Source organism: Pelophylax lessonae (assembly GCF_965119305.1).
Source record: "Pelophylax lessonae genome assembly, chromosome: 2".
NCBI lineage: Eukaryota > Metazoa > Chordata > Amphibia > Anura > Ranidae > Pelophylax > Pelophylax lessonae.
The window spans coordinates 14,586,506-14,658,594 of record NC_138769.1 but is presented as its reverse complement, the minus strand read 5'-3'; the positions used below and the strand labels follow the sequence as shown (position 1 = coordinate 14,658,594).

General features: G+C 46.7%; 1 protein-coding gene across 1 annotated transcript; it reads right to left on the bottom strand.

Annotated features, from left to right (window-relative positions):
- Positions 1-19,838: 19,838 nt before the first annotated feature.
- NR1I2 (nuclear receptor subfamily 1 group I member 2) lies at positions 19,839-57,904 on the bottom strand. The gene is made up of 8 exons (XM_082247648.1): positions 57,642-57,904; positions 38,533-38,663; positions 31,833-32,020; positions 31,201-31,343; positions 30,319-30,464; positions 29,985-30,101; positions 25,493-25,598; positions 19,839-20,391 (listed from the first exon to the last, which is right to left on the bottom strand). The coding sequence occupies exons 1-8, from the start codon at positions 57,821-57,823 to the stop codon at positions 20,244-20,246; spliced, it is 1,161 nt and encodes a 386-aa protein (XP_082103774.1). The 5' UTR covers positions 57,824-57,904; the 3' UTR covers positions 19,839-20,243.
- Between the last annotated feature and the right edge of the window lie 14,185 nt (positions 57,905-72,089).

Below are 72,089 nucleotides of genomic sequence, written 5' to 3'. Positions count from 1 at the left end.
CTGATGTGATGAGGGACCTCTCGTGTGATGGGGGGACCTCTCATGTGAAGGGTGACCTCTGATGTGATGGGGGGACCTCTGATGTGATGGGAGGTCTCTGATGTGGAGAGATTTCTGATGTGATGGGGGACCTCTTATGTGTAGAGAGGTCTCTGATGTGATGGGGGACCTCTCATGTGAATGGCGACCCCTGATGTGATGGGAGATCTCTGATGTGAAAGGGAGGCCTCTGATATGATGGGAGGTCTCTGATGTGAAGAGAGATTTCTGATGTGATGGGAGACCTCTGATGTGAAGGGAGACCTTTCATGTTAAGGGAGGTCTCTGATATGATGGGGGACCTCTAATGTGAAAGGAGATTTCTGGTGTGATTGGGGGGGGGACCTCTGATGTGATGGGAGACCTCTGATGTGATGGGAGACCTCTGATGTGAAGGGAGATTTCTGATGTGATGGGAGACCTCTGATGTGAAGGGAGACCTTTCATGTTAAGGGAGGTCTCTGATATGATGGGGGACCTCTAATGTGAAAGGAGATTTCTGGTGTGATTGGGGGGGGGGACCTCTGATGTGATGGGAGACCTCTGATGTGAAGGGATGTCTGATGTGATGGGGGACCTCTGATGTGAAGGGAGGTCTGATGTGATGGGGGACCTCTAATGTGAAGGGAGGTTTCTGGTGTGATGGGAGACCTCTGATGTGAAGGGAGGTCTGATGTGATGGGGGACCTCTAATGTGAAGGGAGGTTTCTGGTGTGATGGGGGACCTCTGATGTGATGGGGAGACTTCTGATGTGAAGGGAGGTTTCTGGTGTGATGGGGGGACCTCTGATGTGAAGGGAGGTTTCTGGTGTGATGGGGGGGACCTCTGATGTGATGGGAGACCTCTAATGTGAAGGGAGGTTTCTGGTGTGATGGGGGGGGGGACCTCTGATATGGGGGGACCTTTAATGTGAAGGGAGGTTTCTGGTGTGATGGGGGGGGGGCTCTGATGTAATGGGGGACCTCTGATGTGAAGGGAGGTTTCTGGTGTGATGGGGGGGACCTCTGATGTGATGGGGGACCTGTAATGTGAAGGGAGGTTTCTGGTGTGATGGGGGGACCTCTGATGTGATGGGGGACCTCTGATGTGAAGGGAGGTTTCTGGTGTGATGGGGGGGGGGGCTCTGCTGTAATGGGGGAACCTCTGATGTGAAGTTACCTTCATCAAATCGGTTTTGTGCATCATTCAAGGCCCAGGTTCCCCATTGATGAGTAATATTTACATTTTTGTATACTTTAGGGGTGCATTGAGATTTTGCATATTTTTGTAGGAGGCTGCGATTGAACAAAGGTTGAGAAACTGATCTATCCTCTTAGTGTGACATTAGCGGGAGAAGGAGACTTTACAGTTCGCTATGTGTGGCTCCCCCAGTAGAGGCGGACCAGTTCTTCCAGTCCTTCCAGCTTCAGAGCGCCCCGACCAGCTTATTTGGCCTCCCTCCAGGGTTACACATTATACTATTCCTACTAAAAGATTGTCTGAAGACAGCTGAGAAATTCCGGCCCCATGAGTTCCGCCCAACTTCAAATGTGAAAAGCTGAGCCTCAGTCAGGTTTTAATTACTGTCTGTGTCCCCGCCGGGGAGATTTAACCTTGTTTTCTGTCCCACTGACGGATGACATATCTCTCTGTCAGGGACAGAGGAGAAGGGTGGAGGTTGGAGCACCTGTGAGGGTTTAAGTGCTCTGTGTCTTCTGTTGTGATGATAAATGCACCTTCTCCCTTATTATCCTGGGGTCACAGGAACAGGAAGTGAGGTGAAATCTCAAGGACACGGCCAACCATGAAAACTGGGAAGAATTCTTGACTCTGACCCACTCTACCGAACTAAGAACTCCCTAGATATCTCGTATCATCTCCGTGAACCCCCCCCCGGCCACAAAACCTGCCCCCCAAGACAGAAACCTTCCCCCCTGACATCAAATACTATACCAAATATGGTGTTCCAGTGATGATGTCACAGGGGTCCCCACAAGACTCCCTCCCACGAGGTTCCTGCAGACTTCAATCTGCAATCAGATCTCTTTCCTGGAGGGCTGAAGCTGGTCTCTGAGGTCTATTTAGAAAAATGTGACTTTCACCAATCATTCGCCGGGGATAACTCCGTTTTTTTTTTTTTTTGTAATAAAGTTTTATTAACTCCTTCCCGATGGCCCTTTAACTTAGTTTTTATGCCAAGGTTCGGGACAGACTTCCCAAATACTGTGATTGGCTGTCACAGTGGTCACATGATTGGGGAGCCCTTCCCACCAACTCAACCAGAGACCAGGAGATGTCTGTGACAGGTCGGGGCAGCAAGCTGGGAGCGCACAGTGTGCGTGCCCAAGACCGAAACCTTCCACGGACGCATATGAGTGGCGTGTGGGTGTTAACCACTTGCTGGCCATCTAACTGGGGAAACATGTCATTGCTTTGAGGTTAAATACCGGGGTTATGACTGCAGCTAGATGCCTTAACCTGGGTATCATTTTTTTCCCTTAGTGCTCTGAGTGGCAGATTCACCACTGGGTCACTTTTAGAAGCGATGGGAGAAGTGTCCCCCCCAACCCTCCCCCCCTTCCACTTTCTGGGCTTACCTGGTGTGACAAACTCACTCAGGACAGGGGCTTTTGGAGGGGACTTCAGGCTAGCCTCTTGCCTACTGACTAGGGGCCCTGGCTTGTGAGGGAACTCTGCTCTTTGTGGGGTGTTAGCTGGGGGGACCCTTGGAGTAATGTTACTTTGGATTCAAGTCCACATCTCCCCAAGACGCACAGACTCTGGGACTCTAGGCCTAGGATCTATGATTAAACGCCTGGCTGCCTATGGCCAATGGGGGACTGCTCCGCACAGTCAGACTCATAGCAGATGCTAATATCATCCGCTCAACCACCGGTCTTCCACACATTGTTGATTGTGCTGATTAACTCACCTATTGTCTACTGTGTGGATGTGTTTACACTTATATTAACCGCTTCCGGACTGTCCCTCCTGTGCAAACCGGCGTAGGGGTACGTCGGTCGCGCGCCTGCAGCTAGGGGGTGCGCTGATGCATGGGGCACGCGACTCCGATTGCCGCCTGACACCCGCGATCGCTCCCCGCTGAGAGAGAACGGTCGGCTGTTGTAAATACAGCTGACCGTTCTTCTCCCTGGAATAATCACAGAGTGCCTGTGATACTTCTATATAGGATCACAGGTCTCTATGGTCATTCCATAAGCCCCACCCCCATACACTCCCCTAGGCTCACATTTAACCTCTTGATCACCCCCAGTGTTAACCCCTTCCCTGCCAGTGTCATTAGTACAGTGACAGTGCATATTTTTAGCACTGATTACTGTAGTAATGTCACTGGTCCCCCCAAAAGCATCAAAAATGTCAGTTAGGGGTCCGATCTGTCCGCCGCAATGTCGCAGTCCCACTAAAAATCGCAGATCGCCGCCATTACTAGTAATAAATAAATAAATAAAAAAGGACATAAATCTTTCCCCTAGTTTGTAGAAGCGATAACATTTGTGCAAACCAATCAAAATACGCTTGTTGCAATTTTTTTTTTTTACCAAAAATATGTAGCAGAAAACAAATTGGCCTAAAAGGATGAAAATTTTTGATTTTTAATTTTTTTTTTGGGAATGTTATATAGCAAAATGTGAAAAATATTGTTTTTTTTCAGAATTATTGCTCTTTTTTTGTTTATAGTGCAATAAATAAAAATCGCACAGGTGATCAAATACCACCATAAGAAAGCTCTATTTGTGAGAAAGAAAGGACATCAATTTTATTTGGGTACAGCGTAGCACTACCGCGCAATTGTCCATTAAAATAATGCAGTGGCGAATCGCAAAAAAATGGCCTGGTCGTTAAGGGGGCAAATCCTTCCGGTCCAGAAATGGTTAAACAAAAATTTTCAGAAAATGGGAATCCTGATGAGTTGGTAGAAATGGCATACCATACATACCTACATGGCAAAGATCCAACCCCTAACTGACATTTTTGACACTTTTGGGGGTGCCAGCGACATCAGTACAGTAATCAGTGCTAAAAATAGGCACTCTCACTGTATCAATGACACTGGCAGGGAAGGGGTTATCCCAGGGGTGATCAAAGAGTTAAGTGTGAGCCTAGGGGAATGTTTACTAACTGTATGGGGGCATGGCTTGTGAAATGACCATAGAGACCTGTGATCCTATATACAAGGATTACAGGCGCTCTGTGATCATTCCAGAGAGAAGAACCGTCTGCTGTGTTTACAACAGCTGACCGTCGTTCTCTCTTAGCGGGGAGCGATCGCGGGTGCCCCGTGCATCGGTATCCCCACTGCCTAGTGGGGGCGGCGCACGTTTGCCCCCCAGCTCCACGCGCGCGACCAAAATGTAGAGCTACGTCGTTTCACGCAGCTGAGCTAGCCTGCCGCAGTAAAACTGCAGCGGGCAGTCGGCAAGTGGTTAAGAAGGTGACTTTGTGTCACATAATCAGAATCATTGGTGCAATTTTCTTAGCCTCCAGAACTGTCCCTTCGGGATGTTACTAATCCATCTGGGGGGAAGGGGGGGGGGGGGTGGGGGGTCAGCTGGTGTAGTGCAAAAAAGAATAGCCAGCGGTCGGTTTTCGTATAATTTTTAGCCTTAATGGTGGAGCCCATATGGTAAAGTTCTAGGTCTAAAAAGGCTAAAGAATGGTTGTTCTGAACAGACGTAAAGGAAAGGCCTAGGGGGTTGTTGCAGTATCTGACAAAATCCTCCACCTGGGATGAAGTACCATTCCAGATAAGGATGTCATCAATAAAGCTACCATAAAAAACAATATTGGCAGCAAAGGGGTTGTTATGCCAGATGTGTTTTTCCTCTCAAAAGGCCATGGTCAGGTTGGCATAGGAGGGTGCAAAGTTTGCACCCATTGCAGTGCCATGAATCTGCAGGTAGTAATTTTCATCAAAGGTGAAGTAATTGTGTGTCAGACAAAAGGATGGGGGGGTCAGCTGGTGTAGTGCAAAAAAGAATAGCCAGCGGTCGGTTTTCGTATAATTTTTAGCCTTAATGGTGGAGCCCATATGGTAAAGTTCTAGGTCTAAAAAGGCTAAAGAATGGTTGTTCTGAACAGACGTAAAGGAAAGGCCTAGGGGGTTGTTGCAGTATCTGACAAAATCCTCCACCTGGGATGAGGTACCATCCCAGATGATAAGGATGTCATCAATAAAGCGACCATAAAAAACAATATTGGCAGCAAAGGGGTTGTTATGCCAGATGTGTTTTTCCTCTCAAAAGGCCATGGTCAGGTTGGCATAGGATGGCGCAAAGTTTGCACCCATTGCAGTGCCATGAATCTGCAGGTAGTAATCTTCATCAAAGGTGAAGTAATTGTGTGTCAGACAAAAGGATGTGGCTTCCAGGACAAACGTGACCTGTGCTGGATGTAACTGGGGTCTTGTAACAAAAAATGTTGTACGACAGTAAGGCCGACCTGATGGGGGATGGATGTGTATAAGGAATTCACGTCCTAAGAAACACAAAGGTAATGGCTCTCCCAGGAATATGGTCTAAGGAATTCCAGGAGGTGGACCCCATCTCTAAGATATGAGTGTTGTTCTAGTGCTAGCGGTTGAAGAAAAGTATCATTATACTGAGGAAAAACCCCTAGTAATGCTGTCTATGGTGGCAACTATGGGTCTACCCGAAGGGCTGGTTTGATGTTTGTGTACAGATGGTAAAAGTAGGGTGTTTTTGGAAATTCCTTGCGGAGAAAGTAGGCCTCATACTTATCAATCACTCCATCAATCAAAGCTGAGGAGACCAGTTGTTCTGCTTCTGCCTTAAATTTAGGTAATGGAACTTTAGTTAGTTTTAGGTAGGTAGGAGTATCTGATAGTAATCTACGTGCTTCTGTATGGTAATTGGACCTATCCTGAAGCGTCGACGATACCATGCCCCTTATTAGCTGGATTTAGGATGACCTCAGTATTATCCATAAGCGCTTTTAGGGCAAGGGTTTTACTGCGCTTTAAATTGTTGGATATAAGTATCTCACAAAAGTAAGTACACCCCTCACATTTTTGTAAATATTTTATTCTATCCTTTCATGTGACAACACTGAAGAAATGACACTTTGCTACAATGTAAAGTAGTGAGTGTACAGCTTGTATAACAGTGTAAATTTGCTGTCCCCTTAAAATAACTCAACACACAGCCATTAATGTCTAAACTGCTGGCAACAAAAGTGAGTACACCCCTAAGTGACAGTGGAGATATATCAAGGTGTTAGGTCTAGAGAACAGAATCCACGTCAAGTGGTATTTTGTGAACCGAGTAATGTATTAGGGCAAGCCTCCGTGAGCATCCTGGAGTAACCAAGAAAAATAATTACCCAAACAAATGGATACCTATAATCAATGGAGCGGGGGGGGAAGGGGGGGGGGGGTCGAAACTCACCTGTTATACTATATCCTGTATTCAGCCAGTCTTCTCCTGTCTGCAATAATTACAGCACGCTACTGGACTGTCTCCAGAAAAGACTGGAAGGAGGTATTAACCCTTTCAGTGCCTGAGCAGTAACATGCATGGTAGAATGCACATTTTAGGCTTGAAGGTTACCCCTTCCCCCTTATTTTCTGAAAGTAGAGACCCTGAAGAATAAAACGGTGGTAGCGCAATGGTTTATCAAACCCATATTTTCAGTACGAAATACAGTAAAGATAATTTATTGCACATGTGTGATATACTGCTTAACTTTTTGAGATGGGAATGAGGGACACTTATTAGCCCCCCTTAACCACTTCTCCTTAGCTGGATGTCATGGGAACGTCTTGGAGTTTAAGTGGGTAAATCTGAATGATGGGTGCAGCTGCAGGCATCATTCACATATAATTTTTTGCTGCCGGCGAGTCCCTGTCATGTAAAAACCATCATAGCGACTGCTCAGGCGACTGGTTGTTTCTACAGGCGGTGGGGTGTGGACATCCCCCCTCCCCTCCCGCTGCCCTCCGGTGCTTCCAAAGGGTTTCCTGTGCGATCGGCAAGCTGGAGAATGAATCAGACGGCAGCGGCCATTTACCATGGGCCAAATGGTGCCTGACAATCGCTATGACCTATGGGGGCCAGGCGCGACGTTATGATGTCACATCTGGCCGCGGCCGATGTAAACACTGCTGCTATTATTTTTTTTTAACCTTGACAGCCTGAGATCGCTTTTTGTTTTTTATCTCAGACTTTCTAGCCTTATAGACCCCACATCTCTTCAGAAAGAGGACCGGTCATGCACTATTCCTATGTAGCACCCTCCTAGGTAGGTGCTAGTGAGGACATGGCTCAGTTTGGCAGGGGGCGAGTGTAGCATCCTCCTAGGTAGGTGCTAGTGAGGACATGGCTCGGTTTGGCGGGGGGTGAGTGTAGCACCCTCCTAGGTAGGTGCTAGTGAGAGAGTATAGTTTTGAGCTCTGTCTGGCTATCAGAGGAGCAGCAGGTAAATCTATATTGCTCTCTGCCTATCAGAGGGGCTGCAGGTAAATCTACGTTGTTCTCTGCCTACCAGGGAGCAGGATCTGTTAGTGAGGTCTGCTCATTGTGCTCAGTATGGGATTAATTCGGTCTGAAGAGTGTTTCACACTGGTCCAATAGGGAGGCATGTTGGACAGTGGGAGGAAACCTGACCAATGGGTTCATAGGCTTTTGATACAGTCCTGGTGATTGGCAGGGGTAGGTCGCCTTGGTGCATGTGGAGATACTGTATAAAAGCCAGGAGCACATGTGCTGCGAGGTCTTTGGCTGCAGAGCAGAGTCGTGGAGGGAGGGGTGCAGCCTCCTCCTCTGTAGAGGTGTCATGTGATTGCAGGTGGTCATCCTGAGGACCAGAGGTGCAGTTGAGGATCTGAACCCAAGAGGTCCAGGAAAGCTCACTGAGAGGGGAAGACACTGGAGACCCTGGGACTGCAGTATCGTGAGTAAAGGGACTCATGTCAAGGGGCCTGACCTGAGCGGGGCCACCCCTGCTTGTAGGATAATCAGTGGCTGGGTGTCAGCAGAGGAAGAGAAAGAGGATACTGGGGAAAGTGTCCTGAAGATAATGGTTTGTTCACCGAGTCGTCTTAGGAAAAGAGACTCAATCCAAATTCATCCAAGGTGGCAGGGTGAATTAGAAGATAGGAGTCCTCAACATTGACTCTATAGTTAAATCGGAGTATTCCACCATTTCCTTCTCCCGTCCCCATTTTACAATAAACCACAAAACAACCAAATACCCCTAGTCTGATTATTGGAGTGAGCCGAGTGAAGGAATTAAGAACTTGTATCTGTCATGACTGTGTGCTGGTAATTCAGGGGGACCCGTAGAGAGAATAACTGGCAGTCCTTACAGGGGCAGTGATGCACCTATTACAAGGGATCTTTACATTCCTTGTAACAGTAATGAAAGTGATCAAAACATTAAAAAAAAAATTAAAAAAGGAAAGTGTAAAAATAAAAAGTAAACAATATAAAAAAAAGATTTGTCATTTTTATTTATTTTTTACTAGTAATGGCGGCGATCTGCGATTTTTAGCGGGACAGTGACATTGCGACGGACAGATCGGACCCCTAACTGACATCTTTGACACTTTTGGGGGGACCAGTGACATTACTACAGTAATCAGCGCTAAAAATATGCATTGTCACTGTAATAATGACACTGGCAGGGAAGGGGTTAATACTGTGATCAAGGAGTTAAATGTGAGCCTAGGGGAGTGATTCTAACTGTGGGGGGGGGGGGGGGGGCGTGGCTTGTGAAATTACCATAGAGACATGTGTTCCTATAGAGAAGGATCACAGGCACTCTGTGATCATTCCAGAGAGAAGAACGGTCAGCTGTGTTTACAACATCCGACCGTCCTTCTCTCTCAGCGGGGGAGCGATCACGGGTGTCAGACGGCAATCGGAGCCACCTGCCCCGTGCATCGGAGTCCCCGGCGGCGGCGTGCGCTCGCCCCCTAGCTGCAGGAGCACGAGCGACCTAGCCCTACATCGGTTCGTGCAGTATATCTGCGGCGGGCGGTCCGGAAGCGGTTAAAAGGTAACTCCACTTTCATGGGGAAAAAAAAAAAAATCAGCAAGTAAAGAAAAAATATTGTAGCGTATACAATTGCAACACAAATCATATTGTAATTGAATGTTATTAAAAAATACTTTTCCTTTTCAATCTGCAGCTGTTGTAATTTTCTGAAATACAATATGGCCACCTGAAGGTGTTCTGTACACAGAATGTATACTGACCACACCCCCAGAAACATCATTTCCTGCTTGTGTGATTGGCTCACCAATTTTCCCAGAAGTCTGCCTAAGATACAAGTCAGATTTCAGACATCCCCTGCAACAAAAATATAATTTTTCTTGGGGAGATACTCCCAATAGGAACACGTCTAAAGGGATGCAGGGCCAGCAGATTTTCTCATTAGTGCTCTGCAGGTGCACAGCTGATTGATAATTATGAAACCACTCCCATAAGACCCACTCAGCACAGAGGAACAAACAGGAATTTCTTCAGAATAACAAAAAAGATAGGAATCTGCAATCTGGGGCTGTTTTTCTTCAGCTGGAACAGGGGCCTTAGTCAAGGTAGAGGGAATTATGAACAGTTCCAAATACCAGTCAATATCGGCACAAAACCTTCAGGCTTCTGCTAGGAAGCTGAACATGAAGAGGAACTCCATCTTTCAGCAGGACAACGACCCAAAGCATCCATCCAAATTACCAATGGAATGGCCGAGCCAGAAGAAGATTCAAGTTTTGTAATGGCCTAGCCAGAGCCCAGACCTGAATCCCATTGATGGGGTGATGTGAAGAGGGGTGTATAGACTTTTTATTTCCACTGTATAATAAAAGTCAGCAGCTACGGAATTTATAGCTGCTGACTTTATGAGCTGGTGTGCAGCCTGGAGCTGGTGTGGTCTGGGGGGTCGCAGCTAGAGCTACGGTGTTCAGGCTTGAGCTAGTGTGGTCTGGTGTGCAGGCTGGAGCTGGTGTGATTGGTGGGGGGGGGGGGGGGGAATGGGATATGGACTGGAGCTGGTGTGGTCTGGGGGGGGGGGGGGGTCGGGTATGGTGTGCAGGCTGGATTTGGTGTGGTCCGGGGGGGGGGGGGGGGGGGAGTATGGTGTGCAGACTAGAGCTGGTGTGGTCCAAAGGGGGGGGGGGTTGGGTATGGTGTGCTGGGTGGATCTGCTGTGGTCCGGGGGGGTCGGGTATGGTGTGCAGGCTGGAGTTGGTGTGGTCCCCGGGGGGGGATGGTGTGCAGACTAGAGCTGGTGTGGTCTAAAGGGGGGGGGGTTGGGTATGGTGTGCTGGGTGGAGCTGGTGTGGTCCGGGGGGGGGGGGGTATGGTGTGCTGGGTGGAGCTGGTGTGGTCTAAAGGGGGGGTCGGGTATGGTGTGCTGGGTGGAGCTGGTGTGGTCCGAGGGGTCGGGCATGGTGTGCAGGCTGGAGTTGGTGTGGTCCGTGGGGGGTGGGTATGGTGTGCAGACTAGAGCTGGTGTGGTCTAAAGGGGGGGTTGGGTATGGTGTGCTGGCTGGAGCTGGTGTGGTCCGGGGGGGGGGGGTATGGTGTGCAGGCTGGAGCTGGTGTGGTCTGGGGGTCGGGTATGGTGTGCGGGCTGGAGCTGGTGTGGTCTGTCTGCAACGGTGTTCAGGCTTGAGCTGGTGTTGTCTGGGGGGGTATGGTGTGCAGGCTGGAGTTGGTGTGGTCGGGGGGGGGGTATGGTGTGCCGGCTGGTGTGGTCTGGGGGAGGGGTTGGGTATGGTGTGCGGGCTGGAGCTGGTGTGGTCCGTCTACCACCCCCCCCCGGCTCATGGAGAACCAGCCGCCACTGACTACAATGGTTCCAATCCTACTGAATGCAGCAAAGGGAGTAATACTGAAAAAATGGTTGGAAGTAGAGAGTCGGACCCCTAATGAATGGTGCAGAAGAATCGACCATGTTTACAACATAGAGGATATTGGTAGTAGGGAAGAGGAACAACTAAATTGCTCATTAAAAAAAAAATGGGTAGATTTGATAAAATCCAGTAAATCCATTGTAATTTGGACAATGGATCCATTATAGAAATAGGAAGATCGGTCAAACTAGAGGAAAGACAGAGAGGAACATCAAATTGGATATCGATTAATAAAGTTAGAAGGGGGTGGTAGAGAAGGAGGGAGGGGGGGGGGGTTTGGGGATTATTGAAATTACGGATAATGCTTTATGAAATGTCTATCTTTTTCACTTTTATTGTAAACAGCATTAAAAACTAATACAATTTGAAAATAAGTATATATATATATATATATATATATATATATATACACACACACACACACACACACACACACACACATATATATACAGTGCATTGCGAAAGTATTCGGCCCCCTTGAACTTTTTGACCTTTTGCCACATTTCAGGCTTCAAACATAAAGATATAAAACTGTAATGTTTTGTGAAGAATCAACAACAAGTGGGACACAATCATGAAGTGGAACGAAGTGTATTGGATATTTCAAATTTTAACAAATAAAAAACTGAAAAATTGGGCGTGCAAAATTATTCAGCCCCCTTAAGTTAATACTTTGTAGCGCCACCTTTTGCTGCGATTACAGCTGTAAGTCACTTGGGGTATGTCTCTATCAGTTTTGCACATCGAGAGACTGAAATTTTTGCCCATTCCTCCTTGCAAAAACAGCTCGAGCTCAGTAAGGTTGGATGGAGAGCGTTTGTGAACAGCAGTTTTCAGTTCTTTCCACAGATTCTCGATTGGATTCAGGTCTGGACTTTGACTTGGCCATTCTAACACCTGGATATGTTTATTTGTGAACCATTCCATTGTAGATTTTGCTTTATGTTTTGGATCATTGTCTTGTTGGAAGACAAATCTCCGTCCCAATCTCAGGTCTTTTGCAGACTCCCATCAGGTTTTCTTCCAGAATGGTCCTGTATTTGGCTCCATCCATCTTCCCATCAATTTTATCCATCTTCCCTGTCCCTGCTGAAGAAAAGCAGGCCCAAACCATGATGCTGCCACCACCATGTATGACAGTGGGGATGGTGTGTTCAGGGTGATGAGCTGTGTTGCTTTTACTCCAAACATAACGTTTTGCATTGTTGCCAAAAAGTTTGATTTTGGTTTCATCTGACCAGAGCCCCTTCTTCCACATGTTTGGTGTCTCCCAGGTGGCTTGTGGCAAACTTTAAACAACACTTTTTATGGATATCTTTAAGAAATGGCTTTCTTCTTGCCACTCTTCCATAAAGGGCAGATTTGTGCAGTATACGACTGATTGTTGTCCTATGGACAGAGTCTCCCACCTCAGCTGTAGATCTCTGCAGTTCATCCAGAGTGATCATGGGCCTCTTGGCTGCATCTCTGATCAGTCTTCTCCTTGTATGAGCTGAAAGTTTAGAGGGACGGCCAGGTCTTCGTAGATTTGCAGTGGTCTGATACTCCTTCCATTTCAATATTATCGCTTGCACAGTGCTCCTTGGGATGTTTAAAGCTTGGGAAATATTTTTGTATCCAAATCCGGCTTTAAACTTCTCCACAACAGTATCTCGGACCTGCCTGGTGTGTTCCTTGTTCTTCATGATGCTCTCTGTGCTTTAAAAGGGACCTCTGAGACTATCACAGTGCAGGTGCATTTATACGGAGACTTGATTACACACAGGTGGATTCTATTTATCATCATTAGTCATTTAGGTCAACATTGGATCATTCAGAGATCCTCACTGAACTTCTGGAGAGAGTTTGCTGCAATGAAAGTAAAGGGGCTGAATAATTTTGCACGCCCAATTTTTCAGTTTTTTATTTGTTAACAAAGTTTGAAATATCCAATAAATTTCGTTTCACTTCATGATTGTGTCCCACTTGTTGTTGATTCTTCACAAAAAATTACAGTTTTATATCTTTATGTTTGAAGCCTGAAATGTTGCAAAAGGTCACAAAGTTCAAGGAGGCCGAATATTTTCGCAAAGCACTATATATATATATATATATTTTTTTTTTTTTATAATGACCTTATTCTTCATAGATAAATGTGAATAATTGGACATTATAACACCCCCGCCCCCCAGGCATCATTATGTGCCATGTGCCCCCCCCCCCCCCCCCCCCCCATTCCCAGGAAATGCAGAATTAGGAAACCATCACACGGCCACAGCAGGAAACACACGGATAGGTTATATAAAATGTGTAAATCCTGTTTATTCCAGTAAACATACATCACAAATTTCACATTTTTCATAATTAACCCCCTCCCTCCCAGATTCAGTCTCCACTGATCTCGCTGCACCATCTCTTCCAGGAGACCGATCTGCCCCCCCACCCACCCAACCATCGATTGTCACAATAGATCAAGTCACAATAAAAATATTTCCGTCACATTCACTTCACAGAGAGACATGACGGACAACAAAATAAATAAGTAGAAAGGCCACCAGGGGGCGATAATGACACACAGGTATATACATTCATAGTTAGAAAACGTCTTCTACGGATTGGTCCTGCAGTCTGACATAATTCCTGAGATTTGAACCCCCGTGGAATGGGGGAGGGATGTATGAAATGTGACGTTAAACCTGCTGCTATAAAAAGGATGCGACTGACTGCAACTTAAAGTGGACCTCCAGAGAGGGCTATAACCCTTCTGGTAACCGGACCATTCTAGGGTCCTTTTAATGCCTTTTCTGGGATCTCTGCTCCTCCTGGGCGTGAACAGCGCATGCTAATGCAGTGGACTAGCCGGTAGCTTTCCATTTAGTGACACCTGGCTGTGATCAAGGCTCATCGCCGAAACGCGTTAACCACCTTGTCTTTTTACTCACTTAAGCGTGACAAAGAATTGGAAGATTTACAGAGTTGCCGGCTGTCCTTTTGCTTGATATTGTATCCTATGGTGTTTGGAGAGATCACCGCACCCCATGCAGCTGATGGATGTTTCCATTTACCTGATATTTCCACTGTTCTGAGCGATGTGGTTTTTGTTTGAGGTTACACCTGGCATATTATTACAGGTATTTCTATAGTGCTGAAAATTTGCACTGCACTTTACATTCACATCAGTCCCTGCCCTCAAGGAGCTTAAAATCTAACATCCCTTTCTCACATTCATACACACCACGTAATAGCGCCAACTTAGCCAAGGACCCATAAAACGGTCAGCATGTCTTTGGAGTGCGGGAGTACCCAGAGGAAACCCAACCACAAGGAGAACATGCAAATTCCATGCAGACAGTGTCCTGAACCAAGGACCCCAGTGCCGCAAAGCAGATGCATAGATTTTACCCATTATTTCATGGTGTCACCTGAGGCTAAGGAGAATGAGAAGACTCCCGTTGAGGTAAGTTTTTTTTTTTTTTAACCCTAAATTATTCTGTAACTCCTAACCAGAGCTCCACTTCATTTCCAAGGCTGGAGCCGATTCTTGCATGACGTCACTGTATCCTATTTTGGGCCTACACAACAGATTGTGATTCCAAATGCAAAATATATGTATTTGCAAAGAGTGATTTTGTCCTGAACATTGGCATTTTTTTTCCCCTACAGCTATGGCCTAACTGGACACCATGACTGCCTCACGTGCTGAAAAATAAAATGGCACAATAAAGAGGAGTGTACTCTGGGTTTTCCCTGAGGCATCTGGGAGGCACGTTTTAAAAACAGGTCGGGATCTGGACTAGGATGAAAAATTCAGCTATCAGTCTACCAAATGGATTCAACCCTAAAGGGGCAGGTAGAACAAAGATGGTAAACATGGTCTTTAAATTCGTGCTGGCGGTTGTAGAAGCTCTTTTACCCATCATGGACCTGTTCTTGCACCAGAAAAGGGCCCTCATTGGGAAGATGATAAATATTGAGAAACGGGGGTATCCAAACCGTAACATTGACCCCAATCATCTTAATGCTCACGCTGACCATAACCTTTATCCCGACACTGGCCTAAACCTTGATTACGATGCTGACCCCAATGCTATCTCTAACTCCAATGATGCTCCTAACTTTTTTGGTACCATGGTCTTTAAACTGCTCCTGAGGGTTACAGAAGCTCTTGTACCAATCCTGGACCTGTTCTTGCGCCAGAAGAGGGTCCCCAGATGGGAAGTTTATGGATATTGAGAAACAGGGGGATCCAAACCCTAGCTCTGACCCCAACCTCGATTCCGAAGCTGACCCAAACGCTAATCCTAACCTTAATTTAGATGATTCTTCATACTTTTTGGTACCATGGTTTTAAATTATTCCTTTGGATTACAGAAGCTCTTTTACCCATCCTGGACCTGTTCCTGCACCAGAAAAGGGTAGTTGGGAAGATGATGGGTATTGAGAAACAGGGGGGGGGATTAAAAACCTATCACTCATCCTAACCTTAATTCCAATGATGCTCCCAACTTTTTGGTACCATGGTTTTTAAAGGGCTACTGGGGGTTGCAGAAGCTTTGCTGGACCTGTCCCTGCTCCAGAAAAGGGTTCTCATTAGTTGGGAAGATGATGGGTATTGAGAAATGGGTGTATCCAAACCATAACGTTGACCCCAATCATCTTAATGCTCACTCTGACCATAAACTTTATCCCAACACTGACCTTAACCTTGATTACGATGCTGACCCCAACACTATCCCTCCAATGATGCTACTAACTTTTTTGGTACCATGGTCTTTAAATTACTCCTGAGGGTTACAGAAGCTCGATCCTGGACCTGTTCTTGCACCAGAAGAGGGCCCCCAGATGGGAAGTTTATGGATATTGAGAAACAGGGGGATCCAAACCCTAGCTCTGACCCAAACCTCGATTCCGAAGCTGACCCAAACGCTAATCCTAACCTAAATTTCAATGATTCTCCAAACCTTTTGGTACCATGGTTTTTAAATTATTCCTTTGGATTACAGAAGCTCATTTACCCATCCTGGACCTGTTCCTGCACCAGAAAAGGGTTCTCATTAGTTAGGAAGATGATGGGTATTGAGAAACGGGGGGATCCAAAGCCTATCACTCATCCTAACCTTGATTCCGAAGCTGACCCCAACGTTAACCCTATCCTTAATTCCAATGATGCTCCCAACTTTTTGGTACCATGGTTTTTAAAGGGCTACTGGGGGTTGCAGAAGCTTTGCTGGACCTGTCCCTGCTCCAGAAAAGGGTTCTCATTAGTTGGGAAGATGATGGGTATTGAGAAACGGACCAAACCTGACCCTAATAATCTTAAATCGAACGCTGACCATAACATTTATCCCAACACTGACCTTAACTTTGACTCTGAAAGCTGACCCCTACAAAAATCCTAATCTTAATTCCAATGATGATCCTACCCTTTTGGTGCCATGGTCTTTAAATTACTCCTGAGGGTTACAAAAGCTCTTTTACCCATCATTGACCTGTTCTTGAACCAGAAAAGGATCCTCATTAGCTGGGAAGTTGATGGATATTGAGAAACGGGGATATCCAAACCATAGTGTTGACCCCAATCATCTTAATGCTCATGCTGACCATAACCTTTATCCCAACACTGACCTTAACCTTGATTACGATGCTGACTCCAACGCTATCCCTAACTCCAATGATGCTCCTAACTTTTTTTGGTACCATGGTCTTTAAATTACTCCTGAGGGTTACAGAAGCTCTTGTACTGATCCTGGACCTGTTTTTGCACCAGAAGAGGGTCATCATTAGCTGGGAAGTTGATGGATATTGAGAAACAGAGGATCCAAACCTCAACGCTTACCCTAATCCCAAAGCTGACCACAAGCTTAATTCTAACGCAGACCATAACCTTTATCCCAACACTGACTTTAACTTTGATTCTGAAGTTGACCCCAATGCTCACCTCAACATTAATTCCAGTGATGCTTCTAACCTTAAACCCAACGGTGACCTCCAACCTCTATCCTCAAGCTAACTCTATCCATCATCCCAAAGTTGTACTAACTACGATCCTAATGTTGACCTCAACCTTGACTTAATATAACAGACAACATTGGGATCAAGCTTAGAGTTAGCGTTGGGATCAAGGTTTTGGGATAGCTTTAGGATAAAGGTCAGGTTCAGCTTTTTTAAAATCAAAGTTAGGGTCAGATTTGGAATCAAAGTAAGGTTTAGTGTTGGGATCTAAGTTATGGTCAGCAGTTAGAGTCAAGGTCAGCAATGGGATCAATAAATAGAATTAGCTTAAGGATAGAGATTAGGGGTCAGCATTAGGATAAAGGTTAGTATCAGCTTTGGAATTGAGGTTAGGGTCAGCTTTCCACTTTAAACAAGCTGCTAGCAGGCTTTAGCAAATTCTTAAGCTTGTTGAAAATCTACAAACTGGAGCTAAATTGTACTTTAAAAGCTTCAAAGCTTGCTGAAAGCTCTGCAAATGCTTTGTCAAAGGCTGCTGTTGACACTGCTCTTACACAAGCCCCTGTGAAACTGGCCCTCTTGCTGTCCTTAGCCTAGATCCCAACACTAAATCTTACCTTGATCCCAAAACTGACCCTAACTTTGATCCAAAAGCTGATCCTAAAGCCAACCCTAACCTTAATCCCAATGCTGGTCCTAATTTTGAGCCCAAATGCTGACCCTAACCTTCATCCCAGCACTGGTCCCAAGCTTCAACCAAAGGTTGACCCTAAACCTTTGATTATCACAAAGCCATTTGATCTTTAAATCAATGCGGACCTGGTGATCACATTGCTTTGTCAGGAAACATAGCCCCATAAATTGTTCTTTTGCCAAAAAGAGCTCTCCTAAGCGGCCAGGATGGTGAAATTGGAGGTCAATTTTAGCGAACGTTCTGGTCAATTCAAAGGAAATTCAAAAAGTTAGCGCAATCACTCATCCCTACTGTACACATATAGAAAATACATTGATTAAGGCTACAGCAGTGTGGAGTGTTTGAGGTGATGTACGTTGCCAGTTAGCCAAAACGTTAGGCATAAGCCCCAACGTACATGGCCAAGTCCGATAAATAGCTGCTATCGTGTCTGTTATATTGACTGTCTGCTCTGATGAGATTTTCAGGAGGAGGTCAGCGAAGGACATACATTATCCCTATCTGGCACAGGTTTCCACTAATGTGGCCACTTAAAATATTTCTCTTTCATTAAGTGTACAGCCATGTCTAAGAGTAGAATGGAATGGATGGGCTGAAGTGGATATTACATACACTACATCAAAAGTATTGGGACGTCTGCCTTTACATGCACATGAACTTTAATAGCATCCCAGTCTTAGTCCATAGGGTTCAACATTGAGTTGGCCCACCCTTTGCAGCTATGATAGCTTCAACTCTTCTGGGAAAACTGTCCACAAGGTTTAGGAGTGTGTCTATGGGAATGTTTGACCATTCTTCCAGAAGCGCATTTGTGAGGTCAAGTACTGATGTAGATGAGAAGGCCTGGCCTACAGTCTCCAATTCATCCCAAAGGTGTTCTATCGGGTTAAGGTCAGGACCAGTCAATTTCCTCCACCCCAAACTCACTCATCCATGTCTTTATGGACCTTGCTTTGTGGACTGGTCAAAATCATTTGGTGGAGGGGGGATTATGCTGTGGGGTTGTTTTTCAGGGGCTGGATTTGGCGCCTTAGTTCCATTGAAGGGGACTCTTAAGGCTTCAGCATACCAAGACATTTTGGACAATTTCATGCTTCCAACTTTGTGGGAACAGTTTGGAGATGGCCCCATCCTGTTCCAACATGACTGCGCACCAGTGCACAAAGCAAGGTCCATAAAGACATGGATGAGTGAGTCTGGGGTGGAGGAACTTGACTGGCCTGCACAGAGTCCTGACCTCAACCCGATAGAACACCGTTGGGATGAACTAGAGTGGAGACTGCGAGCCAAGTCTTCTCGTCCAACAACAGTGCCTGACCTCACAAATGCGCTTCTGGAAGAATGGTCAACCATTCCCATAGACACACTCCTAAACCTTGTGGACATCCTTCCCAGAAGAGTTGAAGCTATTATAGCTGCAAAGGGTGGGCCAACTCAATATTGAACCCTATGAACTAAGACTGAGATGTCATTAAAGTTCATGTGCGTGTAAAGGCAGGCGTCCCAATACTTTTGGCAATATAGTGCATCTATATGCATCCACCCATTTAACATATGTCCTGCTCTGCTCCTGCATCTGAGAGACCATATAATGAACCCATATGGACAAACATATGGAAGCAGCCACTGTTCCCTGGCTGTCACCTTCATCCTCTGGAAACCTAAGGAACCTTTTGGGGCTGACCTATACCTCTGGAACCATTGACTGTTATGTAGATCCTCTTGCATTAAACACTTTTAATCACTGCTCTAGCACTTTCTTAATCCACATCTTTTTTTCTGACTCAGTGATTCAAATTATTAAACCTGGTGGATCAGCATGGCAGCCAAATTATTAAACCTGGTGGATCAGCATGGCAGCCAAACAGGATTTTCAGAAAGGCGGTCAGCAAAGGCAGCCCCTGGGTTATCTCAGGACAGGTTTCCATTAACTACTAGTTGAAGTGTTAAGCCAACATGCGTACTAGTACTGGGCCTGTGACTAAGAGATATTAGGTAGAGGATGAAGGGGACAGCCTGGAAAACTACGGTTGCAGCACTTTGGTTTTGGGTATGAGGGGCTCACTTTAAATTTTCAGGTTGGTTGAACTCTAACATAAGCAAGTCATGCTGGAGACACAGTGGGTGCACAGGAGACTGGTCCCCAAAAAGTCATAGCAGGTTCTTGTGCCCCAGGGCCACCATTAGAAATCATGGGGTCCCATACAGCCTGACAGGGCCTGCTGCCCACAAGCCTTTCTAATAACCAGATGGGGCCTAGGCGCTACACAGGAGTGCTGCCTGTACCCCCTTATCAGCGGCCCCTGTGGTTCATGTCACATTATGGGCAGGTGGTTGTAGCTTATTATGTTCTGTCTTAGCTAATGTCACAAGAGCAGTGTAGCTTACAGGCCATGAGCTGGCCATAGACTGTTCCCATAGATCCAGCATCTTGTTTGGCACAGTCTGTTTCCCTGATATGTAATTGTCCTGAGGTCAGAGTTGCTGGTCCATGTAGTGTTCACTACAGTAACAAAGGGAAACCATTGGAGCGGGAGGATCTGAATTAACATTCAGAAGAGTTTCCGGTACCCGTTTTGTTTTTGGAAGGGAGTAGCATCAGTCTAGAGGGACATTTAGCGTCTCAGGGAACCAGTAACTTATTTTCATTGGTTCCTAGCGTGTCCTGCCATTTCCTCAAAAATAAGCCATGTGAGGGCGTTAGTCATTCGTCGTTCACTTTGCTGAAGACCTCAAGAAGGAGAGGCGTGTAGCCTGGCTGGATGTCCCAAATGTAGAGGACCTGCTTGCTGTGCTCATCGCTCACCGTGCGCAGTTCCGTTAGGCACTCCATGATCTTCGCAAACAGAAACCTGAAAAATGGCAAAAAATGGGGCTGATTCATTTTATATACAAGCAACAGAAAGTAAATTCTGCCCCTTCTGTTTGTCCTGGAGTCACTTGTGAATTGCTATAAATTTACAATCTGATCATTGGGGGAACTAAAGGAAATGCTTGCTCCTGCCTTCAGCAAACTGATGACGTCATGACAGCTAAGGCATAGTCACTAATTGGAGCTCAAGGACATCTTGATAATGCTAAAAGGTGGAACTTTTCTGTATAGTGATACAGATATTAAGACATATCAGGAATGTATTGAAATGCTTCTAGTCATGGTGTCACGTACCTGATCCGAGGCCAAGGTGCTGAGAGGGCTCCCCTTGCGGCTGAATGCGGTATACCCCTGAAGGTGGTACAGGAGGTGTAGCGCCCAAAGAAGCACAGGTTGCCAACAGGGTCCTGAAGAGCTGGGCCAGTGATCACCTGGTGGATGCTGGCAATGACCGGATACACAGCAAGACATGTCTCTCAGGAACTCAAGACGTACTTGGCAAACTTGTGCACACAGGAACAGTAGTGGAAACCAGGCTGAGGATCAAACATGGGTAATCAGTCCGGGGACAAGGCAGGTAGCAGAAATAGGAATTTGGCCGAGGTCACAACAGGAAAGCAGGCAGGTAATAATAGCAAAGTTCGTAATGTGAGCCGGGGGTCATATACAGGAAGGCAGGAAAGTAATATTGAAGTCTGTAAAGCAAGCCAGGGTCATACACAGGTGACCAAACAGAAGCAAGGCTGGTGGAGCAAACCAGAGGGTCAATGCCAGGAGAAGGAGATCAAACAGGTCTGGAACTAACCAGGTCACAACAGGAATTCCAAAGAAAGTGCACAGAGGTTCAGGAACACAGGAAGGCTGGTAACAATCCAGCAATCCAGTGGAATCAGTAGCAGTCTTATTTAGGCCAGCAAGTGTCCACATCTGTCACGTTATGCACGCGCCACTGCGTACGTACATTCACCGATTCACACCATTGTGTTCGCCGATTCACCTTTTTTTGCGCACGGGATTACGGCAGAAACGCCCATCTCTAGTACTGGCAGCATTGCCAGTTCTTCAACGGCCATTTCCCTGACAGTGCCCCCCCTCCCCCCCAAGGGCAGCCTCTAGATGCCCAAATGGGCCAGTCTTTCTGGGAATCTATTGTGGAACTCCTGCACCAGCCTAAGGGCATGCACGTTGCTCGTGGGCTCCCATATCCTCAAAGGGGTACCCCTTCTAATTTAAGAAGTACTGTATTTGTCTATCTCTCTTCTGGCAATCCATAATGGTCTCCACCTCAAAGTCAGTCTCACCTTATACCGAGACTGAAGGTGGGGGGCAACTCCTCTCTCCCGGGGAAAGGACTTGGTACAGCCGGTTTTAGCAGAGAAACCTGGAACACAGGGTGGATCTTGTATGAGTTGGGTAGTGCCAGTTCAAAGGCTACACAGTGTTGATCACCATCTTGATCTCAAAAGGAACAGATACATTTTGGCCCAAGCTTTCGGGAAGGATATGAAAGCTTAAGTTTCACTGACGAAAGTCATACCTTGTCCCCAATTTTAAAAACAGGATTTCTTGTAATCTTCTTGAGCCTTTTGCATAACCTCCTGGAGCGACTGATAATTGGATTAAAAAAGCTTATGCTATCCTGGACTGCAGGAACTGATGCTTTAGGCACAGTATTCGGTAAAAATGAGGGATGGAACCCATAATTTGCCCAGAACGAGGTCAGATTGGTGGCAGCATGCAAGGAATAATTATAGGCAAATTCTGCACATGGGAGAAGAGACACCCAGTCATCTTGAGCACAGGTACAAAAGCATCGAAGATATTGTTCCAAGGTCTGATTTGTCCTGTTTGATCATTGCTCTGTGGATGGTAAGCAGAGGACAGACACACCTCTATTGACAAGGACTTGCAGAGATCTCTCCAGAATCTGGAAGTGAATTGTACTCCTCTGTCGGATATTATGTTGTCTGGTAAGACGTGTAGTCGGATTATCTCTTTAATGAACACGTTCACTGTATCCAGAGCAGAGGGTGTACCAATCATAGGTAGGAAATGAGCCATTTTGGAATGGTGATCTACTACTACCAAGATGGTGGAAAATCCTTCAGAGGGAGGCAGGTCTACAATAAAGTCCATGGATATCTTTCTCTGGGGCTGCTCAGGCATGGGTAATGGTTTCAGTAGACCCGAGGACATGGCATTGGACCCCTTGTTACGTTGGCAAGTGACACAGGAGTTGACATAATTCTTGCAGTCCAGATTCAGACTGGGCCACTAGAAGGAGCGCAGAATAAGTTCGGAGGTTTTCTGTATCCCGAAATGCCCAGCAAGTTTGTGATCATGAAAAGTCCTTAAGACTATTTTATCTTGAAACCATAGAAACCCCTTTTGACTCCTCAAAGAAGGTACTTCTGGTTCAGTACACTGGGCAGAAGCCTGACTAATTGCTGTCTTTAGGTTGGGCAGGATAAGCAAAAAATTTTGTGCAGAAAGGGCCAAACCTGGTTCTGCTATTTCAGGGGTATCCGGGAACATTCGACAGAGCATCCGCCTTCCCATTCTTGGAGCCTGGCCAGTAAGTAATGTGGAAATTAAACCTGGAGAAGAACAGAGCCCATCGGGCTTGAGGGGGTCTTAACCGTTTAGCTGTTCTGAGGTATTCCAGCTTCTTATGGACGGTGAAGATCAAAATGGAATGAACAGCCCCCTCCAGCAAGTATCTTCACTCCTCCAAGGCGAATTTAATGGCCAACAGCTCCCAGTCACTCACGTCGAAATTTCTCTCTGTTGGAGTTATCTTAGAGAAGAGAAAGCCACAGGATGGAGAAGAGCCTTAGGCCCCTGATGTTGGGACAGGATTGGCCCTGTGGCTCCCTCTGAGAAGATCCAGAGACCTGACAGTTCATAGGGCTTTGTGGGTAAGACTTACTAGGGCTCACGGGTCAGTAACGCAAGAAATGTCTGACCCCTCCGCAGTAGAGGCAGAGATTGGCCTGCTGGCAATGTTGTCTCATCTGGAGTTAAGGAGGAACGGACCAAGCCTACTTGCATAGGTTCCCCTGCAGAAGCTGTAGAGGTAGAGGATGCAGATGGAGGTACTGAAGCAGGTGGAACTTTAGGCAACATCCAGATAGGCCTAAAGGTTTAAGAACGTTCCGACCGCTGCTCCCGCAGACGTTTGTCAAGCTGAATGGCAAGTTGGATAAGATCTTCAAAAGAAGCAGGGGTTTCAACTTGGGCCAGTTCCTCTTTAAGAGTCTTAGACAGCTCTTGGCGGTACTGGTACCTAAGAGCAGCCTCATTCCAACCGGTGTCAGTGGACAGCTTACAGAAGTCGGCGGTGTAATCTTCAACTGGATGTTTTCCCTGCTGTAGGGCAGACTTCACAGTAGCTGTACACTGAGGAACATCATAAAGTTGCGCCATGGCTTCAAAGAAAGTATCCACAGAGTTCAGAACAGGGTCCTTCCATTCCAATAAGTTATAAGCCCAGGTTTGGAGGTTAATCGGATAGCAGAGAAATTATGAAGCCCACTTTCACAGTCTCGATGGAAAAAGTTCTGGACTGAAGGGCCAAGTATAATAAGCAAGCGCTCTTGAAGGCCCTGAACTTTTTCCACTCAACGAAGAACCACTCAGGCATCGATACCTGTTCGGGAGGAGTAACCATTACTGTATGAGTGGAGCTAGTTTGTTCCTGGGACGAGGAAGCTGGTGCAGCACTGGCAGATGGTGGACTGGAATCCACAGAAGTACGGGAGACCATCAAATGCTGCAGACGGCCCTCCAGCTGGAAATAGCCTTCTTTGAGTCTCTGTACTGCCTGAGTATAGAGGTTGACTTGCTAGCACAAAGCCTAGAGCGTGGAAACACCTCTGTCAGCCTCCGACTTGGCTGGATTATACTGTCACGTACCTGATCCGAGATGACATGATACACAGAAAGACAGATGTCTCTCGGAAACTCCAGATGTACTTGGCAAACCTGTGCACACAGGAACAGTAGTAGAAACCAGGCTGAGGATCAAACATGGGTAATCAGTCTGGGGACAAGGTAGGTAGCAGAAACAGGAACTTGAGGTCACAACAGGAAAGCAGGCAGGTAATAATAGCAAAGTCTGTAATGTGAGTAGGGATCATACACAGGAAGGCAGACAGGTAAATAATACTGAAGTTTGTAAAGCAAGCCGGGGTCATATACAGGTGATCAAAGAGGAGCAAGGTTGGTAGAGCAAGGAAAGTACACAGAGGTTCCGGAACACAGGCTGACAACAATCCAGCAATTTGGCGGAATCAGTAGCAGTCTTATATAGGCTAGCAAGTGGCCACATCTGTCACGTTATGCGCGCGCCATTGCGTACGCGCGTTCGTTGATTCACGTCATTCACCATTCTTCTGGAGTGCGCCAAAAGCGTCCATCTCTAATACTGGCAGTATTGCCAGTTCTTCCACAGGCCATTTCCCTGACACATGGTCAGGAGAGTTCTACCTTGATCCATCATGGCATTTTTAGTGCAGCAGGACACACCTGGCTCCATAGACATAGGGTCAAGCTTTTGGGGACATGGCACTAAGTACAATTGTAATATGGCTTTTCCCAGTAATTAATAAAAGGAAAATGGCACAAGGAATACTCTTTGCCAGATTAGTAACGATTCCAGAAGAAATGGAGTGTCATGATAACATAGGCTGACTTATAGATACAGAATGTGCATAGCAGTTCCTAAAAAGAATTCCACAGTTAATCACATCCCTCCTAACTCCTGTTATTTCATGCTGCGATGTGCACTACTTGGGAACTGGGATATAGAGCATGTTAGGAGTACAAGGCCAGGCAATGGACAAGCAGAAACAATTAGGCCTCTGGCGCCAGAATGCCACCCCCTGTCCTTTCCATACAAAATGGAAATAGAAACTTTGGATAGAACTGGTGAGACCAGCACAGAACTATGGATGAAATAGACAGTCGGGACTAGTTTAGGAAAAGTATATCCACTATATAGTCCTATATGGGTGGAAGAAGTGAGGGACACACTTGGGTGACCATTTCTATAGCATATGGATCTCCATGAACATGCTTACCTGTACTCCTGAGATTGCCGCTCAGTTTCTATGTGTGACATCAGCGTCAGTGCTAAATGTTCCTGAATCCTATCTATGTTTTCACGGCTTGTGACTCCCGGGCGATCTGCAACACACAATTGAAAAGGCTGCTGTAGGACCGATGTCACATAGAATGCATAGCAATGCAATCATCTGATGGTGGAAGATAAAGACTGCCAAGTGTGGGGGAGCACATAGATCAGACAGTAGGATTTATTCTCAGAGTCTGAGGCACTCAATTGGTAACCCTACAGAAAGACGCAAACTTGGATCTCTTCTGAGCAGTAGCAGATCACAGTGAGCTTAACACGGGTACTGGGAAAAAGGAAGGGGACGTCTGTTAGAGATACATTTCTGGAATGGAAATCTGGAGTTGGGTGTTTGAAGTTGTTTTTTTTGGGCTGCAGGCCTTGCAACTAAACACTTATCACCCTTATCCAAAAACATTTCTCTCCCCTTTAACTTCTTACTAGACCAACCTTGGAATATAAAACCTTAACCCATGTTAAGTGTGGTCAGGTTCAGATAAGAGTGAACAAGGTGGTGAGGGTATGGATGATGGCTATGGGCTGATCAGTGGTAAACGAGGGGCACAATGCAGTGAAGGCACAGATGGTGGATATGTTGTGGTCTGTGGTAGAGAAGGGGCATATGGCACTGAAGGCACATAAGGTGGATATTGTACAGTCAATGGTGGAGGAGGTAATATTGCATAAGGGTGTTGATAGTGGGTATGGGGTAGTCCGTGATAGAGAATGGGCACATGGTAGTGACAGTACAGATGGTGGACACCGCGTGGTTAGTGGCAGAGCAGAGGAAAACATGGCAGTGAAGACATTGATGGTGAATACGGGGTGGTCCTTGGCAGGCAAGGGGCACATGGCAGTCAGGGCAGTGATGCTGGATATGGGATGGTCAATGGTAGAGAGGGGGGGAATGTGCCAATGAGGAACCAGATAGTGGATATGGAGTGGTCAGTTGAAGAGAAGGAGAACATGGCAGTGAGGGTACAGATGGTGTATATGGGGTGGTCAGTGGTAGAGCAGGGGCACATGGCAGTGAGGGCATGGACTGTGGATATGGAGTGGTCAGTGGTAGAGAAGGAGCATATATCAATGAGAGCATGGATGGGGAATTTGGGGTGGTCAGTGGTACAGAAGGGGGGTACATGGCAGCGAGGTTAGTGGTAGAGGAGTGGCACATGACAGAGAGGGCACAGGTGGTGGATATGGAGTGGTCAGTGAAAGAGAAGGTTTAAATGTCATTGAGGAAATGGATGGTCAATGTGGGGTGGCGAGTAGAAGAGGAGAGGCACAAGGCAGTGAAAGGCACGGTTGGTGGATATGGGTTGCTCAGTGGTAGAGAAGGGGCACATGCCAATGAGGAAACAGATGGTAACTATGGGGTGGTCAGTTTAAGAGTGGCACATTGCAGTGTAAGCAGTGATGGTGGATATGGTGTGGGGCCCATGATGGTGGATATGGGGTGGTAAAATGGTAGGCGAGGGGCAGTGATGGTGAATATGGGGTGGTCAGTGGTAGGTGAGGGGCAGCTATGGTGGATATGAGGTGGTCATTTTTTTAGGCGAGGGGCAGTGATGATGGATATGGGGTGGTCAGTGGTAGAGGAGAGGAGTGGCACATTGCAGTGTGAGCAGTGATGGTGGATATGGTGTGGGGCCCATGATGGTGGATATGGGGTGGTAAAATGGTAGGCGAGGGGCAGTGATGGTGAATATGGGGTGGTCAGTGGTAGGTGAGGGGCAGCTATGGTGGATATGAGGTGGTCATTTTTTTAGGCGAGGGGCAGTGATGATGGATATGGGGTGGTCAGTGGTAGAGGAGAGGAGTGGCACATTGCAGTGTGAGCAGTGATGGTGGATATGGTGTGGGGCACATGATGGTGGATATGGGGTGGTCAGTGGTAGGTGAGGGGCAGTGATGGTGGATATGAGGTGGTCATTGTTAGGTGAGGGGCAGTGATGATGGATATGGGGTGGTCAGTTGAAGAGGAGAAGCACATGGCAGTGGGGGCAGTGATGGTGGATATGGAGTGGTCAGTGTTAGAGGAAGTGTGGCACGTAGCTGTGCAAGGTAGCAGAGACAGAAGAGGACATGCAAAAAAAAAAAAAAGAAGGTGAAAAGAGTGATCCAAGAGGGACATCTGATCCCAACACCAACAGGAGAGGTAATGGTTAAGCGCTCACCGGAACTTATGATAAAAGGGTCAGGAAGGCCCATGTATATCCTGCAGTTCTTCAAGCTGTGACACCAGATATTCAGATTTGTAGTCAGGGGGTCAAAGTGTTTCCTCTTTCTCTCCAGGTCACATAAAAATTACAATCCCAGAAAAAACAGACATAGTGTAATTCCCTTTAAATTTTGGCATTTGCCTTTGCAGCCAGGATTATGTCACAGATTGCCTGATCTGTATACCTATATTCACTGCTTTTTGATCCCGGATGTTTGCAAGTGTATTCTTATTCATTTATTAAAATAGTTAAAACGGAATTACACTATGTCCGTTTTGTCTGGGATTGTCATTTTTATGTGACCTGGAGAGAAAAAGAGGAAACTCGTCTCACTTTGACCCCCTGACTACAAATCTGAATTTCTGGTTTCACAGCTTGAAGAACTGCAGGATATACATGAGCCTTCCTGACCCTTTTATCATATGATAAATTGGGTCCACGTGTTTTCCGGTGAGCGCTTAACCATGGTGTTGGGATCAGATGTCCTTCTCGGATCACTCTCTTCACCTTGGATGATTTAGGTTATTTCACTTGGGACTTTATCGCTGTTTATTCACTCACATATATTTATAGGCTATTAATGACTATATTTTTTAGCGCTGGACAACACTTTTTTCTATTTTTGTGGATATGGGGTGGTCAGTGGTAGGCGAGGGGCAGTGATGGGGGATATGGGGTGCTCAATGGTAGGCGAGGGGCAGTGATGGTGAATATGGGGTGGTCAGTGGTAGGCGAGGGGCAGTGATGGTGGATATGGTGTGGTCAATGGTAGGCGAGGGGCGGTGATGGTGGATATGGGGTGGTCAATGGTAAGCGAGGGGCAGTGATGGTGGATATGGGGTGGTCATTGTTTGGCGAGGGGCAGTGATGGTGGATATGGGGTGGTCATTGTTTGGCGAGGGGCAGTGATGGTGAATATGGGGTGGTCAATGGTAGGCGAGGGGCAGTGATGGTGAATATGGGGTGGTCAGTGGAGGGCGAGGGGCAGTGATGGTAAATATGGGGTGGTCAGTGGTAGGCGAGGGGCAGTGATGGTGGATATGGTGTGGTCAATGGTAGGCGAGGGGCAGTGATGGTGGATATGGGGTGGTCATTGTTTGGCGAGGGGCAGTGATGGTGGATATGGGGTGGTCATTGTTTGGCGAGGGGCAGTGATGGTGAATATGGGGTGGTCAATGGTAGGCGAGGGGCAGTGATGGTGAATATGGGGTGGTCAATGGTAGGCAAGGGGCAGTGATGGTAAATATGGGGTGGTCAGTGGTAGGCGAGGGGCAGTGATGGTGGATATGGGTTGGTCAATGGTAAGCGAGGGGCAGTGATGGTGGATATGGGGTGGTCAGTGGTAGGCGAGGGGCAGTGATGGTGGATATGGGGTGGTCATTGTTAGGCGAGGGGCAGTGATGGTGGATATGGGGTGGTCAGTGGTAGGCGAGGGGCAGTGATGGTGGATATGGTGTGGTCAATGGTAGGCGAGGGGCAGTGATGGTGGATATGGGGTGGTCAATGGTAGGCGAGGGGCAGTGATGGTGGATATGGGGTGGTCAGTGGTAGGCGAGGGGCAGTGATGGTGCATATGGGGTGGTCATTGTTAGGCGAGGGGCAGTGATGGTGGATATGGGGTGGTCAATGGTAGGCGAGGGGCAGTGATGGTGGATATGGGGTGGTCATTGTTAGGCGAGGGGCAGTGATGGTGGATATGGGGTGGTCAGTGGTAGGCGAGGGGCAGTGATGGTGGATATGGGGTGGTCAGTGGTAGGCGAAGGGCAGTGATGGTGGATATGGGGTGGTCATTGTTAGGTGAGGGGCAGTGATGGTGTATATGGGGTGGTCATTGTTAGGCGAGGGGCAGTGATGGTGGATATGGGGTGGTCAATGGTAGGCGAGGGGCAGTGATGGTGGATATGGGGTGGTCATTGTTAGGTGAGGGGCAGTGATGGTGTATATGGGGTAGTCATTGTTAGGCGAGGGGCAGTGATGGTGGATATGGGGTGGTCAATGGTAGGTGAGGGGCAGTGATGGTGGATATGGGGTGGACAGTTGAAGAGGAGAATCACATGGCAGTGATGGTGGATATGGGGTAGTCAGTGGTAGAGGAGTGGCACATAGCTGTGACACAGATCGGTAATAAAGACAGGTGGGGAGGAATCTAATAACACACAATACAAGCAAATGGTATAAAAGATGAGAAGAAGGAAGCTGTGAGCCCGGCTCTGCCAGTACCGGAGGAGAACAGGCAGATGGCCTGCATTAGGGCATACTCCTCCATCTTCAGGTTGAGCTTCTTCAGCATACAATGAAATCTGATGAGCGGCTCCAAGAAGAATTGGCGGAACCCAGCTGGAGGGAGACACAGAGGACGAATGTCAATGGAGACTTAAAATGGCACTCCAGCCAAAGATTTTAATATAGGTCAATATAGAGAATTTGACTAAACTGAAGGAAGGAGACAAGAACCTCTGAACAGAGCTCAGAGCTGGCCCCCAGGGCCCTGGAGAATTATCTAATTTTGCTACTTCAAACTTTCCTGTCTGCCCTGTCTGTGATCACCACTCACCCAGTGCCATGTCCCGGAGGTTGTACGTGATCCTGCCGCACTCCCAGCTACATGTCTTTGTGTTAAATACGGTGTTGAATCGGATTACGCACATCTCGAGTGCGCTGCCCTTCAGGAGTGCAATCTGATCCTCGATAGACAATGTCCTAGAAAGAGAGGCAACAACATGACAACCTTCTGTAGGACCATGGAGGTCTCCCTGTAGGTGAGCAAACAGGAGACAGGTGACAGAGACACTTCAATAGCTGGGGTAAGCCTCCACAGCTACAATAAATTTAATGGTGGAGTTTTTAGATACCACAGTCACACACTATTATTATTATACAGTTATATAGCTCTGACATATACCGCAGCGCTGTACAGAGAACACTGAGCCAGTCACATCAGTCTCTGTACCATAGGAGCTTACACTCTAATGTCCCCTCCCCCACAGTCACACACTATTATTATTATACATTTATATAGCTCTGACATATACCGCAGCGCTGTACAGAGAACACTGAGCCAGTCACATCAGTCTCTGTAGCAGAGGAGCTTACACTCTAATGTCCCCCCACAGTTACACACTATTATTATTATACATTTATATAGCTCTGACATATACCGCAGTGCTGTACAGAGATCACTGAGCCAGTCACATCAGTCTCTGTACCAGAGGAGCTTACACTCTAATGTCTCCCCCACAGTCATACACTATTATTATTATACATTTATATAGCTCTGACATATACCGCAGTGCTTTACAGAGATCACTGAGCCAGTCACATCAGTCTCTGTACCAGAGGAGCTTACACTCTAATGTCCCCCCACAGTCACACACTATTATTATTATACATTTATATAGCTCTGACATATACCGCAGTGCTGTACAGAGAACTGTACCTGAAGCTAGGGACGATTTTGGCGAAGCTGATGACTCCCTCAATCACATAGGTGACAAGGTCGGAGATATGAGGTAACATAGTGAAGACGTTGGAGGAGGACTGCTGCGAGAATTCTGTGAGGTCCATGTGCCGTTTGATTGGCTGAAAGACATACAATTGGTGATAGAGGTTGAAGATGAAAGGGCTAGATGATGCTGGATTTCCTCCAGCTAGACGGGGCTCTATATGACTTGCGGCAGCTTCTAATGCACATTGTGAGAAGCTCACAGTGTGCAGTGAAAGCAGAGGAAGCCATTTCAGTCGAGGAGAGGAGCCGCTACAATCTGGTTACATTGTTACTAATTCTGTAACATTTCAATCTTGTAACAAAAGAGAACCTATCAGAAAACACAAATATGGAAGATTGTGTTGCTGACTTTTCCTTCAAGGTTCCTGTTCCAGAGCCCTCACTGTGATCCTGCTGAACCGGAACAAACATGGAGGACGCACGTTCAAACATTTGAGACTCCGCAGTCTGTGACTGACAAGACCCAGAGGAGAATGACAGCCCTGAAACTGGGAAAGACAAGTCAGCAACCCCCACCCCCCCACCCATTCTACCTTCGATCATTATCACATGACCTCACATACCCGAAAATTGTTGAAATAGGCGAAGTTGGAATCGAAGGTTTTGTTCTGGGCTTCGGCGAGTTGCTCCACCAGCGATCGCTGCTCCTCTGACAGGCTGGGATTAGGGGACATGCTCTGTAACTGCACCGATCTCTGCTTCTTCCTAATGAGCGCCCGCCGCATCTCCACCGCCTCGTCCGACATGATCACTGATGCCAAAAGAGAAGTGTGAGAGCCCCGACCGTTCAGAGACTCGGAGGATATGAGAATCCGAGATCTACTTATTACCAACAGCACAGATCTGATTGCAGATGTGGAAATAAGGGATAATTTAGAAAACCGTGATCACAGAGTAATCCCATTCACCCTAAATCATAGGAAAAAGGAAGCACGAGCAAAGTGCAAGAACACTAAATGTCAAAAGGGCCAACTTTTCTAAACTGCGCTCCATACTACAAGATATTCAAGGATTAAATTATAGCAACACTGAGGAAAATGGGTGTGCTTTAAGAACATAATAAATAATGGCATTGGCCAGTGTATTCCAAAATAGATATGTGTGGTTTGTTTCCTTCCCTGAATTTCTGAATTATAATAGTAACAAATTAAAATGAATTCAAAATAACAAAAACGAGCTTCAGCCGAAATTCTAATTTGAATTGAATTGAATTGAAATAATAATGAACTTAAACAAATCCGAAATAACGAAACAAAATGTGGCCAAATTTCTAATCGAATTTGAAAACTATTTTCAATTCAAAGTCAAGAATAGAATAAAATAGAAAAATAAAAGGAATAGAAAATAATAGAATAGAAAAAAAAAAAAAACAACAATAGAATAAAATCGAATACAGTAAACCCCCCTCCATTGCGGGGGTTACGTTTCGGACCCAGCCGCGAAAAGTGAAAATCCGCTAAATAGAAAAACCCTATTAAAATGCATTGTAGGCATGTTTTTTTTTTACAGTCACTGTACGTGTAAAAGCATTTTAAGGTCTTTAAACACACTTTTAAAACAATAGAAACTAATTTAAACACATAAAAGATACTGAGAGACATAGCAAGAGCTATGGAAAAACTTTCATTTTTAATGATTTATATAGTAAAATAACATTACAAAAAAAAAAAAAAAAAAAAACGCAATATACCGGGACCGCAAAAACTGAACCGCGATGGAGCGGGGGTTTACTGTACAACTATCTTTTGAAATTCAAATAGAAAAGACTAGATTAGAAAAAACAATAGAATATAATTCAATAGAATAGAAAGAATATAACCTTCTTCTGAATTTGAAATAGATTAAATTCTGACAGAAAAGAAAAGAATAGAATAGAGTAAAATAGGAAGAATATAACCATCTTCTGAAATTCAGATTTCGATTAGAACTCATTTGAATAAGAATAGAATAGATTAGACTGAAAGAAAAGAAAAAAAAAAAAAAGGAAAGAATAAAATAGATACAATTTAACAGTATTCCAAAATTAGAACAAAATTAGAATAAAATAAATTGGCATTTGAATTTTCCGAATTCGGTTGAATTGAATTCAATTCGGCCAGATTCAGTAAATTTGAAAATGAATCAACGAAATTAAATGGATTCAGAAAACAAAAATTTAACTAAACAAAATTATTGAAATAACAAAACAAATATTTTCATTCTGCACATTTTTAGGCCCCGTTCCCACTGGGGCGATCCGACTTCGGGGGGGCGACCTCAGAGGTCGCGGTGCGAGCAGCGCACCGCGACCTCGGAGCGGCCGCCACGGACTTCATAACATTGAAGTCTATGGCGGTCGCATCCGGGTCGCCCCAAAGAAGCTCCGGACCCTTTTTCTAAGTCGGAGTGACTTGTGTCGCTCCTATTAGAACGGGTCCGCAGCTTCCCTATGGAAGGCGACCTACGGCGACCTGTGAGGCGACCAGGTCGACTCACAGGTCGCCTTAGTGTGAACGGGGGCTTAGTTCCAATGGGCAACAAATATAAAAGTGGCTACATTTTAGATTAAAAAGATAAATAAAAAAAAAGGGCTTTAAAAAAAAAAAAAAAAAAAAGTATAAGGCCAAGGGGTCATCATCGGCATTCCAACACTACAAGGAATGCAATAAGAACGGTAAGGGCACGATCAGAGCAGCTAAAAGAGAGGTGAAAAAAAAAATACAATTTTTTTTTTAAATATATTAGTTAGGAGGTCAAAGCATATTGGCCTGATAAAGAATGATCAGGGGAAGTGGGTTACAAATGACGAGGAGAAGGCAACTGTACTAAATGCTTTATTCTCAGTTTTTACAAAGCAAAAGGAGGAGTATAACAACCATGACTGTATTGTTAGTAACATGAAATGTACCCTTGTGACTAAAAGAAGCCAGAGTCCAAAAAAAAAAGACTTGAAAAATTAAAAACACAAATAAATCACCAGGACCAGATGACTTACACCCAAGAGTCCTCAAAGAACTTAGCCAAGTTATAGCCAGACTATTATACCTAAATTTGTAACCACTTCAGTACTGGACACTTTCACCCCTTTCCTGCCCAGGCCAATTTTCAGGCTTTCAGCGCTGTCACACTTTGAATGACAATTGCGCGAACATGCAACACTATATTCATATGACATTTTTATAATTTTGCTCACACAAATAGAGCTTTCTTTTGGTGGCATTTAAAGTGGAAGTAAAGCTTCCTCTGTAACTCGTACCTATAGGTAAGCCTATAATAAGGCGTACCTATAGGTACTGTAAATATCTCCTAAACTTGCACCGTTTAAGGGGATACGCATTTACTTTGCATGCAGTCAGTGACATCACTGCGCATGCGCTCTGAAGGAACGGCCGTCCATGCGGTTCCGTGAATGACAACTCTGTGCCGTGAATGACAACTCCCGTGCACACGAGCAGGAGGGATGTCATCGCGGCTCCAAACAATCAGATGGCCAGAGGACGCAAACCAGTAAGGAAGACGAGTGAACATGTCGGCCGTGTCAGCGGTGTGCGGGCACCACTGCGGGGGCTTCATTTTAACGTATTTAATAATGAGCTTAGTATGTGATGCCTACTAGCTCATTATGCCTTTGTCTTTTAGATTTATTTTTTTATTGTTTTTTGGTGGTTTACAACCTCTTTAATCACCAATGGGTTTTTTTTTTTATTTCTTGCTAAATAAATGAAAAAAAAGACTGAAAATTTTGAAAAAAAAAAAAAACCCTGTGTTTTTCTAAGTATCTGTTAAACATTTTTGCAAATACTTGTTCTTCGTAAGTTTAGGCCAAAATGTATTCTGCTACATTTTTTTTGGTGAAAATAACCCAAATCCGTAAATATTATTTAGTCAGTAGGAAAATTATAGAGTCCACAAACTAAGGGATATACAGTCAACGCAGTATCTTGGTCCAGGCCTAGGGCAGCACTTTGCAGGGGGGCAGCAAAAAAGCTCCCCCGCACGAAAGAAAAAAAAAAAAACAGCCTGCTCCCGAACGAAAATAGTCCCTGCCGGCAACGGCATTGCTATGGGGGTGTGGGGGGGGGGGGGGGTTCAGACCGCACCCGGGTGACACCCACCAGAGGGGTGACCCCCGTCTGCCGGTCCCTATGTCCTAACCACTGGTTTTGGTGTGTGTCACCAGCGCTGAGGGGGCCATCTATCTTCATGTTAACAGGACGGGCTAGACGGAATCTGATTGGCCAGCACCATCCATGTGATGGTGCTGACCCATCAGAATGCCTCTTCTGCTGAAAGTTACAGATGTAGGTGAAGAATATGGCCAGCTTAAGGTTTACCATGCATGTTACAAAAGGTGGAGCCTAAAGAGGAAGGGGTGTGGTTTACAGATGGCAGGGCAGGTCTTAAACGGGAAGGGGCATGGCCTTGACAGGAAGGGGTGGGTCATATTTAAATTAGAGGGTGCACGAGTGCACAGTGGATATAAAAAGTTTACACACCCCTGTTAAAATGTCAACTTTCTGTGGTGTAAAAAAAATGAGACAAAGATAAATCCTTTCAGAACTTTTTGCACTTTTATATCCACTATATATCTGAAAATTAATCAGTCCTGATGGCCGATCTAATTTCTGTACAAGTACCCCCCAAAATGGCCCCTTTTTTGAAGGTAGACAGTCCAAGGTATTTAGTAGGAGGCATGGTGAGTTTTTTAACTGGTTGCCAACCGCCGCACGACTATATACTGCGGCGGTCAGCCCCGGCCAGGCAGAGTGACGTACCGGTACGTCACTTCCTTGTGAGCCAATAGCGGGCGGGCGAGCGCGCGCCCGCCGCGGCTCGTTCACAGGGAAGTTAGTGCGTGTGACCGGCGGACCCGATGTCTGCCGTTTACTCGCCGATCGTCGGTACAGAGGGAGAAAGTCAGGAGGCTGATGTAAACAAGCCGCCTGTCATTCTCCCCTGTGTAGAAACAGTGATCAGACGGTTCTACTATGTAGGACCGTTGATCACTGTTCCTACAATAGTAGCCACAGCCAATCACAGTAGAAAGCACGCCCCTAGGGACACATAACCCCTCCCTCCCCAATAAAGTTAACCCCTTCCCTGCCAGTGTCATTTTGCAGTAACAGTGCATATGTATAGCACTGATTACTGCAGTAATGTCACTGGTAACCCCACAAGTGTCAAAAATGTCAGTCAAGGGTCCGATCTGTCCGCCGCATTGTCGCAGTACCGCAAAGAACAAAAAAAAAAAAAAAAAAAATCGCAGATCGCCGCCATTACTAGTTAAAAAAAAAAAAACACCAAAAATGACGGAAATCTTTCCCTTAGTTAGTAAACGCAATAACTTTTGCGCTTTTTGCGATTTTTTTTACCAAACATATGTAGCAGAAAACAAATTGGCCAAAAATGTTAAAAAAAGTTTGATTTTTACATTTTTTTTGGGGGGAATTTCATATAAAAAAAAATGGGAAAAATAGTTATTTTTGCAAAATTTACGCTTTTTTTTTTGTTTATAGCGCAAAAAGTAAAAATCGCACAGGTGATCAAATACCACCAAAAGAAAGCTCTGTTTGTGGGAAAAAAAGGACGTCAAATTCGTTTAGGTACAGCGTCGCACGACCGCGCAATTGTCCGTTAAAGTCACGCAGTAAAGAAATCGCAAAAAAAACCCTGGTCAGGAAGGGGGTAAAATCTTCCGGGGCTTAAGTGGTTAAAGTTGTAAATTCTTGTAAAATGAGGAAATGAAAACAAAGATTTTTTTTTTAACACCAGCGCAGTACAGCACCATCATATAACTGGTGTGGCGGTAATCAGGGACACTGGTGACTGTATGGAAAAATAAATGTGTATATATAATTTTTTTTTTTTTTACCATTTATTTTTTTAAACACAATGTGACTAGAGCATAATAATGTTACCATAGTAACACTGTCCTACTCGGGAAGTAACCAGGATTTTTTTTTTTTTTTTTTTTTTTAATTTACACATTATGGTTGCTTATAGCAGTGCATTACATTGCTATAAGCAAGCATTTTACTGAATGAAACTGAATCATTCAGCCTGTTTTGTTGGGATTAGGTGGGAGTGGTCAAAGCTAATCACATGTTACAGATGGGCTGTGATTGACCCTGTCTGTACCATGTGATCACTGTGAGCAATCACAGCCAGCAACACAATGTACACAATGGATTGCATGAAAGGAAGCCACCCATTGGGTACAACTGTCATGCGAAATGCTGCGATTGGTCACAGTTGTCACTAGGTACCGGAAGCAAGCTGGTACTCTGAGCGGTCATCGGCTGTGTCCCGTGGACACGGCCGGTGACCGATTTCGCCGCTTTAAAAGTAGCCCCGGTGGTGGACGGGTGGACAGGTGGGGGATCTCCTGGTTCCAACCACTGGCATTTGGCTGCCCTTAAAGACGAAGGACTCAGCTCAAAGGTTACTGCGGCACTCAGATCTGATCAGCTGTTTTCTTCTATCGCTCAGAGACTCCAAAAGTGGGATTAACCACCACCAGGGTTCCCAGCAACACCAACCATCACCACCATTATTAAAAGGAAAATGAGGGGGGAGGGGTAACACCCATCAATGGATTCCTTATGTACAATAAACACACAAATACCCAATTATAGAAAGAGACAAATGGGCATTGTGGGAGGGGCAAAGACACATACTACTGGAAATCTCACCATTGTGGGAGGGGCAAAGACACAAACTACTGCAGGAAATCTCACTATTGTGGGAGGGGCAGAGACACAAACTACTGCAGGAAATCTCACCATTGTGGGAGGGGCAGAGACACAAACTACTGCAGGGGAAATCTCCCCATGGTGGGAGGGGCAGAGACACAAACTACTGCAGGAAATCTCACCATTGTGGGAGGGGCAGAGACACAAACTACTGCAGGAAATCTCACTATTGTGGGAGGGGCAGAGACACAAACTACTGCAGGAAATCTCACTATTGTGGGAGGGGCAGAGACACAAACTACTGCAGGAAATCTCACTATTGTGGGAGGGGCAGAGACACAAACTACTGCAGGAAATCTCACCATTGTGGGAGGGGCAGGGACACAAATTACTGCAGGAAATCTCCCCATTGTGGGAGGGGCAGAGACACAAACTACTGCAGGAAATCTCACCATTATGGGAGGGGCAGAGACACAAACTACTGCAGGAAATATCCCCATTGTGGGAGGGGCAGAGACACAAACTACTGCTGGGTAACAGGAAGTAAATGCTTCCGGCTGCAGTTATGCATATCCAGCTATCCTTTACTTACACTCCTTCCTCATCCCAATGTCCAGGCACTTCTTCAGTCGGCAGGCCTGGCAGTGACGACGGTTGTTTCGGTTAATAACGCAGGAGTTCTGGAAAGGACAACTGAGACGCAAATTCCTCTTCACGGCTCGCCTGGGGGAAACAAATATAAAAATGAATTTTGGGTAATTACTATGACAATGGCTTGTGACTCACAGGAAGTACACCAGAGTTCCCCTTAAACTACTATTTTTTTCAGTCAAATAGGAAGAAAAAGCTCTGGATGTTGCGAACTGAGCAAAATAGCAGAAGGTCAAATTATAAAGGCTATTCACAGCATAGTAGCAATCTGTGTTGGTGAAAAGAGAAGACCACGTCTAAATGCACCCCTGCTGGCTGTAAGTAAGTTACATTGGGGAAAAATGAATGGACAGATTCAAGAGCGCCCCCTACTGGCTGCAATAAAGTAACATAAGACAAAATTCAAATGCGCCCCCTGCTGCCTATAAGCAAGATATGTTGGTGGAAACAAATGACCAGATTTGATTGCGCCACCTGCTGGCTGCCAGCAAGTTACGAAGGTGGAAACAGAAGACCAGATTCAAGTACACCACCTGCTGGCTGGAAGCAAGTTATGTTGGTGGAAACAGATGACCAGATTAGAGTGCGCCACCTGCTGGCTGTAAGCAGTAAATATGCTAATCATTAGGAAGCACTATTTATTTGAAATATAAATATATCATTAAATATCATTTACATATTTATTCTTTTGAGATATATTATATATTCGTTCTTCCAGTTTTCATATTTAGGTGTTTTTTTATATTTATACCTCTATATACAAAAAAAAAAAAATAAAAAAAAAAAAATAATAATAATAATAATAATAATAATAATAATAATAATAATAATTATATATATATATATATATATATATATATATATATATATATATATAATTATAATAATAAATATAGTATATATATATTATAAAATATATATTATAATAATAAATATAGGATAAATCTATATATATATATTTTTTTTTTTTACTTATTTATTTTAGAGATATGTATACAGATATATAGAGAGATAGAGATAAAAAATATAAAAACACACATAAATATGAAAACTGGACGGACAACTGAATTCTTATACAGAAATAGGATATGGGAATTGTAGAATTCATATATAACTGGAAATTATAAGGACCCTGGACTTGATGGAAGAGTTTTGGGTCTTTTAAAGTTGCTCCTGAGTGTCCTATTAAATCCTTAAAGTAACAGTGATCAGAGGAGGTCCAGACAGCATTTAATCTTCGAATTCCATCATGGGGTGCGTTTAATGAGAGTCACCTGACACCAGTGACATCACATCTCTATAAAAGGACGCATATGTAAGCATGATGATTGGACAAAAGCAATCAAATTAGACAAGTTGTGAACACCAAAAAAGGAGGATTACGATCGATCATTCAGTCCTAAAGCAAGCAGTGGGCGGGCTCTTGGGAGGAGTTATGCAAATATCAAACTACCTTGATGGGTGGAAGTGGGTGTGCCTTGGTAGGCTGTATTTGTATGCAGCCTGTCCTACGTAACACCCACCTGTAATGCTGAGCCTCCATGATTGAAATAAATTAAATCCAATAAAATGAAAGGGGTGGGCCAGGGACAGCCAGGCTGACAGAAAAATGAGGTGGGCGGGGCTCTGACTTGCGGCAGCTTCTAATGAACATTGTGAGAAGCTCACAGTGTGCGGTGAAATCAGAGGAAGCTGTTTCAGTCCAGCAAAGGAGCCGTTACACCTGTGGAAAACCGAAGGGAAATCAATGTATCTTTCTATGGAGGACACAGATTTATAGTATATAAAGTAGGACGTACATTTTTATTGTACTCATTGTAATTCTCTAAACGATTTTGTATTCACGTGAAGGATACAAGTTATAGAAAATCAGCAGTGTGCGGAGGCGACGCTCATATCCGCCGCATTGTGCGGTGTGAATAGTCGCTGCTGGGCATTAAGTAAACAAGGTCACCCTAAACGCCTGTACAGCGCGCATTCTTCATCCTGGGGTTGCGTCTGTCAATGCCGTGCGTAATGCTGGAATAATAAGGCACCGGCGTCTCACAAGCGATTCCTGGATTGGCTTTGATCTGCCTCTCTTTCGGTTTCTGCGTGGCTCTGGGTGTGGAAACGCTTTCTAAAGCCCCGTACACACGTACCGATGGTCGGCTTACAAATGTTCCTCTTTTCTCCCCGGGATGTCGGTGTCTGCTGAAAAGTGCAAAGACAGCACAAGGACAGCACAAGAATTTTGTCCGCCGACTGCAGAAGTGATGTCATGTAATGGTTAACTTTCCCTGTGTTTTCTATTTTCTGAGCATGCCCAGTCTTGCAAATCTGCGGTCTGTCGGCCGAATTGTGTACTGACAGGCGAACAATCGTCCGTTCTGGTGTCGGCATACAAATATTTTCATGTTTGCACGAAAGACTTTTGTCCGCGGATTGTGCGCAGACATCTGTCGGAGGCACCATACTAACACGCGTACAATCGGCAGATCCTTCGTCCACCGACGTTTGTATGCCGACGATCGGTACGTGTGTACGGGCCTTAAGAATTTCTTTGTGTGGCCGTTAGGGTTTTAATTTATGGAAGGCTGAAGCAAGAAGCTGCAAATACAATGCCGGGGAAAATTCATAGAGGAGGAGGGCGAGAGGGTGTGATGAACTAAGAGCGCAGAGAGAGCACACGGAGGCGAATCACACATGCAGGATGTTTATTGGGAAACTTGAATGAAAAAAAAAAAAAGAGAAAAAAATAAATAAAGAAAAAAATAAAAAAATAAAAAAAAATAAAAAAAAAAGGGTGGCAATAGTCTGCAGAGCAACAATGTATCATAACACCAATACATAGCCCCAGGAATTGCAAAAGGGCACAGCAAAGGGAAATAAACTCCAATAGCAGCAAAAGAGGACAGCATAAGGAAATCACCCCCATGGCAGCGAAAGGGCACAGCAAAGGGAAATCACTCCCATGGCAGCAATAGGTCACAGCAAAGGGAAATTTCCCCCATGGCAGCCATAGGGCACAACAAAGGGAAATCACTCCCATGGCAGCCATAGGGCACAACAAAGGGAAATCACCCCCATGACAGGGGTAGAGCACAGCAAAAGGGAAATGACCCCCATGGCAGCAATAGGGCACAGCAAAGGGAAATCACCCCCATGGCAGCAATAGGGCACAGCAAAGTGAAATCACCCCCATGGCAGCTACAGGGCACAGCAAAGAGAAATCACCCCCATGGCAGCTACAGGGCACAGCAAAGAGAAATCACCCCAATGGCAGCGATAGGGCAAAGCAAAGGGAAATCACCCCCATGGCACCAAAAAGGTAACAGCAAAGGGAAAATAACCCCTATGACAGTCATAGGGCACAGCAAAGAGAAATAATCCCCATAGCAGCAAAAGGGCACAGCAAAAGGGAAATCACCCCCATGGCAGCTATAGGGCGAAGGGAAATCACCCCCATAGTAGCAAAAAGGTCACAGCAAAGGGAAATAACCCCCATAAAAGCGATAGGGCACAGCAAAGGGAAATCACCCCCATGGCAGCGATAGGGCACAGCAAAGGGAAATCACCCCCATGGCAGCAATAGGGCAAAGCAAAGGGAAATCACACCCATGGCAGCGATAGGGCATAGCAAAGGGAAATCTCCCCATGGCAGCAATAGGGCCCAGCAAAGGGAAATCACCCCATGGCAGCAATAGGGCACAGCAAAGGGAAATCACCCCCATGGCAGCCATAGGGCACAGCAAAGGGAAATCACCCCCATGGCAGCCATAGGGCACAACAAAGGTAAATCACCCCTGTGGCAGCAATAGGGCACAGCAAAGGGAAATCACCCCCATGGCAGCTATAGGGCACAGCAAAGGGAAATCACCCCCATGGCAGCCATAGGGCACAACAAAGGTAAATCACCCCCATGGCAGCAATAGGGCAAAGCAAAGGGAAATCACCCCCATGGCAGCAAAAGGGCACAGCAAAGGGAAATCACCCCCATGGCAGCTATAGGGCACAACAAAGGGAAATCACCCCCATGGTAGCAATAGGGCACAACAAAGGGAAATCACCCCCATGGCAGCGATAGGGCACAGCAAAGGGAAATCATCCCCATGGCAGCGATAGGGCAAAGCAAAGGGAAATACCCCCATGGCACCAAAAAGGTCACAGCAAAGGGAAAATAACCCCTATGACAGTCATAGGGCACAGCAAAGAGAAATAATCCCCATAGCAGCAAAAGGGCACAGCAAAGGGAAATCACCCCCATGGCAGCTATAGGGCGAAGGGAAATCACCCCCATAGTAGCAAAAAGGTCACAGCAAAGGAAAATAACCCCCATAAAAGCGATAGGGCACAGCAAAGGGCAATGACCCTCATAGCAGCAGAAGGGCACAGCAAAAGGAAATAACCCCATGGCAGTGATAGGGAACAGCTAAGGGTGGGGGGACCATCTTCAGGGCGGTAATATGGCACAACGAGGGGCGATGATCCCCAAGCAGTAATATGGCACAGCAAAGGTTAATAGTCCGGGGAATGACAATAGAGCAAAGCAAAGGGGGACACTGACCAGCAACAGAATGGTGACCCTTCTCCCACTGACCAGCAATAGAAAGGGGACCCTTCTCCCACTGACCAGCAATAGAAAGGGGACCCTTCTCCCACTGACCAGCAATAGAAAGGTGACCCTTCTCCCACTGACCAGCAATAGAAAGTGGACCCTTCTGCCACTGACCAGCAATAGAAAGGTGACCCTTCTCCCAGTGACCAGCAATAGAAAGGGGACCCTTCTCCCAGTGACCAGCAATAGAAAGGGGACCCTTCTCCCACTGACCAGCAATAGAAAGGTGACCCTTCTCCCAGTGACCAGCAATAGAAAGGGGACCCTTCTCCCAGTGACCAGCAATAGAAACGTGACCCTTCTCCCAGTGACCAGCAATAGAAAGGTGACCCTTCTCCCATTGACCACCAATAGAAAGGGGACCCTTCTCCCATTGACCACCAATAGAAAGGGGACCCTTCTCCCATTGACCACCAATAGAAAGGTGACCCTTTCTCACTTACCATCATTAGAAGGGGGCTCTTCTCCCTTTGACAATAAAAAGGGACCCTTCCCAACAAATCCCAGAGACCTAAAGTTATTTCAAGGGTTCAAGTTATTTCCTGGTAAAAGCTGCTGGACTGTTAAATCTCATCCAGGCTGTTTGGCTGGTGGACAATGGCCCTATACATGGTGGCTGGTTGGCAATTGCTGCAATTTTTGAAATTTAAAGTTAGCAAACACCCCCAGTACCCCAGTATGTACGGCTTCAATCACATCCCAGTCTCAGGTGAGCAGATGATTGTATTCGTTGTAGAAAAATTGATGGAAATACCTTGGCCGGCATTGTTGGGACTTCGACCAATTATTTCTAGTACAGTTTAAACTTAGACAACAGACAATGGTAAAAACCACATGGTGGCCACCCCAGGTGCTCCTCCATTCACTGCCTGGAATAATTAGCCTTTCATTAGTGCCGGGATAATGAGATGTGAGCTCTTGGGGGTGTAGAATCAATGTGGGCTATACATGGCTCTTCCAGGAAGCTTTAGTCAGGAATGCACTCTTACATTTATTAGAAGCCGAGAGCCTTTTATTCTGATTGAAGTGTTCCTGAGAATTAGTGCCCCGTCTTCAGGAGCCGCTCCAGCCGGCGTGGAGTCATCCTGGTCACCCAGCAACCGGCCTCCTTGTTAGGTAACCAGGGAACATATTGGAGGACTGACACAAAGCCGGAGCTGCCAATACCTGGAAAGAGAGGCACGGAGCTCGCCAAATGCATCTGACAAGGTCATGAGAGTCACTTCACATTGACAGCTGCTCCAAATTGCCATTTCCAAAGGTTAATTGAGAGTCAGAAATATAAAAATGGCAAAGTGAGGACCTAGCAACACCGAAGAAATGACAGCGATCTCCCTCCCCCGAAACAGCTACAAAATTACGAGGGAGGGAGAGGTCACAAGTTCTGGGACCTGGATCCAAGCTCCCATCCGATCTTCCAACCCAGCTCAGAGCTACAATGCGATCTTCCAACCCAGCTCAGAGCTACAATGCAATCTTCTAACCCAGCTCAGAGCTCCCATCCAATCTTCTAACCCAGTACAGAACTACAATCCGATCTTCTAACCCAGCACAGAACTACAATCCGATCTTCCATCCCAGCGCAGAGCTCCCATCCGATCTTCCAACCCAGCGCAGAGCTCCCATCCAATATTCCAACCCAGCGCAGAGCTACAATGCAATCTTCTAACCCAGCTCATAGCTCCCATCCGATCTTCTAACCCAGCTCAGAGCTATAATGCAATCTTCTAACCCAGCTCAGAGCTCCCATCCGATCTTCTAACCCAGCTCATAGCTCCCATCCGATCTTCTAACCCAGCTCAGAGCTATAATGCAATCTTCTAACCCAGCTCAGAGCTCCCATCCAATCTTCCAACCCAGCTTAGAGCTCCCATCCAATCTTCTAACCCAGCTCAGGGCTCCCATCCAATCTTCTAACCCAGTACAGAACTACAATCCGATCTTCTAACCCAGCACAGAACTACAATCTGATCTTCCAACCCAGCACAGAACTACAATCCGATCTTCCAACCCAGCACAGAACTGCAATCCAATCTTCCAACCCAGCGCAGAGCTCCCATCCAATATTCCAACCCAGCGCAGAGCTACAATGCAATCTTCTAACCCAGCTCATAGCTCCCATCCGATCTTCTAACCCAGCTCAGAGCTACAATGCGATCTTCTAACCCAGCTCAGAGCTCCCATCCAATCTTCCAACCCAGCTTAGAGCTCCCATCCAATCTTCTAACCCAGCTCAGGGCTCCCATCCAATCTTCTAACCCAGTACAGAACTACAATCCGATCTTCTAACCCAGCACAGAACTACAATCTGATCTTCCAACCCAGCACAGAACTACAATCCGATCTTCCAACCCAGCACAGAACTGCAATCCAATCTTCCAACCCAGCGCAGAGCTACACTCCAATCTTCCAACCCAGCGCAGAGCTACAATCCAATCTTCCAACCCAGCGCAGAGCTACAATCCAATCTTCCAACCCAGCGCAGAGCTACAATCCAATCTTCCATCCCAGCGCAGAGCTCCCATCCAATCTTCCAACCCAGCGCAGAGCTACAATCCAATCTTCCAACCCAGCGCAGAGCTATAATGCAATCTTCTAACCCAGCTCAGAGCTCCCATCCAATCTTCCAACCCAGCTTAGAGCTCCCATCCAATCTTCTAACCCAGCTCAGGGCTCCCATCCAATCTTCTAACCCAGTACAGAACTACAATCCGATCTTCTAACCCAGCACAGAACTACAATCCGATCTTCCAACCCAGCACAGAACTACAATCCGATCTTCCAACCCAGCGCAGAGCTACAATCCAATCTTCCAACCCAGCGCAGAGCTACAATCCAATCTTCCAACCCAGCGCAGAGCTACAATCCAATCTTCCAACCCAGCGCAGAGCTACAATCCAATCTTCCATCCCAGCGCAGAGCTCCCATCCAATCTTCCAACCCAGCGCAGAGCTACAATCCAATCTTCCAACCCAGCGCAGAGCTACAATGCAATCTTCTAACCCAGCGCAGAGCTCCCATCCAATCTTCCAACCCAGCTCAGAGCTCCCATCCAATCTTCCAACCCAGCGCAGAGCTACAATCCAATCTTCCAACCCAGCGCAGAGCTCCCATCCAATCTTCCAACCCAGTGCAGAGCTCCCATCCAATCTTCCAACCCAGCGCAGAGCTACAATCCAATCTTCCAACCCAGCGCAGAGCTACAATGCAATCTTCTAACCCAGCGCAGAGCTACAATCCAATCTTCCAACCCAGCGCAGAGCTACAATGCAATCTTCTAACCCAGCTCATAGCTCCCATCCAATCTTCCAACCCAGCTCAGAGCTCCCATCCAATCTTCTAACCCAGCGCAGAGCTACAATCCAATCTTCCAACCCAGCGCAGAGCTACAATCCAATCTTCCATCCCAGCGCAGAGCTCCCATCCAATCTTCCAACCCAGCGCAGAGCTCCCATCCAATCTTCCAACCCAGCGCAGAGCTCCCATCCAATCTTCCAACCCAGCGCAGAGCTACAATCCAATCTTCCAACCCAGCGCAGAGCTCCCATCCAATATTCCAACCCAGCTCAGAGCTACAATGCAATCTTCTAACCCAGCTCATAGCTCCCGTCCAATCTTCCAACCCAGCTGAGAGCTCCCATCCAATCTTCTAACCCAGGACAGAACTACAATCCAATCTTCCAACACAGCACAGAACTACAATCCGATCTTCCAACCCAGCGCAGAGCTACAATCCAATCTTCCAACCCAGCGCAGAGCTACAATCCAATCTTCCAACCCAGCTCAGAGCTACACTCCAATCTTCCAACCCAGCGCAGAGCTACAATGCGATCTTCCAACCCAGCGCAGAGCTACAATCCAATCTTCCAACCCAGCGCAGAGCTACAATCCAATCTTCCAACCCAGCGCAGAGCTCCCATCCAATCTTCCATCCCAGCGCAGAGCTCCCATCCAATCTTCAAACCCAGCTCAGAGCTACAATCCAATCTTCCAACCCAGCTCAGAGCTCCCATCCAATCTTCCAACCCAGCTCAGAGCTCCCATCCAATCTTCCAACCCAGCGCAGAGCTACAATCCAATCTTCCAACCCAGCTCTGAATATAATTCACATGTATGGTCCAGTATGACTACATTCCTAAATCTTCTTTTAGTCCCGGGACACCCTTTTATAAGTAAACAAAAATCTGGAATCCCCAGAGGATTAAACCAAAATTAAATTCTTCTGCTTGTGATGTGCATTAATCAGCCATAACTTTAAGACCAGTGACAGGCAAAGCAAACACTGATTGTCTTGTTACAATGGCACCTGAAAGTGGGGGGGGGGGAGATAGATTAGGCAGCAAGTGAACATCCCTCAATTTGATGTATACACGTACGTCGGTCATCAGGTGGTCCACCCAGTTTAGAACAAAGCTGAAGATTCAGAATTTGTTCCTGACCGAGTCTGACCCGGAATGAGGTTTTCTCATTATAACCAGCACAATCCTCCGCCTGAGCGGTCACATCCTGGAAGCTGTCATTGTTCCCGACACCTCTGAGTACCTGTGACAGCTGCTTAAAAAAAAAAAAAAAAAAAAAAGCCGGAGCAATTCCTGCCCCCTCATAATAGAGTAGAGCTGCACGATTCTGGCCAAAATGAGAATCACGATTTTTTAGCTTGGAATAAAGATCACGATTCTCTGTGTAACAAAAAAAAATTGGGATAACTTTACTGTTACGTTTTTTTTTTATTCATTAAAGTCTATTAATTGCATTTGAAAGACTGCTGCGCAAATACAGTGTGACATAAAATATTACAACAATCGCCATTTTTTTCTGTAGGGTCTCTGCTAAAAAAATATATAAAATGTTTGGGGATTCTAAGTACTTTTCTAGCAAAAAAAAAAAACTAATTTTAACTTGCAAGCAACAAGTGTCAGAAAAAGGTCTAGTCTTTAAGAGGTTAAACTTCCTTTCTCCCTGGCAGAGGGAAGGAAAAGATACAATGTAATCATTTTGTTTATAGTTACTGGGAGACTTAATGCTGATAGGCTTTGCCAGGAGGCTTTTTTTTTTTTTTTCCACAGCTGTTCAGCTATGCAAAGAATCGAGCATATGTCAGGTTTAGATCGTCAGGGGGGGTGAATCGAGATCGCGATTTTCATACGATTAATCGTGCAGCTCTATGATAGAGGTACATCCAGGTACTGCAAGCTATCATGAACAGCTATGCATTAGAGATATTGGTACAGTGCGTGTATGGCAGACTATCTCTATTGGATGCTATATATGCATTTTATTGTATGTTAACATATATTTACATTACATTTGTAGAAAAGAGACTATTACCTTCCTCCTTCCCCTGAAGAAATTATTGTAAATTTCTAAACCTGTTGGGATCAGTGTTAATTTTGGCAGCAAATTTCAATTTAGTTTTAGTCTTAGTCTTAGGACTAAAATGGCATTTTATTTTTAGTCCCATTTTAGTCTTCTGCAAGTGTTTTAGTTTTAGTCGTATTTAGTCGACTAAAACTCCAGTATATTTTAGTCGACTAAAACGCCCTACATTTTAGTCTACTAAAACTCATTTTAGTCGGCTATAATCAAATGGGTGTAGTTCAATTGTAATTTGTAATGCATTATTTAAGCATTTCTCTACAATTTCCAAACTCATTATATACTACTGCTGGTCCTGGAGTGAAAAATCTAATATGCTATTATTTATGCTTTGAGCATGCACCAGTGTTAATTTTTGGCAGCAAATTTTGATTTAGTTTTAGTTATAGTCTTTTGACTAAAATGCCATTTTCGTTTTAGTCGTATTTTAGTCTTAAGACTAAAATGCCATTTTAGTTTTAGTCGTATTTTAGTCATCTGAATTGTGTTAGTCGACGAAAACGTTTTAGTCGGTTTTAGTCGACGAAATTAACACTGGTTGGGATGTATGCAGACTATGAACTAGGTTGGCCTTCTACTGTACAAAGATCAATCCTATGTTCCAGAATCCGAGCATATCCGACAATTTATACGTCATATACTGTACTTGTAACCATATTTCTTTGATGTTTTTATAGTACCCATGGTGAATTTGTCACCTTTTACAATTGTTGGAAATATATATATATTTTCAAGGTGATTGGCCAGGAGCAGGAACGAGGGACCCGAGAAGAGGAGGATCCGGGCTGCTTTGTGCAAAACCAACTGCACAGAGGAGGAAAGTATGACGTTTGTTATTTTTTGTTTTTTAACCACTTTACCACCGGAGGATTTTGCTGTCTTACATCTGGGCCACTTTTTGCGATTCAGCGCTGTGCGAATTTAACTGACAATTGCGCGGTCGTGCGACGCCATACCCAAACAAAATTTACGTCCTTTTTTTCCCCACAAACAGAGCTTTCTTTTGGTGGCATTTAATCACCTGTGCGATTTTTACTTTTTGCGCTATAAACAAAAAAAAAAGCGTACATTTTGAAAAAACAACAATATTTTTCACATTTTTTTTATATGAAATTCCCCCCCAAAAAAATGTAAAAATCAAATTTTTTAAAATTTTTGGCCAATTTGTTTTCTGCTACCTATGTTTGGTAAAAAAAAAAAATCACAATAAGCGTATTTTGCGCAAAAGTTATTGCGTTTACTAACTAAGGGAAAGATTTCTGTCATTTTTGGTGTTTTTTTTTTTAACGAGTAATGGCGGCGATCTGCGATTTTTTTTTGCGGGACTGCGACATTGCGGTGGACAGATCGGACCCTTGACTGACATTTTTGACACTTTTGGGGGTACCAGTGACATTTCTACAGTAATCAGTGCTATATATATGCACTGTTACTGTAAAAATGACACTGGCAGGGAAGGGGTTAATTTTATTGGAGAGGGAGGGGTTAATGTATGCCTGGTGCTTACTAACCTGTGTGGGGGGAGGTGACTGAGTGACACAAGGACAGATCCAGGGTTCAGCTATGCTGAATCCTGCAATCTGACCCTGCCTGTCACTTAGGAGATCCGCCCGCTTGTGTTTACACAAGCGGGCGGATCTCCACACTAGATCCCCGGCGATCGGGGAAGAGCAGCGGCGATCACCGCCGCTCCTCCCCTGGCCCGACTCCCGCTGTGACTGAATACAGCTGGAGCGAGCCTCCGGCAGCGCTAGGGTTGCCACCTCATCCCTTTAATCCAGGACACATATTAATTACACAGGTTCTGAGGCTAATATAATGCACATAAGGCACCAAGGGAGTTTAATTACCACCTTAATAAGCCACAGAACCTGTGTAATTAATGTGTGTCCTGGTTTAAAGGGATGAGGTGGCAACCCTAGGCGGCACGCGCCGCCGAGAAAGGGGAGTGTCTGGCGACGTAGGTCTACGTCGCCAGACGATAACAGACCACTTTGCCGCAGTAGTGTCCACGTAAGCAGACGGCAAGTGGTTAAATGAGATTTTACGAATCACTTGAACCACTTCTGGACCGGAAGATTTCCCCCCTTAATGACCAGGCCGTTTTCTTGGGATTCAAGACTGTGTTACTTTACAATTGCGCGGTCGTGTGACGCTGTACCCAAATAAAAGTCCTTCCCCCCCCCACAAACAGAGCTTTCTTTTGGTGGTATTTGATCACCTGTGCAATTTTTATTTTTTGCGTATAACCAAAAAAAACAAAAAAAAAAAAAAAAAAAAGAGGAAGGAGGAGGAGAAATACAAAATCCTTAGTGTACTCCAGTAAAATGTATTGAAAAACAATTAATTGGTACAGAAATTACTTAAAAATCCCCCAAAAGAAGTCTGAGTCCAAGGGATTATTGCAGCAAAAATGATGCGGGCCACGGAAAGATGTAAACACCTATTCAGGTTTTGCTGCAATAATCCCTTGGACTCGGTACAGAAATTACTTAAAGATCCATAAAATCCCCCAAAATAAATCCGAGTCCAAGGGATTATTGCAGCAAAACCGGAATAGGTGTTTACATCTTTCCGTGGCCCGCATAATTTTTGCTGCAATAATCCCTTGGACTCAGACATCTTTTGGGGGATTTTATGGATTTTTAAGTAATTTCTGTACCAATTAATTTTTTCAATACATTTTACTGGAGTACACTATGAGGATTTGGTATTCCCTTTCCTACATACACGGCGAGCCTTCTGGGAATAAGGAGTAAGCTGGAGAAGAGGAGGCACGAGTGGACCCAGGAGATACAGAAACATCCTTTGGTGGGGGGGGGAGGGGGGGGGAGACCACCTAAGCTCGGCTGATCCCCTTTGTCATAAGATAAGAGAGGATCCACCTCATCTGGTGAGTTCTTTGATATTCCCCCAGCACTCATGGTGTCCTCGGTCTATGCATAAGGTGGCAGTGCAGTCTTCTCCTTCTGGGATTTGCTGAACACTTTGATTATTCCCCCTGGAATTCCCAACCCCTTTTTTGGACTTATTTTTTTTTTTTTAAAACAGTGAGGTTTATTGAAACTTTTGGTACAATACAAAAATAAACCGTGCATTGAAACTGCGATCAGATTCATAACACACAGGGGTACAAAAATACAAATATACACAGTGATTAACACTTAGAAACAGAACAGACATAGTAAAAATAAGGCAGTAGTCAGTTACTTTCTGTCGGCCCAACACTCAAGCAGACAATGTTGGTTTACCAGGGGCGGTCAGCATAAAGTAGTTACCCACTTCACTACTGAGCCGTATCAGGGCACTGCACCCATTTGTCCCAAATCTTGTTGAACTTCTGAGGGCACCCCCTATGTTTATATAAAAGTTTATGAAATGGGATGACACTATTAATTTCCTTAATCCACAATCCTAGAGTAGGAGGAGTAGGTCTCATCCACCGCCTGGCTATCAATTTACGTACTATAAACAAGGTTTCCTGAAGAAATATGACAGTGGATTTGGGCATCTCTCCATCCGGATAGACCCCCAGGAGACACTACTTAGGGGAGAGTTGTAGAGGAGACCCCATTTTGTCATGCAGAAATGTGACTACTTGTTGCCATAGAGTCTGTAATTGGGGACAGCTCCACAATAGATGAAAGAAGGAAGCATCAGGGTCTCCGCACATAGGACAAGAGGGGACCAAGTCAGGGTGATATTTGGACAGTCTAAGTGGGGTGAGATAAGCCTGGTGTATTATAAAGGTCTGGGTTAGGCGATCCGACAGTTTTGGCGACACTCTGCGGCACGTCTCCAGGGCATCCTCCCATTCCTCATCCTCCATGGCCCCCACACTGCGCTCCCAGCGGGTCTTAAGTGCAAAAGCTAAAGTGGTCGAGGAAGGTGTGTGAAGTTCAGAGTAGAACATGGAAATGAGGTGACTGGGTTCTGTACTTTTAACAATCTCAAGGGTGGTGACCGATTCTATCTCAGGAGGGCCGTCAGGGAATTGAGATCTATAGGCATGGGAGAGCTGTAAGTATCTGTAGTGCATGGGGCCCTGGAGCGCAAACTGGTCTCGCAAGGTCTCGTAAGACCGTAGACCAGTGGTCGTGGAGATATGGCTAAGGAGAAGAATACCCCTCCCACTCCATACCGACAGGTCAGGGATGGAGAGGAACTCACGCAATGTACTATTATGCCACAGAGGGGTGAATGTGTGGAATGGAGGGCACCGAAGCCTGGACGCTACCACCTCCCAGATCCGACAATAGTGATATAGAAGAGATCTGGGGCACAGGGGCTCCGGCGAGCCCCTGACGCCCCTAAGGATAACTAGGAGGGGGTCCCCGAGGGGATGAGCCCACCCAGGGCAGAGCAGGGTCAAGAAGCGTTCTCTATCCGTTTTATCTATGTGAAAGAACTGGGACAACTGAGCTGCCAGATAGTACAGATTAAAATCCGGCAGGGCCAACCCCCCTAGATTTGTAGGATTCTTGAGTTTGCGCCAGGAGATCTTGTGCCGGTTAGCACCCCAAACAAAGGTCTTGAGGAGTGATTCCATCTGCTTAAACAGCCTGAGTGGCAGGTAAATAGGAGAGTGCCATACAACATAGAGAATTTTGGGAAGGAGAATCATTTTAATTAAATTGACTCTACCCATCACTCCCAGAGGTAATTTGGACCATACTTGAATTTTAGCCTTAAGCAGAGGGAACAAGGGTTGAACGTTATCCGGGACATAATCTGCTGAGCTAGCTGTCACTTGAATCCCTAAGTATTTAATGCGGGATACACATTGTAGGGCCGGGTTTGCGGGGGCGATCGCCTGCGGGCTCTCGTCAAGCGGGAGAATTTGTGACTTATCCCAGTTTATCTGAAAACCGGAGAATCGTCCGTACCGTTCAATTAAAGAAAGGGCTGTGAGCAGGGATTCTCGAGAGTCTTCCAAATATAACAAAGTGTCATCAGCATACATGCTGATCTTCTCCTCCAGCGGTCCCTTACGTAGGCCACGAATCCCGGGATGTGCTCTAATGGCCATCGCCAGGGGTTCCGCGGCCAGGGCATACAGCAGGGGGGAGAGGGGGCACCCCTGTCGAGTGCCACGGGATAAAGGGAAGGCGGTCGACTGCCAGCCGTTGGCCAGGACCCTAGCTACCGGGGCGCTATATAGAAGTTTGACCCACTTAATAAAATTAGGTCCAAAGCCGTATCGGTCCAGGCAGGTCCATAGAAATGGCCACTCTACCGAGTCGAATGCTTTAGCCGTGTCCAAGGAGACCACCACCCTGCCACCCATTCCGTCGTGTTGTGCCTGGAGATTCATGAATAACCGGCGAAGGTTAAATGAGGTGTTCCTCCCAGGCATGAACCCGGCCTGGTCCGAGTGTATGAGTGAAAGGATCACCTTGTTAAGACGGAGGGATAAAATTTTCGCAAGGATTTTAGTGTCTACTGGGAGCAAAGAGATGGGACGGTAAGACTCTGGGGCGTGTAAGTCCTTGCCCGGCTTGGGGATGAGCACAATTAGCGCCTCCCGCATAGAAGGGGGTAGGGCTGCATCTTTGAATAGAGATTGAAACAAAGCCAATAATTTAGGAGAAAGGAGTTCCGAATATTGGGAGAAGAATTCAATCGGGAGGCCGTCTAGGCCGGGGGCCTTAGATCTAGGGAACTTGGACACGGCTGCCGCAATCTCCTCCACAGAAATGGGTGCCTCGAGGGTCGCCAACTGGTCGGGTGTCAAAGTGGGAAAGTCAATAGAGTCCAGAAAGTCATGCATGTCAGTGCAGTCAGCGGGGGCCCTAGAGGTGTAAAGTGTACTAAAAAATGATCGGAAACACTGTGTCACCGCAGCAGGATCAGTGATCTCATTACCCAGGTCATCCTTTAAAGTAATAACTACCGGGGGCCTATCCTCACAATGGACTAAATATGCGAGGAGTTTCCCCGCCCGCTCTCCATGTGCAAACAGATTCTGCTTCTGAAAGAACATCTTAGATTTCGCCTTCTCATATTCAAGTTGGGAAAGGACTTTAGAGGTCAATTTATACTGGGATTCATGTGTCGGAGTCGGGTCCGCCATAAAGGCCTGTTCAGCTTCAATTAGATTTGTCGTTGCCCTGGAGATCTCCTCAGCAGCCCGCGCTCAACAGCTTTGATTTTGGAAATCATAGTGGATCTGGCGAACAGTTTAAATGCCTCCCACACTGCAGCCGGGGAGGCAGTGCCCTCATTATCAGAAAAGAATTGTGTCCAGGTCCCCTCAATGTCGTTCCCATCAGACACCAAGGGGAGCCAGGCGGGATTCAGGCGCCAGGCCGGGGGAGGTCTATTGCAGGGCAAGGACAACAGTATCCAATAAGGGCAGTGATCAGACAGAGTCCGTGGGGCGAAGCCTGCCGTCAGTAACCTGGGGAGCAGGGTTCGAGACAACAATATCAGATCAATGCGTGACATAGAATGGTGTGCAGCCGAGAAACAGGAGTACGCACGCTGAGCGGGGTACTTGCTGCGCCAAGAGTCGGCCAAACCAAAGCTCTCCAACAATCGGGAGAACCTGGTCGGGGACGACCCCGGCGGCGCCTGGGAGGCGCCACCGGATCTATCCAGACCCGAGTCCATCACATTGTTAAAGTCGCCCAGCCAGATCACCGGGGCCCCCGGGCATTGTGCCATAAACGCCAATCCCTCCATTATAATCACAGCAGAGTAAGGGGGTTTTGGACTTATTTTAATTTTTCTGAACTGTCTTCTTTTCAGCACAATAGCTAAACTGTCTGGTATACTTACATTGTTTGCACCTTTGGTCACCCAGAGTACAATCACGCATATTTAATTCTATTTTTATTAAGCATTCAGCACACGTCATATATTTTTAAATAGTACTGGTCACTGTTTTTTATATATTGGGGATAAATACTATTCACACCAATTGATTTTTTGGAGTTTAAAAATATATTAGTTTATTACACATTGTATAATAGCACATTTTCCCACATATATTTTGGTTTACACTTGGCTTAAAGAGGTTGTAAACCCTCTAAACTTTTTTTTTTTTTGCTGCAACCTGAAAGAGAAACCCATAATGAGCTAGTATGCATCGCATACTAGCTCATTATGAAATACTTACCTAAGAACGAGCCCCCGCCGTGCCACCCGCTCACCTGTATGACGGGCGACATGACCATCTGATTGGCCGGAGCAGCGGTGACGTCACTCCCGCGCACGTGCGCGGGAGCCGACGGTCACGGCACGGGGCTCTGAAGAAACGGCACCAGCGGCCGTTCCTTCAGAGCGCATGCGCCAGTGTCGTCACTGGCTGCATGTAAGGTAAATATCTCCTAAACGGTACATGTTTAGGAGATATTTACAGTACCTATAGGTAAGCCTTAATATAGGCTTACCTATAGGTAAAAGTGTCAGAGGAGGGTTTACTTCCTCTTTAAATAGAGAAAGTGCGGACCTGTGGGCGTAGGTGGTTTTCACCTTACCCTTGTTTTTTTATTCAGTTTGTTTCTGTAGCGGGAAGGAGCCCGGCAGCTGCCTATCACCTTTTACATTTTTTATATTTATTGGGTCAATAATAATTCTGTTTCACTAATAGAGGTAATCTTTGGCGTGGGTGAATATATTTATTTTACATTATCCACATGACAGCCGGCCTGGAGTTTGCCAAAAGACACCTGAAGGACTCTCGGACCATGAGAAACAAAATTCTCTGCTCTGATGAAACAAAGATTGAACTCTTTGGCTTGAATGGCAAGCATCATGTGTGGAGGAAACCAGGCACCACTCATCACCTGGCCAACACAATCCCTACAGTGAAGCATGGTGGTGGCAGCATCATACTGTGGGATTGTTGTTTTTCAGCAACAGGCAGGGCTGTTAGAAATCACGGGGCCCCGTACAGACTACCTGGCAGGGCCCCCCCAAGCAAATATTAAAGATATATTTAGCTAAAATTACAACAAAATCACTATTAGCAGACACAAATATAACATAACTTGCATAATTCCTGCTAAATCTAAAAAAAAAAAAACTATGTTAAATAAAAATGAAGATGAGATGAGAAAAATATACAGGCAGTTGGAGCTCAGTGATCAGAGAGACAGAGAGAGAGAAACAAAGTTACAATTTACAAATAAACTCCTGAGCAGAGATAAGTGCTGGGAGGGGGGCCCACACAAGGGAGGGGGATTAGTGAGGGACGACTGTCTCTTCCTCAACAGATAAAAGCTGATAGCAGGGAGAGGGAGAGATCAGATTCAGGTGCTGGAGGAAGATTTCTGAATTTGTTGTCCATCACTAATCCCCCTCTCTGTGTGGGCCCCCCTGTGTGCTCCGGGCCCCCTACAAGAGGGCTGGTGGTCCCCCCCTATCTGCGGCCCTGGCGACAGGTACTGGGAGACTAGTCAGGATGGAGGGAAAGATGAATGCAGCAATGTACAGAGACATCCTTGATAAAAACCTGCTCCAGAGCACTCTGAACTTCAGACTGGGGAGAAGGTTTATCTTCCAACAGGACAAGAACCCTAAGCACACAGCCAAGATAACAGAGGAGTGGCTATGGGACAACTCTGTAAATGTCCTTTAGTGGCCCAGCCAGAGCCAAGACTAGAACCCAACTGAACATCTCTGGAGAGATCTGAAAATGGCTGTGCACCGACGCTCCTCATCCAACCTGATGGAGCTTGAGAGGTCCTGCAAAGAAGAATGGGAGAAACTGCCCAAAAATAGGAGTGCCAAGCTTGTAGCATCATACTCAACAAGACTTGAGACTGTAATTGGGGCCAAAGGAGCTTCACCAAAGTATTGGGCAAAGGGTGTGAATACTTATGTACATGGGATTTTTTCGTTGTTTATTTTTATTTTTAATAAATTTGCAAAGCTTTCAAACAAACTTCTTTCACGTTGTCATTTTGGGGGATTGTTTGTAGAATTTTTAGGAAAATAATTGAATCCATTTTGGAACAAGGCTGTAACATAACAAAAAGTGAAGTGCTGTGAATACTTTCCGGATGCACTGTAGGCCTGGTCTTCAAGTGGTTACAACATGAGGGTACGGGAAGTATATCGAGAGGACCCACCTGAAGAAGCCTTTGCAGCCCTCGCAGGTCATGGCGTTGAAGTGGTAGCCGGTGGCCTTGTCCCCGCAGGCGCGGCAGATTTTCGGCTCGCCGTCGTCATCGTCGTCTCCGAATCCTGGGCTGTTGGAGGTTTCTTCTTCCTCGTCTTCCTCCAGTAGAACGGTTCTCTGCTCCAGGGACATGGCTGGGCGGTGGAGGCCGGGGACCCCAGGACCGCCACTTCTCGTCCGGAGAGCGCGGCTCCTTCCTACGCACGGTGCAACCGCAAAGGATAACCAGGGTGTCAGTGCGGAGACAGCGGAGTCTGGATATTAAAAAAAAAAAAAAAGAAATGAACGAACAAATTAAAACCTCCATTTACGATTCAACGAATGGCCTACAGCTTTGAACTATCACCCCCACATTTTTATTCCCTTCTGTCAGCACAGGAAGTGATGGAAATCCCCCCCAGTGGGGACACAGGTGAAGCCAAAATTTGGAATTTTCAGAAGTGATAAATCAAAAAAGAGCCATTGATCGGCATACGGGAGTTAAGGCTCAAACATGATCCAAACTGCCTGGGAAATGTCACGCTGATCAATAGATCTGTCCAGCCGGGAGCACGTCACTTATAATTGGGAATATAAATAACGATTTTCAATAATTAAAAATCAGGAGGACTCGGGGCCCCTCTACACCATAAAATCCTTATGTATGGGGATTTAAAAGAGGCCCGCCATTGCTTATCTCCGTCTGAAAATTCAGGCTGCCTGGCAGTCATGTTGGTCCTCTGGGATCAAAGCTAAGTCAACGACCTGGTAAAAATACTGCAGAATCTTTGGGCCAATGGGAGGCAACACTGATGGGAGTATTGTGGGCTGGATGTTGTTGGCTGAGTAAGCCTTGTGGGAAAATTCAATTTCTGTCATCACGTAATACGTAAAATCAGTAAAAATATGTACAATAAAAAAATAATAATAAAAAAATGTAATAAAATAAAGTCCCTAAATAAAAATAAAATAACCTAAACAAAATAAGCAAACTAATTATAAAAAGTAAAATAAAAATACAACTAAATTTAAATAAACTAATAAATGAAAAAAAAAAAACTAAAAAAACAAAAACAACGAATACATAAACTAAATAAAAACCTAAACGAATGAATAAACAAAACTAAATGTAAGAAATAAAAAAAACAAAAACAAAATAAAAATAAAAAGCAAAATAATTAATTAACTAAATAAAACAGAAAACAACCCCCCCCCCCCCCCGAAAAGAATAAAACAAAATAAATACTCTAAATAAACAAATTAACAGAATAAAAACAAAATCCCTGAACTCAGGCTGTGTGCTTCCCAATCACTTTCAGTTCTTTTTTTTTTTTCTTGTAGCAATTAGAACAAATATCTGATCCTTCCATTTGTTACATTTAGAATGGTTACAATATTGTAATCTGAAAACATTGTTGCAGATGTTTCATCACTGTAGCATGTCCAGAACCAGAAAAAAAAAAGCATTCTTCTTACAATTTTTATTAGAACATGAATACGGCTTCTCTCCACCTGGCATTTTTTCTTGCAGGCATTTATCGGGCATTTTTGGAGGCAGGCATGACTTTTTTTGGATTTAGTGTCTGGGGGGTCTAAAAAGTGTCCCTGTGAAGTTTCATCTCTGTAGCATGTCCAGAACCAGAAAAAAAAAACATTTTTCTTATAATTATTAATACAGCAGTGTGGGTTCAGTGGGTTCAGTGTGGGTTCTGGACAGGCTACAGAGCTGAAACTTCACAGGTACACTTTTTAGATACCCCAGACACTAAATCCAAAAAAGCCATGCCTGCCTCCAGAGACGCCAAAAAAATGCCCGATAAATGCCTGCAAGAAAAAATGCCAGGTGGAGAGAAGACATATTCATGTTTTAATAAAAATTATAAGAAAAATGCTTTTTTTTTCTGGTTCTGGATATGCTACAGTGATGAAACTTCACAGGGACACTTTTTCGACCCCCCAGACACTGAATCCAAAAAAGGTCATGCCTGCCTCCAAAAATGCCCGATAAATGCCCGCAAGAAAAACCGCCGGGTGCAGAGAAGCCGTATTCATGTTCTAATAAAAATTATAAGAAATGCAATGCAAATTTTTTGGGGGTTCTGGACATGCTACAGAGCTGAAACTTCACAGGGACACTTTTTAGACCCCCCAGACACTAAATCCAGAAAAAGTCATGCCTGCCTCCAAAAATACCCGATAAATGCCTGCAAGAAAAAAGGCAAGGTGTACAGAAGCCGCCACACTGCTGTATTAATAATTATAAGAAAAATGCTAATTTTTTGGGGGTTCTGGACACACTGGTGTATTAATAATTATAAGAAAAATGCTAATTTTTTGGGGGTTCTGGACATGCTACAGAGCTGAAACTTCACAGGTACACTTTTTAATTTCCAATATTTTTTTATTAAAGTTTTGCAAAAAGTAAACAAAGTGTACAACAGTGCAATTTACGCCCATAAGGCTTAAACATATATCTCAAGGATAGCATAACATCCCATAATATAAATCAAGGCACAACTGATACAGATATAGCCGGTGTAAAATAAAATAAAAAATGCAACAGAAACATAGTAATGGTAAGAATGGCAGCCTGAATCGGCCGCCAGGTTGGCCAGGGGCCCGAGCCCCCCCCCTCCGGCGCCCCACAAGGGAACACGCTGCGCCCAAGGAGGGAGGAGGCCCCAGACCCCCGGCCCTGGCCCCCCTCCCTAAACTGAGGGGGGGCACCGGCTTTCCGGCAGTGCACTGTAATGAGTAAGAACGAAGAAGTAGGGAGAGAGAAGAGAAGGAGAAAGAAAGAAAGAAAAAAAAAAAAGGGGGAACAAAACAAAATAGAAAAAGGTAGAAGTGAGCAAAGAGAAGGGAAGCAAAGGGTGAAAGAAGGGGAAGAGAGAAGGGGGTAAGTGGTCCACTAGGGCCCAAGCAATAGCAATGAAAAGGAGGGAAGGAGAGTTAGTAGCGGTGGGTCAAGAGGGTAGGGGGGCGTCCGCGCCCAGGTCCGTCCACCCCCAGCAGGTCACCCCGCTCACCCCAGCTCCCGTGTGGGCCAATAGCACTTCCCCTTAATGGGGGCCTGCCAAATATCTGAGCCAAGGGTCCCACGTCTTGTCAAACTGGCGCATTTTATCGTTAAGCAGCGCCACCATCCGTTCATTTATCATGATCCACGTCAGCTTGGCTTTGAGCAGCTCCAGCGGTATAACCGGCGAGCGCCAGGAGCGGGCTATCGCAATTTTAGCCGCTGTAAATATAAAAGCTATAAGGCGCTTAGCGGGTTTAGACTCCCCCTCGATCCGCCCACCCAATAAGGCTTGTTGGGGGGATTTAACTAGATTGACTTGCGTCAATGAGTAGATCAAATTGTATGTGCGGATCCAGAAGCGTCTTACTTTCGGGCAAGTCCACCAAGTGTGGAATACCGTGCCCGCTTGTCTGCATCCCCGAAAACAGTCGGGGGACGCAGTACGAACTGCCGCCGCCAATCTGACCGGGACCATGTACCAGCGAAGGAACACCTTGTAGTTAGCCTCTATCAAAGAGGTGTTGAGGATGGATTTGGAGTTAGATTGTGCTAGGGTATTCCATTCAGCTCGGTCTAAGTCATCATTTAGATCTTCCTCCCAGCGGAGCATGTACGGTAGTTTAGTATCGTCATCATGCAACATGTTATAGATTGAGGATATGTAACTCTTTTGCTTATCCACCATGCGACATAAAAATTCCATTTGCGTGGAGGTAGTGATGTCGCTCTTGTTTTTTAGGGAGGTTACATAATGAGAAATTTGGGTGTAGCTGTAACATTCACCGCTCGGGAGGGAGTATTTTTCCTCCAGCTGGTCCCTGGTGAGCAATCCACGGTGATCACAGAGATCTGCCAGTCGAAGGAGGCCTTTGTTTGTCCACCACTCGAAAGCCGAGGGGCACAGGCCAGGGGGAAACGAGGGATTGCCCAACAGAGGAGCCAGAGGCGCGTGGGGGGATTTAAAACTGTGTCTTTTCGAAAGTCTATCCCATATGCCCAGGGAGAAGGACAGAGCGGGGCAGAGCACCCCGGTCTATCCTTGGCCCTCAACCATAGTGCGTGATGTATCGGAAATGACAGGTGGGCCGATTCCAATCGCATCCAAATGGGGTGAGGAGTCTGGGAATGGAAGCGAATTAGGTGAGCAAGTTGAGCCGCGTGATAGTATTTCACCAAATCAGGGACCCCCAGTCCACCCCTAAGCTTCAGGGTGAAGAGAGTACGTCTATTTACCCTGGGCCTCTTGTCCCCCCATATAAAGCGGAGAAGTGTCCCCTGAAAGTCCCTGAGGTCCGACATGTGCAGCATCACAGGTAGAGTGCGAAACAAATATAGCAGTCTAGGCAAGATGTTCATTTTGACTGTATTCAACCTACCGAACCACGATGGAGGGCTGACCGACCAGCGAGTGAGGTCTTCCCGAAGTTGTTTGTATATAGATGGGTAATTGTGCGTGTATAAAGTGGCAATGGATGATGTAAGATGTATCCCCAGATATGGTAGCGACCGTTCCTGCCATGCGAAGGTGAAATTGGCCTTGATGGCCGACTGTGTTGGCGCATCTAACGTCAGATTCAAAGCCTGGGACTTGGAGGGGTTGACCCGCAGGCCAGAGAGGGATGCAAACTCTGTCAGGACCTTAAGCAAGTTAGGGAGAGATAGTAATGGGCTCGAGACGAACATTAAGATATCATCCGCGAAGAGGGCACACTTGTGTTCCATGCCCCCACACGGTATACCCCGAATATTCGGGTTAAGGCGGATCTTAGAGGCCAACGGCTCCAAGGCCAGAATGAAGAGAAGAGGCGACAAGGGGCAGCCTTGACGCGTGCCCCTGCGTATTGTTAGGAAGTCAGAACCATAGCCCTTAATAGACAGCCTCGCTATAGGGTTATCATACAGCGTTCGAATAAGGGTAAGAAAGTGGTGCCCAAAGCCAAAATGTTCCAGAGTCCGCATTAGATATTCCCATGATAGGGAATCGAATGCCTTGTGTAAATCTAACGATAACAGCATGCCTTTCCTATCCCCCATACCATCCCAGTAAGATTGAAGGGCCGAGATAATGTTGAGTGCGCGCCTGGTTTGGTCCGGGGCCTGCCTACCGGGAACAAAACCCGATTGATCCGGGTGAATGTAGTCTGCCAGGAAGGAATTCAACCTGGTCGCCAGTACCTTAGCCATTACTTTGAGGTCTACATTAATGAGTGATATCGGTCTATAGTTAAGGCAGTCTCCGTGATCCTTGCCCGGTTTAGGAATGACGTGAATGAACGCATTGTTTTCATATCTGGGGATAGCCTCACCCCTCCTAACAGAGTTAAAATAGGAACAAAGATGAGGGGCTAGGGTTTCACTAAATTTCCTGTAATAGTGCCCAGAGAACCCATCGGGGCCAGGCGCTTTATTAGGGTGGATGGTTTTAATAGCGGCCAGTACCTCTAAGTCCGAAAATTCCCTGTCCATGAGGTCCGCATGGGGGGAGGATAGCCGAGGCAGAGGGATATCTCGAAAAAAATCGTCAAAAAGGGGCTGACGGAGGGGCGGCGGCTGTGAGTAGAGTTTGGAGTAAAAGTGGTAAAACTCGTTTACCACTAATTGAGGGTTCTGTGTCCGAAGACCAGACCGGAGTCTCAGTTTAGGAAGTGCCGGTGAATAAGGCCTTGGAGTTAACTTACGGGCCAGCAGTGTGTGGGGTTTGTCTCCCAAAGTATAGTAACGGTTACCCGTCCAGCGGAGAGACCTCTCCGCCTTAGTGGTCAGGCTGAAATTGAGGGCCACTCGGGCCGCATCAATTCTGTGTCTAATATCTATCTCTGGAGCCCTCTTCTGTTCTCTCAAGAGGTCACGTAAGACCCCTTCCTGTTGTAATATTTCCCCATCCTGTTCTCGCTTTTTCCGAGCGGCTATTTGGATTAGTTTACCCCTGATCGTCGCTTTGTGCGCCGCCCAGACTATCGCGGGGGAGGTGTCCGTGACAGGGTTTTCCGCAAAGAATTGGCGCAAACAGTCCGACACTTCCTGGGAGACTGAAGGGTCGTTGAGCAGGGAGGCGTTGAGCCTCCAGGAGGACGGTTTAGGCTTAGTCCACAGGTCAGAGACCGTCATCACCACTGGAGAGTGGTCCGACCACGGGGTAGGGATTATCTGTGCTTTTAGTACAAATGGAAGGATTGCCGACATGGCAAAAAGGTGATCGATACGGGCATAAGTTTTATGGGCGTGGGAGTAGTGTGTAAAGTCGCGCATCGTCGGGTGTTCGTTTCTCCACACATCCACCAATCCTGCAGAGTGCAGCAGACGGGCCAGCCGGACGCCCAGCCGTGGAGCGTGTTTTAGGGACGCATGTAAAGAGTTAGATTTGTCCATGACTTGGTCCAAGGGGACATTGCTGTCGCCCCCGAACACTACATGACCCGATGCATGAGGCATAATCACATTTAGCATTTCAGTGAAGAAGGGTATTTGGCCTATGTTAGGGGCATAGTAAGAGACAAAAGTCACTTCATGTTCGTTGATTGTACCGTGAACCATAATGTAGCGTCCCTCCTTATCTCTAATTACCGTCTTAGGTGTAAATGGTACTTTCTTAGCTATGCAAATCGCCACCCCTCGCTTCTTGTCAGTGCTATTGGACATGTAACAGGTGGGATATTTGGCGCTAAGGTGTTTAGGTGCGGATGTGCGGGTGAAGTGGGTCTCTTGTAAGAGGACAACATCAATACCCTGCTTGTGGTAGTGACTGAAGGCTTTTGTCCGCTTAACAGGAGCGTTAAGGCCCTGGACATTGTGTGTGAGGATTTTAAAGTTACTCGTGGACGGACGTGTCATCGTGGCTCGGTAGGTTGTACTCGCCTGATATTCTGGAGAGTCGTTTCCCCGGGTATACTCTGCTCCAGAGATGCTCTGGCAACGAGGCAGGTGGGGACTGGACCAGGACGCCGACACACCGCTAGTAGAAAGGGGGAGAGAAGAGAAAAGTCAGAGAGCAAGAGGAGAAAAAAAAACATGAGAAGGGAAGAAAAAACGATCCCCTTCCCTCCCCCCCACCACCCGCTGGGGGTGAGGAGGGGAGAGAAGCGGATCCGCTCTTAAAAAACATGTAATGCACAGTTTATGCTGGTTGTGGGGTCCAGCACCCCGTAGGATAGTGCGAGGTTGCCCACCATCCGAGGACAGGGGCAAGGACGCAGTAAGTGGCATGCGGGACCAACCCACAAATGGCTTCAATCCAGGCTGAAAAAAGAAATGAGAAGATACGACGTTTGTCGGCAGCAACAACAAAAAGTAAAAGAAAGCAGTTTCAAAAACAAGTTGGAACCTTCTCCCCAGGGCCTGAATCAGGCCCAACACAGAGTTCAGTGGACCCCAGATGGTCCTTCCCCTCCGGCCAGCCACCAAACAAAAGGGATGTGACCCCCGGAGGAAGAAAGGAGCAGGCGGAAGTCCGGCACCCCGTTACGAGGAGGCTACACACAAAAGTGAACAATAAAAAAAAAAAAAAATATATAAAAAAAAAAAATAAAAATGTAAAGGACAGACAAAAAAAAAACGTCTCTTCTTGTTATCCCAAAAAGGCTAGAGCAATGGACGGGGGTAGACGGTGTCTATCCCCCCAAGACAAACAAACAAGAGCAACTAACAATTGCAAAAAACTATCAGCAGGTGGATAAGAGCTGGAGCTCAAAGACTAGGTCAGCCGCCAGAGACCACAACGGTGGCCAGGAGCGACCGAGCTTCCCCCCCCACCCCCATTTACCATCCCATTACCGTCCATGTCCGTTTGTTCAGACGAAATCCACAAAGGTTGGGACTCAGAGGTCTACGGCAAAAAGTGGGCCCCAGTTGATCAGGTCGGCCGACCAATCTCAGATCACTGGGTGGATTAGGGTAGGGGCCCTCCAAAACAGGAGAAAACCAAAGGAAAAAAAAAAGGGCTTAGGCGCAACGCCCATAAAGCAGACAAAGTGTAGTTCATGGCGGGGGGTAAGATTTGGTGGTCCCCCTCCTGGAAGGCTGTGACCACAAGGGCGACAGTGGCCTAGGTGCTTCCCCCTGGGTTCCCGGAGGGGACCTGGCTGGTGGGGGGTCTCTGGATATGATGCCTAGGCCCAGCAGAACATCTTCTCCTTCATGGAATGTCGTAAAAGAATGGGATTTGCCCTTAAAAGTAAAAGATAATTTGAATGGGTAGGACCAACGGTATTTGATCTGTCGGTTGATCAGGTGTGTCAGTAAAGGTTTGAACGAACGTCTCTTCTGAATGGTGGTCTGGGAGATATCCGCAAACAGCTGGATGGGGTGATCAAACAGAGTGATATCATTGCGAAAGCGGGCTGCCGCCATAACCTTCTCCTTGATCCGGTAGAAGTGAGGCTTTACTATGATATCCCTTGGCAAACCATCGGAGCTTGGGCTGTTAACGCTCGGTGAAAGCGGTCCAGTTCCAAATGATGCGGAGAGATGTCCGGGATAAGAGAGGACATGAGCGTGTGGACAGCCGGTTCTAGGTCAGTCACTGTCTCGGGGAGCCCCCTTATGCGGAAGTTGTATCTGCGGGAACGATTTTCCAGATCCTCAATCCTGGAGTTAGCAGTGTCAAGCTGGTCTTGTAAAGAAACAATTAGCTTGTGATTTTGGTTGACCCTGTGTACAGTGCCATCCATCTTGGATTCTATGGTGTCCAGGCGCCCCCCTATCTCCTGGAGGTCCCCCCTGAGGCCCGCTGTAATGGTGGCACATGCTTTAGTCAGCTCTTGTTGCAGGAGAGCTGAGAAACGGGCGATGAGGACCGAGTCCCCAGAGTATGTAGCTTGGGGGGGAGGGGGGGGGGGCGTGGAGCTGCTCTGGCTCAATGCAAGTTCGGCAATGTCTGCCATGTGTCTGTCCAGGGAAGAGGCCGGTGAGGAGGCCCCCTCCATGTCCCCATCGAATGAGGCCTGATAAGGGGAGAGATGGTGGGATGCAGCCAGCGGGGATTGGGAGCTGGTTCCCTGCGACTGTGAGGAGAACGGGTCTCTCACCTCCTCCATGTGCGCCTGTGGCTGTGCCAGCGAGGGGTGTCCCACTCCAGGGGACGGTGATGTGGCTGCCTCCAGGAGCGGTGAGGCTAGACAGGGTGAAGCCAATGGAGGGCCGCCTCGTGCTGCTGAGCCGCGGGTCGCGGCCATCTTGGCTGGCTGTGAAGATGGACAGGGAGACCGGCCCGGTTTGCCGGCCGCTGCTGCTGGCGTATGGTGCTTCTTCTTTACTGTTCCTGTGGCCCTCCTGTTCATCCTCCTCTCCCCCACGGGTTGGTGTCACTGCCGAACGGCTGCCGATGCTAGAAAGGCTGAATATATGCTTTGAAGCCGGTGGGTCGTGCGGAGCGCCGTCAGTACATGACTCTTCCCGGGGCCGCGCGCATGCGCACTCAGGTACACTTTTTAGACCCCCCCCCCCCCCCCCCAGACACTAATCCAAAAAAAAAATGCCTGCCACCAAAAATGCCTGATAAATGCCTGCAAGAAAACATCAAGGTGGAGAGAAGACAAATTTATGTTTTAATAAAAATTATAAGAAAAATGCTCTTTTTTTCTTGTTCAATACCATTTTTATGGAAAGTCGGATCACAAGTCGCTTCAATTAAGATAAGAAGGCGACTCCCATTGAAATATATGGGACAAGTCGGATCACAGGTCGCCTCAAAGTAGTACAGGACCCTTTTCTGAAGTCGGAGCGACTTCAGTAGTGCCAATTAAGACAGCACTGATTGATTAACATTGCTTTTGTTAGGTCAAGCGACCTGGGGCGACACAAGTCGCCTCATAAGTCGCCCTAGTGTGAATGGGCTCTTAAACTAAAGCAGCAACCTCCAAACACTGGGATGTTGGAGATAAAGTAAATATTGAAACGGAGTTGCGTTAAGAAAGTAAATCTTGAAAGTCCACATATGTTCAATTGCTTGAAAATATAGGCTTTGAAAAAATATATAGGCTTGCAAAAAATATCAGCATGTAAACATGATAAGAGTCCACATATGGTTGGATGCTTGGAAATGCAGGCATGCGCATTCAACAGGTTATCCACCCAGGTGATTCATCAACTTGAACAGGTGTGAGTTCCCAGACACCACATACTGACTCTTACCAGACACTGGTGGAAAAACAGCAATGTGTGGTTAAGGACCACTACAGCCTTTCTCCTGCACAACACAGCTTCAGAGACTTCCAAATCCCAGTTAAATGAATAAAAGACCCACGTCACACGCGGAAGTCTGAGGCCGGCTATCTTTTCGGTGGTATACGGAAGAACACTGCTAAGAGCCGCCGGCGCATTGGATTTTTTTATGCCTGTTTTAACCTGTAGTGGGTGAGTGCATACCCTATCTTTGTTTCAAATAAATATTTTTATCTGGAGAGAACGCACTATGGGCCTCCCCTTTTTTGTTTGATGTTCCCCATTCTTGAGATACGGTGCCATCAGGATTCAGAAGGGATTGTGTGTCCATTACCTCACAATTGTTCCTGATTAACTGGGATTTGGAAGTCTCTGGAGCTGTGTTGTGTTAGAAAGGCTGTAGTGGTCCTTAACCACACATTGCTTTTTTTCCACCAGTGTCTTGTAAGAGTCAGTATGTGGTGGCTGGGAACTCACACCTGTTCAAGTTGATGAATCACCTGGGTGGATAACCTATTGAATGTGCATGCCTGCATTTGCAAGCATCTAACCATATGTGGACTCTTATCATGTTTATCAGGAGAGGGTACCTAAAATCAAAGTGTCATGAATGGTCATTGATCGTGCGTCCTCTCCAACACCCCTCTCAATGCTGTGCACTCTCCATATGGCCGGGGAGATGTATTTCTGACACACAGGAGGATGACGCACTGCTGAGCACTCTTCCTCTCAGGGGCTGTGGAGTACTCTCCATCTTGTGCACTCTCTTTTTGAAGACCATAGAGTACTTTCCATTATATCTACCACCTGCTCTCTGAAACTATAGAGCACTTCTCTGAATTATGTACCTCTTCCTCTCCGAGGCTGTAGAGTACTCTCTGTATTATATACCTCTTCCTCTCGGAGCCCGTAGCGTACGCTCCTTATTATGTACTTTTTCCTCTTGGAGGTTGTTGAGTACTCTCCGTATTATGTACCTCTTCCTTTTGAAGGTTGTGGAGTTCTCTCCGTATATGTACCTCTTCCTCTTGGAGGTTGTGGAGTACTCTCCGTATTATATACCTCTTCCTCTCGGAGCCCGTAGCGTACGCTCCTTATTATGTACCTTTTCCTCTTGGAGGTTGTTGAGTACTCTCCGTATTATGTACCTCTTCCTCTTGAAGGTTGTGGAGTTCTCTCCGTATTATGTACCTCTTCCTCTTGGAGGTTGTGGAGTTCTCTCCGTATTATGTACCTCTTCCTCTCCGAGGCCGTAGCGTACTCTCCGTATTATGTGCCTCTTCCTCTCCGAGGCCGTAGCGTACTCTCCGTATTATATACCTCTTCCTCTCGGAGCCCGTAACGTACGCTCCTTATTATGTACCTCTTCCTTTTGGAGGCCGTAGAGTACTCTCCGTATTACGTACTTCTTCTTCTTGGAGGTTGTGGAGTACTCTCTGTATTATGTAACTCTTCTTCTTGGGAGGCCATGAAGTACTCTCTGTATTATGTACCTCTTTTTAGCCCAGTATTAAAAAAAGGAAACCTCAGGATTGCCATAAGAAATTATTTTCATTTTCTGATTGCTCAGTCACTGCTGGGGAAGACAGGGTAAGCTGAGCTGCTGTGCCACTGCTGGGGAGGGGAGAAATAGGGTAAGCTGAGCGGTTGAGTCACTGTTGGAAGAAGAGTGGGAACTAAGCTGCTGAGCCACTGCTGGGAGGATGAGCAGAGTAAGCTTGCAGGGAGAAATAAAGTGGGAACTGAGCTGCTTAGTTATTATTGCAGTAGAGTGGGAACTGACCTGCTCAGATACTGCTGGGAGGAAAGAACAGGTTCAGCCAAGTCACTGCTGGGAGAGGAGAGAAGAATGAGATGGGCTGCTGTGTCTCTGAAGGGAAGGGAGAGCTGAAGTGCTTTGTCACTGGTAAAAGGATGTGGAGGGGGCAGAAGACACTTCCAGGAGGGAGTGCAGAATGTGCTAAGCAGCTAATTTACTGCTGAGAGGGGGTGCAGAAGGAACTGAGCTGCTGCGTCCCTGCTGGGAGAAGGTGTAGAAGGAGCTAAGTTGCTGAGTCTCCGCCAGGAGGAAGTGCAGAGGCAGCTGAGCTGCTGAGTCACTGCCGGGAGGGGGAAGCAGAGGGAGCTGAGCTGCTGAGCCACCGCCGGGAGAGGGTGCATGGTGAGCTGAGCTGCTGAGCCACTGCTGGGAGGGAGAAGCAGAGGGAGCTGAGCTGCTGAGCCACTGCTGGGAGAGGGAAGCAGAGGGAGCTGAGCTGCTGAGCCACTACTGGGAGAGGGAAGCAGAGGGAGCGGAGACACTACTAGGAGGGGGAGGGGGGAAGCAGAAGGAGCTGAGCTGCTGAGCTACTGCTGGGAGGGGGGAAGCAGAGGGAGCTGAGCTGCTGACCCACTGCTGGAAGGGAAGGGGGAAAGAGAGGGAGCTGAGCTGCTGAGTCACAGCTGGGAGGGGAGTGAGAACTTAGAGGGAGCTGAGCTTCTTAGCCACAGCTGGGAGGGGAGGGGGTAAGCAGAGAGAGCTGAGCTGCTGAGCCACAGCTGGGAGGGGAGGGGGCAGCAGAGGGAGCTGAGCCACAGCTGGGAGGGGAGGGGGCAGCAGAGGGAGCTGAGCTGCTGAGCCACAGCTGGGAGGGGAGGGGGCAGCAGAGGGAGCTGAGCCGCAGCTGGGAGGGGAGGGGGAAGCAGAGGGAGCTGAGCCACAGCTGGGGGGAAGCAGAAGGAGCTGAGCAGTTGAGCCACAGCTGGGAGGGGAGGGGGGAAGCAGAGGGAGCTGAGCTGCTGACCCACTGCTGGAAGGGAAGGGGGAAGCAGAGGCAGCTGAGCTGCTGAGTCACAGCTGGGAGGGGAGTGAGAAGCAGAGGGAGCTGAGCTTCTTAGCCACAGCTGGGAGGGGAGGGGGTAAGCAGAGAGAGCTGAGCTGCTGAGCCACTGCCGGGAGAGAAGGGGGGAAGCAGAGGGAGCTGAGCTGCTGAGTCACAGCTGGAAGGGGGAAGTAGAGGGAGCTGAGCCACTGCTGGGAGGCGGAAGCAGAGGGAGCTGAGCCGCTCAGCCACAGCTGGGAGGGGAGAGGGAAGCAGAGGGAGCTGAGCCACAACTGGGAGAAGAGGGGGAATCAGAGGGAGCTGAGTCACAGCTGGGAGGGGAGGGGGAAGCAGAGGGAGCTGAGCCACAGCTGGAAGGGGAGGGGGAAGCAGAGGGAGCTGAGCCGCTGAGCCACAGCTGGGAGGGGGAAGCAGAGGGAGCTGAACAGTTGAGCCACAGCTGGGAGGGGAGGGGGGAAGCAGAGGGAGCTGAGCCAGAGCTGGGAGGGGAGGGGAGGGGGGAAGCAGAGGGAGCTGAGCTGGTGAGCTACTGCTGGGAGGGGGAAGAAGAGGGAGCTGAGCTGCTGACCCACTGCTGGAAGGGAAGGGGGAAGCAGAGGGAGCTGAGCTGCTGAGTCACAGCTGGGAGGGGAGTCACAGCTGGGAGGGGAGTGAGAAGCAGAGGGAGCTGAGCTTCTTAGCCACAGCTGGGAGGGGAGGGGGGAAGCAGAGGGAGCTGAGCCAGAGCTGGGAGGGGAGGGGGGAAGCAGAGGGAGCTAAGCTGGTGAGCTACTGCTGGGTGGGGGAAGCAGAGGGAGCTGAGCTGCTGACCCACTGCTGGAAGGGAAGGGGGAAGCAGAGGGAGCTGAGCTGCTGAGTCACAGCTGGGAGGGGAGTCACAGCTGGGAGGGGAGTGAGAAGCAGAGGGAGCTGAGCTTCTTAGCCACAGCTGGGAGGGGAGGGGGTAAGCAGAGAGAGCTGAGCTGCTGAGCCACTGCCGGGAGAGGAGGGGGGAAGCAGAGGGAGCTGAGCTGCTGAGTCACAGCTGGGATAGGAGTGGGAAGCAGAGAGAGCTGAGCTGCTGAGTCACAGCTGGAAGGGGGAAGTAGAGGGAGCTGAGCCACTGCTGGGTGGGGAAAGCAGAGGGAGCTGAGCCGCTCAGCCACAGCTGGGAGGGGAGAGGGAAGCAGAGGGAGCTGAGCCACAATTGGGAGGGGAGGGGGCAGCAGAGGGAGCTGAGCCGCTGAGCCACAGCTGGAAGGGGAGGGGGCAGAAGAGGGAGCCGAGCCGCTGAGCCACAGCTGGGAGGGGAGGGGGCAGCAGAGGGAGCTGAGCCACAGCTGGGAGGGGAGGGGGCAGCAGAGGGAGCTGAGCTGCTGAGCCACAGCTGGGAGAGGAGGGGGCAGAAGAGGGAGTTGAGCCGCTGAGCCACAGCTGG

What these genes read in the sequence shown, in the direction of transcription:
- NR1I2 (XM_082247648.1), bottom strand. Translation starts at nt 57,823, where the DNA reads ATGTCCCTGGAGCAGAGAACCGTTCTACTGGAGGAAGACGAGGAAGAA. An exon ending in CCTATTTCAACAATTTTCGG is followed by an intron (nt 31,344 to 31,832) that starts GTATGTGAGGTC and finishes TATGTCTTTCAG; the next exon opens with CCAATCAAACGGCACATGGA. An exon ending in CATCTGCCTGTTCTCCTCCG is followed by an intron (nt 25,599 to 29,984) that starts GTACTGGCAGAG and finishes TGTGTGTTGCAG; the next exon opens with ATCGCCCGGGAGTCACAAGC.